Source organism: Tachyglossus aculeatus, unplaced genomic scaffold, assembly GCF_015852505.1.
Source record: "Tachyglossus aculeatus isolate mTacAcu1 unplaced genomic scaffold, mTacAcu1.pri scaffold_184_arrow_ctg1, whole genome shotgun sequence".
In the NCBI taxonomy this organism is placed as follows: Eukaryota; Metazoa; Chordata; class Mammalia; order Monotremata; family Tachyglossidae; genus Tachyglossus; species Tachyglossus aculeatus.
In genome coordinates, this window is record NW_024044903.1 from 244,458 (window position 1) to 313,689 (window position 69,232).

General features: G+C 44.1%; 1 pseudogene; it reads left to right on the forward strand.

Moving 5' to 3' along the window:
- The first annotated feature begins 22,196 nt into the window (after nucleotides 1-22,196).
- On the forward strand, nucleotides 22,197-36,824 carry LOC119923394 (annotated as a pseudogene).
- The last annotated feature ends 32,408 nt before the right edge of the window (nucleotides 36,825-69,232 follow it).

Genomic DNA, 69,232 nt, shown 5'->3' on the forward strand with positions numbered 1-69,232 from the left:
ATGTATGTATACATATATACTGTGGTGATGGGAGGAAGACTGAATGAAGGAGCAAGTAAGAACAGCACAGAAGGGAGTGTGAGAAGGAGAGAGGAGGGTTCATTCAGGGAAGGCTTCTTGGAGGAGATATGCCTTTAATAAGCCTTTGAAGTGGGGGAAAAGAATTATCTGTCTGATATGAGGAGGGAGGGCATTCCAGGCGAGAGGTAGGATGTGGGTGAGAGGTCGGTGGCGAGATAGACGAGATCGAGGTACAGTGAGAAAGTTAACATTGGAGGAGAAAGGTGTGTGGGCTAGGTTGCAGTAGGAGAGTGGTAAGGTGAGGTAGGAGTGGGAAAGGTGATTACGTGAAAGTCAATGGTGAGGAGTTTTTGTTTGATGCGGAAGTGGATGTACAACCAAGGGAATTTCTTGAGGAGAGGGGAAATATGGTCTGAATGTTTTTGAAGAAAAATGATTCGGGCCAAAGAATAGAGTGTAGACTGGAGTGGGGAGAGACAGGAGGCAGGGAGGTCAGCCAGGAGGCTGATACAATAATCAAGGTGGGATAGGATAAGTGCTTGCATTAATGTGGTAGGAGTCTGAATGGAGAGGAATGACCGGATCTTGGCGATGTTTTGAAGTTAGAACTGACGGAATTTAGCGATGGCCTGAAAATGTGGGTGGAATGATAGAGGAGTCAAGAAAAATGCCAGGGTTATGGACTTACGAGACAGGAAGGATGGTGGTGCCATCAAACCCAGCATTTGCCTGGGCCTGTCCAGGAACCTGGATCAATACTTTGGCACCTGCGGCTAGGATCCTGGGACCTATTACAGCACACTGGCACTTGGGAGGAAAAGCATAAGACCTGGCATAGCACATTGGCAATTATGTGGCAGGCCTTGAGATCTGCGTCTGGTATGTCTAGGGACCTGAGTTAGCAAATAAGCACCTCTGGCGAAGATCCGGAGACGTGGTTCAGTATACTGGCTTCTTGGACGAGAGGAGACATGGATAAGCACCTCAACACCAGTGAGGAGGCCCCTAGGAACTCTGTCAGCACCCAGAGATATTTGGGGTCTGCCCAGGTACTTGGTTCTGTATCAGTGGGTCAGCACATCAGTAATTGTAGGGTGGCACTAGGACTTTGGTCCTTGAAGAGAATCCCGGGACCTGGGTGAGAACCTGGCACATATAAAGAAGGACCTAGGTCTTAGGCCCAGCTCCTCTGGAGTTTTCCTTTGGTGAACTCCACTGGGTTCTGGGCCTGCACCACAGCATTTATGGTGTTGGTTTTGGAACCTGGTTCAACACCTCAGAGAGGTGTTTGAAGGGCTAAGGAACTTGAGGAAGCTTGGTGGCATGCAAGAGGTGAGCCCCAGGACCTGAGTCAATATCTGTGACAACAATGGAGACATCTCTGGGATCTGGGTCTGCTCCCCATCACATATGAAGAGAGTCCTAGGACATGTACCATGATGCAGAACTTGGAGGGAAGGCCCAGGAACCCAAGACAGCATATAAAATACAAAATGAGAAAGCCCTGAGACCTCAGCATGCTGGCTTGGAAGAGAGGGGAGAATGAGACAATGGGGCAGTGACATGAGACAAAGGGGCAGTGATGTAACACAATCTGTGCTGGTACTGGGACATGGGTCAGCAGTTCAGTAAGTGAGGGAGATCCTGGGAAATGGTTCAGGACCCTGACACCAGGGAGGAGAACGCTGGGAGCTGGGCCATTACATCCTAGTTCTTGAAGGCCTCGGGAAATGATTTAGCATTTTAGCATATGACTGTGAACTCCGGGACCTTGGTAATTACCCTAGTAGCCATAGGGAGGGTCAAAGATATTGTGTCAATTTCATAGAATGAAGAATCCCCAGGCCCTAATTCAGTAACCCATCACCTGTAGAGGGGATCCTGGAACCTAGATCATCTCTGTGAAATGGATGGGGAGAGCTCCAGGACCAGGGTCAACATCCCAGCACCTGCAGAGAGGTCTGCAGGATTTGCGTCAGCATCACATCATCTCTGGGGAAATCTCTGGGACCTGACAGCATCACAGTTTCCAGGTGGATGGTCTGGAGACCGGTTCAAGACCCTGAACTGATAGGGAGATCCCTGTGACACAGCACCTGTAGTGAGGACTCTAGGGTTTTGGTCAGTTCTTCTGCATTAATGAGAAGAGTGCAACGACTTGGATTTGTTGTTAACAACCATCTCCCTTCAACAACGTATTGGGGCTCCTGAAAGAGACCTACCTCTTCCACACACACACCCCACCAACCCCCCTCCCCCCAGCAAAACGGTGAAGAATCTGCCCACATCCTGGCATAATTACCAAGCCAACGACAAGATAACACAACAAGCGTTCTAAAGCAATGAAGTTAACTGGATCCCCCAACGTGGGGGCACAGATCACTGTGCTTTGGTAGGTTGGTAGGGCAGATACCAGAATCAGTGCTATAGTAAAAAGAACATGATAGAATGGTGGGATCATTCCTTCCTTCCTTCCTTTCTTTCTTTCTTCCTTCCTTCCTTCCTTCCTTCCTTCCTTCCTTCCTTCCTTCCTTCTTTCCTTCCCTCCTTCCCTCCTTCCCTCCTTCCCTCCTTCCCTCCTTCCTTCCTTCCTTCCTTCCTTCCTTCTTTCCTTCCTTCCTTCCTTCCTTCCTTCCTTCCTTCCTTCCTTCCTTCCTTCCTTCCTTCCTTCCTTCCTTCCTTCCTTCCTTCCCTCCTTCCTTCCTTCCCTCCTTCCTTCCCTCCTTCCCTCCTTCCTTACTCTTTCTTATCGTACTTGGAAGAGTATGATACAACAATGAAGAGACACATTCCCTGTCCACAACGAGCTCACAGTCTAGTGATAAATAAATAAATAAATAAATATATAAATAAATAAATAAATGAACTACAGATGTGTGCATACGTGCTGTGGGGCTGGGAGAGGGCAATGAACAAAGGGAGCAAGTCGGGTGATGAAAAAGCGAGTGGGAGAAGAGGAAAGGGGAGCTTAGTCAGGAACGGCCTCTGCGAGGAGATGTGCCCTCAATAAGAATTTGAACGCAGGGAGGGTAATTGCCTGTTGAATTTGACAAGAGCGGATATTCCAGGCCAGAGACAGGACATGGAAGAGAGGTTGGTGCAGAGATAGGTGAGACCAAGGCACAGCCAGAAGCTTTGCATTAGAGGAGCTAAGTGCGCAGATTGGGTTGTAGCAGAAAGGTAGCCAGGTGAGGTAGGAGGAAGTAAAGATATTAAGTGTTTTAAATAATAATAATTAATAATAATTGTGGGATTTGTTAAGTGCTTACTATATGCCAGGCACTGTTCTAAGCGCTTGGGGTAGATAAAAATATAATCGGGTTGGACACAGTACTTGTCCCACATAGCGCTCACAGTCTTATTCCCCATTTTACAGGTGAGGTAACTGAGGTACAGAAAAGTTAAGTGACTTGTCCAAGGTCACACAGCAGACAGGTGGCAGTGCTGGGATTAGAACCCATGACCTCCTGACTCCCATGTCACTCTGAAATATGGTGATGCACCTCCAAACTCTAGTCTGCCAAGACTGACCTCAGAGGTGAGAAAACCCACCTTCTCTGCAGAAACGGGGTGGAACAAAGGATATTGGAGCTGGTTAAAATGGGACTGGGGACAAAAATCTTTGCTCGGTCGTAGGGAGCGCGGGAAGGTGCTGAGCAAGGAGCAAACAGGGAACAGGCAGTACGTGCACACAAACCGCACCCAACGGCTCAAGGCCAAACAGACTCAACAACAGGAGATAAAGAGACCAGGGCAAGAAAAACAAGCTTGCACCTGCAAGGCTCGGAGGCAACCTTAAGGCCATATCCGCAGCCAGCGATGGTTGGCAACGGGTGGCTGGGGGCGAGCCAGAGCAAACGCTTCGTGACTGGACAGAGCTGTTGCTAGGCTAGTGGCTGGAGGGCGGCGTGTGCTACATGGCAAAGCCTCGATACGCCATTCCCCGAGAAAACCCCGTCCCCGGGCAACGGAAGGTATAAGAGACGAACAAGACAAGGGGCTCTCTCTCTCTCTCTCTCTCTCTCTCTCTCTCTCTCTCTCTCTCTCTCTCTCTCTCTCTCTCTCTCTCTCTCTCTCTCTCTCTCTCTCTCCCTCTCCCATGTAACCGCTGATAGCAAATAAACGGTAACCAGGCTTTGAACCTCTGGCTGACTCTTCCTGGTGTGAACGCGCAGGCCGCGTCCGGAGACGTCCGAAGACCCGGAGAGGGTAAGAACCCGAGAGTTGCCCCCGAAACCGCGGGGAGCAACGAGTGGCGCCCGAACAGGGACTCGGGTACCCCCATTGGGGAAGACCAGGGAGAGTGCCCCGTAGGCCAGGTAGCTAAAGGTCAGGCGGGAAGACGGGGACGGCAAGATCGCTGCCCATATATAAGCCAGAAGATAAGGAATTGTACACCCGGCACTGTTACAAGATATTGAGAAGTAAGGGGGTAAAGATTGAGCTGAAAACATTAAGGGAATTTATAGGGAAGATAACTATGACCTCCCCGTGGATATTTGATTCCGGGATCACGGAGGAGCGGTGGGACGTTATTGGGGAACAGATGACGGCCTATGAAGACTCCCACTCGGGGGAGCTAAAGGACGTGGACTTCCTTATACACGGTATCCTCCGTGCAGCCTTTCAAGGGCCAGAGAGACTCGCTCGTAAGTTTGACGCGACCTGCCAGACTGACAAGGAGGAAGCGGGGCAGGAAGGGGAGAACAGCCGACAACCCGAGGAGACTAGTCAGGCCGAGGCAGAGACACCCCTCCCACGGGCCCCGAGTTACCACCACCTCTACCCTGATCTCGGACCTTACACCCAGAGTGAAACGCCCAACGCCGAGTGGGAAAGAGGAGGTCAGGCTAAACAGACGGGGGTTGAGAGTGAGATAGGGGATATGCGGGAACAGTTCAGGCAGATTGGTGTGGGAAGCAAGAAATCGATCGTTAAAAGCGGGGAGGGGATGAGAGCGGTTTCAGCCCTACAGCTGGCTCTGGAAGAGGCGGCGGCGAGGGGAGAGGACGTCACGGGATGGAAGGCATTCCCTGTAATAGAAAGACCAGACGGGGAACGAGGTTTCGCCCCGATACCTTGGGTGAAACTCAAAGAGTTGAAGGCGGCGTGTGCCACCTACGGTCCCAGCTCCCCTTATGTGAGCCAGCTCCTGGACAATATGTCCCTGGAAAGCGTTTTGATCCCGAATGATTGGAAATCCCTTGCCCACGGGTGCTTGGATCCCGGACAGAGCCTTATATGGATGTCTGAGTTTACCACCGCTGCGAAAGAAATAATACGCAGACGGGGTTTCCCGAACCCCGCCGAGGCTTTTGCAGCCGTAACCGGGACGGGACAATTCGAGACTGCTGAGACACAGGTCAACTACGATCCCGAGACGTATATAGTGATTGCCAGGCTTGCCCTCACTGCCTGGCAAAAGGTTCCCGAGAAAGGGGACCGTCGCTCCCCCTTAACGCAGATCATACAGCTCCCAGACGAGGCAATTCAAGATTTCGTCTCACGCATGCAGTCCGCGGTCTCCCGCATTATAGGGGATCGGGACGCCGCCGAAATTGTACTGAAGCAGATGATCCAAGAGAACGCGAATAGTGCCTGCAGGAAAGCACTGGCAGGGCTGCCCAGAGAGGCCACATTGGGGGACATCTTGCAACGATGCGAAGGGGTTGGAGGAGAAGAGTACAAGGCCCAGGTGCTTGCGGGGGCAATAGTGAAAGGATTATCGGGAGTCGGGGAAAGGGGGCGACGGTGCTTTCGGTGCGGGCGGACGGGACACCTGATGGCCCAATGCCGAGCTCAGGACAACAGCGGCCCCCCAGCACAGCCGGGAGGGGGTGTGACCTGCTTTGAATGCGGGAAGCACGGGCATTATGCGAAACAATGCCGCTCGAAGCGGAGACCCCGAACGGCGTCGGGAAACGGGAGGAGGGGCCCCGCGCGGGCCCCGAATCGCGCTTTCCCCGTGTCAGCCGCGGGAGAGAGCCCGAAAAGGGGTTCTCTCGTAGAGGAGTAACAGAGGCTTCGGTCCCGGGAGCCACTTGGACTGAGGTCCGATACCTGGCCCCAGTGGAAATCCGACCCGGGGACACTGTAAACGTCCCAATACAGCCCCTCCCCTGGAGTGCCCTAGTGGTGGGGCTCCAGACAAGAGCGGCGGGGGTCGTTCATTCGTCCGAACGGGGGGAAGGGCCCGGGAAGATCCCCCTCACCAATCATCACCCGTATGGTTTATACCTGGGATCGGGAACGGTCATTGCTCGCGCGACGCCCCTTGACCCCCCGCCCCTTGATTCCCCGCCCCCAGCCATTGGAATAATACAAGAAATAACCCTTGAAAAACCCTGGCGGACCCTCTTAGTTGAGGGAAAACCCCTTAAAGGGCTCCTGGACACCGGGGCCGACCGCTCCGTTATTCAGGATTGCTGCTGGGCAGCGGAGTAGTCACTAGCAAACCACTCGATGGGGGTGCAAGGCGTGGGGGGACTGCAAGCCGCAAGAGAGGCGGGCCGTCCATTGATTTGGTCATGCCGAGGAAGGCAAGGTGCGTTCGTCCCGCTGTGCATTCAAGGGATCCGTATGAATCTGTGGGGGAGAGATGTGCTGCAGGGGCTGGGAGCCCACCTTATAGATGAAGCTGATCCTTTTTAGGAGGGGCCACTGGGTTCCGGGACTTGTCGACACCCCCACTGGTATGGCTTCTACACCCACCGGTATGGGTGGACCAGTGGCCCCTGACCAAGGACAAGCTGCAGGCGCTGAGGGAGCTAGTTGCGCACCAATTTGCACAGGGGCACCTAGAGGAATCGTTCAGTCCCTGGAACGCCCCTGTATTCGTTATAAAAAAGAAAGTCGCGGGGAAGTGGCGCTTCCTCGTGGATTTAAGAAAAATCAATGCGCTCATTGTGCCAATGGGACCCCTGCAACCCGGATTGCCCTCCCCTAACATGATTCCAAAAAATCACCAGATCCGGGTCATAGACATAAAGGACTGCTTTTACAACATCCCATTACACCCTGACGACAGGGAGAAGTTCGCTTTTACTGTCCCGAGCCCGAATTTCGCGGAGCCAGCACTCTGGTACCAGTGGAAGGTGCTGCCACAGGGCATGTCTTGTAGTCCCACCATATGCCAGTGGTTCGTGGGGCAGATACTCGCCCCTTTCCGCAAGGAATACCCGGGGGCGACGATTGTCCATTACATGGACGACATCCTTGTGGGTATGCCAGACCAAGGGCAGGTACAGACGCTCACCCGGCGAGTGGTGGCAGCCCTCACAGCCCAGGGTTTATTCGTAGCACCAGAGAAGGTACAAGAATCAGCCCCGTACACGTACCTCGGGTTTGACGTCACCGAGACCCGGGTGACTCAAAGACCACCCCAAATTGACCCCCGAAAATACGTCACGTTAAACGATATGCAGGGTTTGGTAGGGAAGATTCAATGGATGCGCGCGAGAACGCCCATCACCTCCGCCCTCATGCAACCCCTGTACGATCTCCTAAAAGGAGACCCCAATCTTAAATCGCGCCGCGAATGGACGGAGTCCGCGAAAAGCGCGCTCCGAGAAATCACACAGCGGTTAGCGGGTAGCCATACTTGTCGAGCTGAACCCCGCCTCCCCATGGAGGTCACGATATTTCGGGAGGGCAGCCTTTTCGCGGCTAAACACCAAGAGGCCGAGATTCTCGAATGGTGTTATCCTCGAAACCCCTCCCATGTTCTCCCAAAGGAGACTGAGCTTCTCGGCCGCTTTTGCCAGAACGCCATACAGAGGGTAGTGGCGCTCTCAGCCACTTATCCTATAGTCCATGTCGGGATAGCCATGGGAGACCTTGAGGCGATAGCTAGGGACAGCTTCCTGTGGGCCATGCTCCTACAGCGGGCCACCTTTACAGAATGCTCCCCGTTGACTCTTAGCCACTTATACGAGGGATCGGACATTCTGACCCCTCGGGTGATCTCCGATACTCCGGTTGAAGGAGACAATGTCTTTACAGACGCCACCAAAGAACACCGGGCAGCAGTTTTCAATCAGACCATCGGTGCCTTGTCGGTGCTCGACACACCATACGGCTCGACTCAGCGAAATGAACTTTTCGCTATCATATGGGCAATGACTAACTACCCCCAGACGATCAACATTATCTCGGATAGCCTGTATGCCGTTAATCTTGCCCGACGAATCGAAACCTCCATACTTTTCGACCGGCACTCGGAGATTGGGAACATGATCTCTCGGCTTCAGGCTGCCGTAGCGGCTAGGGAATGTAGGGTATACCTCATGCACGTCCGTTCCCACACGGACGGACAAGGGCCGATCTTTGAAGGCAACCGCACTGTGGATGCCAGCCTACACCCCACAAGGCCGTCACTAATGGGGCTGGATGCCGCAGCTGTGGCGCATAGGGAGTTCCATCTCCCGGCTACCTCGCTCCGCCGGCTGTATGGGATCACTAGAGAGGAAGCCCGGTCTATTGTCCGGCGCTGTACTCGGTGTCTTCCATTTGCCCCACGGCCAGCAGGGTCGGCGGGAGTGAACCCCCGGGGGCTCACGCCGAACGAGCTGTGGCAAATGGACGTCACCCATTGGGGGAACTCCACGGTTCATATGACCATCGACACCTTCTCCGGATTCATGCTGGCGACACGCCAAGCCGGAGAGGCCGCAAAACATGTGCAAAACCATTTGTACCATTGCTTCGCCACTATAGGCACACCCCAGGAGATAAAGACCGATAATGGCCCCAGTTATGTCTCCAAAGCCATGTCCCTCTTATTCTCCTCCTTTGGCATCTCCCATGTTACCGGGATACCTTACAACCCCAACGGTTAAGGCATAGTGGAAAGGGCAAACAGGAAGCTGAAAACTCTCCTGCAAAAGCAGTGGGTGGGGAAGCGGATCACGCAGTGCGCCCTAGACAAGGCAACGTACACCCACAACTTTCTATCCGTCGATCGGGAGACGGGAATCTCCCCCGCCATGCGGCAACTCTGCCACACGTCCACGACCATGAAACCCCGGCGCCACCACCCACATGCACGCACTACAGGGCGAGCGATGTGGCGTACTGTGGAGGGCGAATGGCGCGGTCCTGATCCAGTACTAATTCGGGGTCAAGGATACGCTTGTATCTCCACAGGTGATGGCCCCATTTGGATCTCTTCGCGACACCTCTGCCTCGTCGAGGAAGACGATGCCCAGACGCTGGGGAGGTCCCAGCGCCCTGATCCTCCTCCTCCTTCCCCTTCCCCTTCTTCTCCCCGGGGGCGCGGTGGGGAGGGAGGCCGGGACACGGACTAACTGGACTGCTCTGGTAAATAGCCGCCTAAAGGATGTCGAGGAGCAGAGCGGGGTTTGGAGGTAGGCCCTCCTCACCAATGCGCCTTTGTTACGCATGGTCTCCTGGAAGGAGGACTCCCCCCAACTCTCATTCCAAGGGAACGTGACCAAGCTCACGGGCCAGCAACGGGGACAGCCCCCGGAAACAGAGCAGCATGAGACCCGTATCCGGGGCGCCATCTTGCGCAGCGCTGGCCCCCCCATATGCTGGTACACCGGCAATGGACTTTTTCGAACCAGCCCGAGGTAACCCGATCTTGCTTGCGGTTGATAAATTTCACTTACACACTGGAAGTCAACATACCCCAAGGTCAGGGGCACCCCACATACCGAAACCTTACCCTGCTGGGGATCCACGGCACACTTCAGTGCACCCCCAACGGCAAAGAATCCAGCGAGGAAAGAGGGGGGTACTTCGGCCATATCCGAAATGCGAGCTCGCTCCCCGGTCCCGAGAGAAAGTGCGCCGAGGGTCGGGGTGGGGTCTGGACGCCTCTAACTGACTGTTCCACGGGCATATTCTGCTGTATTCCCCATAACGGAAACGGTACCCTCCTACTCACCTGGGATAACCACATTAGGAACCACACATATACGGAGGCGGCCGCGCCCGGGCTTTATGCGCTACCGTGGGGGACGCGCCACCCCGGTCTCTGGAAAGCCTTTACTTCCCTACGCTCTTCCACCGCGACCGTCAGGGTCCGCTCGTGCGCCTGCCCTGACGGGGCGACGTGCCAGGACTTCCCTTTCTCGGTGTATCGTATTATTTTCCGTGAGGGTCTGAACGTTTCCCTGCACTCGCAGGGCAGTTGTACCGACCATGATTATGCCTTTCAAGGGAACGCCCGCATCCCTGCCCCTTACGCGCTTATAGCCTGCCCGAGTAATGACTCCAGCTGGAACCTTACCGCCTCCCAGTCGGCTGGTGGCGACTTCTCCTTGTCCACCACGGGTTCCTCACAATGCGTCCTTATGTCTCGGGCGCGACCCATGACCACAGAGGGCACGGCAGATTACGCTGTTTGGCTCGTCCGGCGACCCCGCTACACCCTTGTACCCGTTAAGTCCGCTGACCCTTGGTTTTCCCAGGCCTCCGACCATCGGTGGCACACCCTAGCGACCCGCTTGCGTGGCATACGCACCCGCAGGGAATTGTTTGAGGCCATACTGGGTATCGCGAACCTCGCGTTTTCGGCCTTCCAGGAATGGCAAATCCAGAATCTGTACGATCGGACTGGTTTCCTCGCGTCTCAGCTCTCGGCCTTCATGCACTCCACCCAACTGGCGTGGGGGGTTCAGCGTCACCTGGACGCTTCCCTGCAGCGAGAGCTGGTCGGCCTTGAGCATGTGATCGAGACGCTCGGCGACGAGGTTCGCCTCCTGTCCCTACGGCAGGCGGTGAAATGCGACTACCGGTATCAGCATGTCTGCGTGCTTCCGCTCCGATACAACGCCACCAACTCTTCGTTCCCTGCCTCCTGGGACGGAGTGAAGAAACACCTGGAGGGACTCTTCCTGGCCGCCAACGTAACCGGCGAGTTACAGGAGGTGTCCCGCCTTATCGACGAGCTCAACGCCCAGTCACTGCACCTCCCCAAGGCTTGGGACGACCTCAACTGCGGGGAGGACGCGGTGGAGGAACTCTGGGACTGGATCGAACGCGTGACGCCAGGGGGATTGGCCCCTTGGCTGGTCTCGATCCTTGCCGCCACTGCGGGGGGGGGGGGGTTTGCTTTTGCTCATGTGCCTCCCGTGCCTCCTTCGTCTCTTTTGCTCCATTGTTGCCCGGGTGGTCCGCGAGATTAAGGTTGAGATGCTCCCATTGCGCGGCCGCCCTTAGCGGTCCCCGCCATAACGAGAGGGGGACACGTAGGGAGCGGGGGAAGGCGCTGAGCAAGGAACAAACAGGGAACAGGCAGTATGTGCACACAAACCGCACCCAACGGCTCAAGGCCAAACAGACTCAACAACAGGAGATAAAGAGACCAGGGCAAGAAAAACAAGCTTGCACCTGCAAGGCTCGGAGGCAACCTCAAGGCCATATCCGCAGCCAGCGATGGTTGGCAACGGGTGGCTGGGGGCGAGCCAGAGCAAACGCTTCGTGACTGGACAGAGCTGTTGCTAGGCTAGTGGCTGGAGGGCGGCGTGTGCTACATGGCAAAGCCTCGATACGCCATTCCCCGAGAAAACCCCGCCCTCAGGCAACGGAAGGTATAAGAGACGAACAAGACAAGGGGGGGCTCTCTCTCTCTCGCTCTCTCTCTCTTTTTTAACCATGTAACCGCTGATAGCAAATAAACGGCAACCAAGCTTTGGACCTCTGGCTGACTCTTCCTGGTGTGAACGCGCGGGCCGCGTCCGGAGACGTCCGAAGACCCGGAGAGTGTAAGAACCCGAGAGTTGCCCCCGAAACCGCGGGGAGCAACGGTGTACAACCTGATTACCTTATCTCTACCCTAGCACTTAGAACAGTGTTTGGCACATAGTAAGAACTTAACAATACCACTATTATTATTATTATTATTTCCCTCCAATCCCCAGATTTACATAGCCACTGCCAATCAATTAATTGGTCAATGGTATTTATTGAGCTCTAACTGTGCAGAGCACTGTACTAAATGCTTGGAAAAATACAATACAATAGACAATGCAATACAATAGGGTAGTCACAATCCCTGCCCACAAGGAATTTACAATTTAGAAGGAGAGACAGACATTAAAATGGATAGATAGAGGAAATGGCAGTGTATAAAGATATGTATTTAAGTGCTGTGGGCCTGGAGGTGGAGTGAATATATAAGTGTTTAAGGGATGCAGACCCAAGTGCATGAGTGATGCAGCGGGGATGGTAAATAGGTTGGGGAAATGATGGGTTAGTTAGGGAGAGTCTCTTGAAGGAGATATTATTTTAATAGGGATTTGAAGATAGGGAGAATGGTGCTATATGAATGGGAAATGGGAGGGAGTTCCAGGTCAGAGGGAGGATATAAGTAAGAGTCTGGCCCCAAGGCAGTTAAGATTGAAATACAGAGAGTAGGTTGGTGTCAGAGGAGGAAAACTGGCAGCCCTGGTTGTAGGAAAAATAATAATAATAATAATAATAATAATAATAATGATAGTATTTGTTAAGCACTTACTATGTCCCAGGCACTATACTAAGCACTGGGGTGGTTACAAGCAAATAGGATTGGACACAGTCCCTGTCCCTGGGGCTCACAGTCTCACTTCCCATTTTACAGATGAAATAATGTAAGCCCAGAGAAATGAAGTGACTTGCCCAAGGGATTAGAACCCCTGATTTTCTGACTCCCAGGTCTGTGCTCTAGCCACTGGGTAAGGTAGGTGGGGGAGAACTGATTGAATGGCTTCAAGCTAATTTCTTTTGAGGTGCCTTTACAACATTTCTTATAGAATTCCTTAAGGAATTTCCTTTTAGGCTGTATAAACACTGTTGATAGGAATCACCTAATAATATTTCAGTTAAGGTGAAAAGACTTTGGAAAGACTTCTTCCAAACTTCATAAAGTCCATAAACTTAGCTATAAGTTTAACTCCTCATATGTGAAAATCTTAGGAGAGCTAAATTAAGAAAGTCAATAATGAGACAAAATTATTGTCAAGAAGAAGAGATTTGGGAGGCACTAGGAATGTCACATCGAGTACAAATATTGTCCCTATGCAAGGATCTATTTATTAGAGTTCACATGTTGTCCAGTAAGAGGAGGTCAATTAACATTATGTCAAGTGCTAGATCTGGGCCTTGTCACCTCTAACTGGAGAGCAGTTTCTAACAGGGAGAAAAAGACAGAGCCTAATAAATGCAATGTCTCACTACTCTCCATATACAACCCAGTCCAGACACTTCGCTCCTCTAATGCTAACCTACTCACTGTACCTCGATCTCACCTACCTTGCCTCCAATCCTGCCTCCAACCTTGCCTCCAATCCTGCCTTTGACCTGGAACGCCCTCCCTCCTCAAATCTGGCAATCAATTGCTCTCCCCACTCTTTAAAGCCTTATTCATTCAGTCGTATTTATTCAATCGTATTTATTGAGCACTTACTGTGTGTGAAGAGCACTGAATGAAGCGATTATTGAAGGCACATCTCCTCGAAGAGGCCTTTCTAGGCTAAGTCTCCCTTTCCTCTTCTCCCACTCCCTTCTGCATCACCCTGACTTGCTCCCTTTGTTCTTCACCACTCCCAGCCTCACAGCAGTTTTGTACATATCTGTAATTTATTTATTTGTATTGCCATCTCTCTCCCTGCCTCTAGACTGTAAACCCGTTGTGGACTTGAGTATTTATAAATAAATCTGTGGCCAGCATTTTTTTCCCTGCAGCTGATGCCCTGTGCTCTGCTCTCTGTCTTCTTCAGAAATTGTTATATCCTGATTATGTATTGTCCTGTTGGAACAGCAGAGTTTTAGTAATGTTTGTCATGCACATTCTAGTGCCAAGAATGGGTCATTGCTAGCCTACATGTAGAGTAAGATCCATAAGAATCTAGAAGGAGAGAAGAATTTAAGAGGGAAACCTTATTCTGATGCCTTTGTCTAATTAATTAATAGTATTTATTGAGTACTTACTGTGGGCAGAACACTGAACTAAAAGACAGTAAGTTGGTAGGCATGATTCCTGCCCCAAACCAGCACCAACTGTGGGGCTTGCTCACCCTTTCCATGTGCTTATATTCTGGTGAGACACTAGCTAGACAATATATAAAACATACTGTTTTATTATAATTAAAACATCCATTTATACCATATTTTCACTGATGTGATTTCCACCCAGATATACAACATTTAACTGTAACAATGGTCAAAGATCTATTTTTTTACTAATTGGTATTTTTCATCTATTGTTATCTCTGTTTTGGAAAAGGGTATTGGTATTAAATGGTATTTGTTAATAAAGGATACTTAAATAATGATTTACCTATACTTCATGTCTTTTGAATGAATAAAAATATTTTCCTTTCCCCAACAATATGCAAAAACCTCAGTGAAGTCTAGATTAGCAAGATCTCGTTTTCACCATGTGTTTCGCTTTTTCATTTTTTATGGTATTTGCTATGTGCCAGGGACTGTGCTATATGCTCTGGTGTAAATACAAGTTAATCAGTATGGACACAATCCATAGCCCACATGGGGCTCACATTCTTAACCCCCATTTTATGGATGTGGTAACTGAGGCACAGAGAAGTTAAGTGTCTTACCCAAGATCACAAAGCAGACAATGGAGGAGCCAGGATTAATATTCAGGTCGTTCTGACACCCAGGTCCGTGTTCTAGCCACTAGGCCAGGCTGCTCCACACCCATGCAATCCAATCAATCAATCCTTCACAACATCAATAAAATCCACACTTTCCTCTCCATCCAAACTGTTACTACTTTAATCTTAGCACTTATCCTATTCTATCTTGATTAATACATCAGATTCCTCACTGTCCTCCCGGGTTCCTGTCTCTCCCCATTTCAGTCCTTACTTCACTCCGCTTGCCCAGATCATTTTCTACAAATCCATGTTTCCCCACTCCTCAATAACCTCCAGTGACAGCCCATTCACCCTGCATCAGAGCTCTTCACCATTGTCTTTCAAGCATAAATTCACCGTGCCCTCTTCTACCTCACCTTGCTACTCTCCTACTAAAATCCGACCTGCAAACGTTTCTTCTCTAGTACCAACCTACTCACTGCACCTGTATCTTGCCCATTTTGCCAAAGACCTCTTGCTCACATCCTGCCTCTAGCCTGGAATGCCCTCCCTCTTCATAACCAACAGGCAATTAATCTTCCTGCCTTCAAGCCTTACTTATTGCACATCTCTTCAAAAATAGCTTTCCTGGCTAAACCCTCATTTGATTTTCTCCTACTCCCTTCTGTATTGCCCTGACTTGCTCCTTTTATTCAGCCCCACATACCCCCACAGCACTTATATACATATCTGCAATTTATTCACTTATATGAATGTCTTTTTCCCCCTCTAGATTGTAACGTCGTTGTGGGCAGGGACTTTGTCGGTTATATTATATTGTTGAGTCGTAATCTACTAAGTGCTTAGCACAATGCTCTACACACAGTAAGTGCTCAATAAATACAATTGATTGATGGATTGACAATGTATAAATAAATCAATTGTACTTAAATAATAATAATGATGATGGTATCCATCAAGCACTTATTATATGTAAGGCATTGTTTTAAGCGCGGGGATAGATACAAGGTAATCAGGTTGGGCAAAGTCCCTGTCCCACATGGGGCTCACAGTCTTAATCCCCACTTTACAGATGAGGCAACCGAGGCCCAGAGAAGTGCAGTGACTTGCCCAAGGTAATACAGCAGATAACTGGTGGTGCTGGCATTAGAATCCATGACTTTCTGACTCCCTGGCCCGTGCTCTATCCACTATGCTCTTCTGTTTCCCTATTTATTAAGCAGTTACTGTGTGCAGAGCACTGTAATAATGATGGCATTTACTCAGTGCTCTTACTATGCACAATGCACTGTTCTAAGCACTGGGGAGGTTACAAGGTGATCAGGTTGTCCCACGGGGGGCTCACAGTCTTTATCCCCATTTTGCAGATGAGGTAACTGAGGCACAGAGAATTTAAGTGACTTATCCAAAGTCGCATAGCTGACAATTGGCAGAGCAGTGATTTGAACCCATGACCTCTGACTCCAAAGCCTGTACTCTTTCCACTGAGCCACGCTGCACTTCAGAAAAAAACAATACAACAGGAATTGGTAGACATGTTCCCTGCCCAAAAGGAGCTTACAGACTAGAGGAGAAGCTTTTACAGTCCAGGAAGGGAACCTCCCAACATCATCTAGTGTTCATGCTGAGCTGCAGAGGGGCTTAATGGCCTAGTGCTAGTCCCCTGATTCTCGGAGACTTCAACATCCACATGGATATCCCTGATGATTCCTCTGCCGCCTGCCTTCTATCTCTCCTCGACGCTGCCAACCTCTTCCTCCACCCCACCTCACCCACTCACCAACTTGGTCATACCCTCGACCTCATCATCTCCTATCACTGCACTGTGTCCACCCTCACCAACTCTGAAATCCCTCTCTCTGATCATAATTTTCTCACCTGCCTCCTCACTCACACTCTTTTCCCCTGTAAATCCATATTACTCCCTCACAGAGATCTCCGCTCTCTTGACCCCATCCATCTTTTGGAGCACCTCACACCCCACCTGGCCACCCTCTCCTCTCTACGCAGTCTTGATGATCAGATTACTGCTCTCAACTCTACCCTTTCTACTCAGCTAGACTCACTAGCTCCCCTTTCCCTTCACTGCTCTCGAACCACTAACCCACAGCCCTGGATCACTGCCACTGTCTGCCTCCTTCGCTCTTATGCTCGAGCTGCCCAACGCTGCTTGCGAAAGTCTAAACACCATGCCAACCTCGTTTACTTCAAGTTTATCCTTTCCTGATTTAACTCAGCCCTCTTCTCTGCAAGACAAAACTATTTCTCCTCCCTTATTGACACCCATGCCCATCACCCCCGCCAGCTCTTCTGTATATTCAACTCCCTTCTCAGGCCCCCGGTTCCTCCCCCTCCTCCTTCCCTCACCCCCAACGATCTGGCCTCCTACTTCATTAACAAAATTAAATCCATCAGGTCAGACCTCCCCAAAGTCACTTCCCCCCTTTCTCCAACCCCCCGGCTCTCAACACTCTCTGCTACTCGCCCATCCTTCCCAGCAGTATCCTCAGAGGAGCTGTCCTCCCTCCTCTCAAGTGCTACTCTGGCCACCTGTGCTTCTGACCCCATTTCTTCATCTCATGAAATCTCTCGCTCCATCCCTTCTCCCCTCCTTAACTTCCATCTTGAACCACTCACTCTCCACTGGTTCCTTCTCCGCTGCCTTCAAACATGTCCATGTCTCTCCCATTCTAAAAAAACCCTCTCTTGACCCCACCTCACCTTCTAGTTATCGCCCCATATCCCTCCTACCATTCCTTTCCAAACTCCTTGAACGAGTCGTCTACACACGCTGCCTCGAATTCCTCAGCAACAACTCTCTCCTCGACCCCACCCATCCCCTTACTGTGGGGGTTCCCCAAGGTTCAGTGCTTGGTCCCCTTCTGTTCTCGATCTACACGCACTCCCTTGGTGACCTCATTCACTCCCACGGCTTCAACTATCATCTCTACGCTGATGACACCCAGATTTACATCTCTGCCCCTGCTCTCTCCCCCTCTCTCCAGGCTCGCATCTCCTCCTGCCTTCAGGACATCTCCATCTGGATGTCTGCCCGCCGTCTCAAACTCAACATGTCCAAGACTGAACTCCTTGTCTTCCCTCCCAAACGCTGCCCTCTCCCTGACTTTCCCATCTCTGTTGACGGCACTACCGTCCTTCCCGTCTCACAAGCCCGCAACCTTGGTGTCATCCTCGACTCTGCTCTCTTATTCACCCCTCAAATCCAAGCCGTCACCAAAACCTGCCGGTCTCAGCTCCGCAACATTGCCAAGATCCGCCCTTTCCTCTCCATCCATACCACTACCCTGCTCGTTCAAGCTCTCATCCTATCCCGTCTGAACTACTGCGTCATTCTTCTCTCTGATCTCCCATCCTCTTGTCTCTCCCGACTTCAATCCATACTTCATGCTCCTGCCCGGATTGTCTTTGTCCAGAAACGCTCTGGGCATGTTACTCCCCTCCTCAAAAATCTCCAATGGCTACTAATCAATCTGCGCATCAGGCAGAAACTCCTCACCCTGGGCTTCAAGGCTCTCCATTACCTCGCCCCCTCCTACCTCACCTCCCTTCTCTCCTTCTACAGCGCACCCCGCACCATCCTCTCCTCTGCCGCTAATCTCCTCACCGTACCTCGTTCTCTCCTGTCCCGCCATCGCCCCCCGGCCCACGTCATCCCCCGGGCCTGGAATACCCTTCCTCTGCCCATCCGCCAAGCTAGCTCTCTTCCTCCCTTCAAGACCCTACTGAGAGCTCACCTCCTCCAGGAGGCCTTCCCAGACTGAGCCCCTTCCTTTCTCTCCCCCTCGTCCCCCTCTCCATCCCCCCATCTTACCTCCTTCTCTTCCCTACAGCACCTGTATATATGTATATATGTACATATTTATTACGCTATTTATTTATTTATTCATTTTACTTGTACATATCTATTCTATTTATTTTATTTTGTTAGTATGTTTGCTTTTGTTCTCTGTCTCCCCCTTTTGGACTGTGAGCCCACTGTTGGGTAGGGACTGTCTCTATATGTTGCCAAATTGTACTTCCCAAGCGCTTAGGACAGTGCTCTGCACACAGTAAGCGCTCAATAAATACAATTGATTGATTGATTGGTACAGCACTTTGAACTTCATAGGTGCTCTATAAGTACTATTATTTGTTATAGCAATCTCCTGACCCTTCTCTCACCCCACTTTTGAAGGATGTGATGTCTGTCCTGTAGGATTGCTTATAATATAGAGAAAATTGGGTTCAAATGGTAGGTAGTTGGACTTTTATTCAGTTAGGCAACTATTCTGATATTAATCTTTCTGGAGGCTCTGATGAATTAACCAGAGGAAAAGAAATTGAACATGATAAAATATGGGAATGGAGAAGAGATAGCTGGGATCTTATCCATCTACTCTATTGTCTTGTATTTTCCCCAAAACTTACTATAGTGCTCAGTACACACTAAATGCTCAAGACATAGAATTGATTGATTGATTGACTGATAAATGACCACTGTGAGAGGGATCAGGATTAGAGGAAAACCCAAGGGAAAGATAAGATGGAAGAATTGAGGTGTAAATGAATATCCACAGAGGGGAAGGATAGAAAGACCTGCACTGAGCACGTCCCCAGGCCCCTCAGGACCATACAGAAAAAGAGGTCTAAGAGACAGATGATAATGCACAAAGTGAAACTCTGATAGGTAAACTCAAGAGAATTTAAGATCTGCCTCACTGACTAATGCACCTGAGGTTTATTGCAAAATCAAGAATAAACTCAAGGTACGTTGTGAGAAAATGATGTATGCCTAAATAATGGGTGCTAAATACGTACTCTGCTTCATTTTTCTACTCCACGACATATGAATAGCAATATCTATCCTATACCTACCTCTTGTTTTTCTTATTACACTTAATCCCAAAATAATAAGAACATGTTAATGATTCTCTATGGTTTCCAGGACCAAAAAAAAAAAAAACTATCAAAATATCTAGGGATTCAGTCCCCTAATGCCACCTGGTTGAGTATGAATACATCTATTCATTTCTCAAGGACTTTCTCAGAATCCATAAAAACAATACTTCCATGATTGGGTAACATTTTTCTTTCCATTTGGTCATCTCAGACTTCTTCTTTCATGGTATTCATGGAAATAGGTAGGGTGTCTGTGTGATTAGTGGTGTGAAAGATTCAACAGCTTGTGGTTTATGAAATCCCTGGTATGATGAGTGTTTGATCTAAATGGAGTTTGGGTCCTTTCTTTCTTCTGAAGAGTATGAAATTTATTCAATTCCTTTCCATCTAATTCTGACCAATATCTCTGAAACCGTGAGCCCACGGTTGGGTAGGGAACTGTCTCTATATGTTGCCAACTTGTACTTCCCAAGCGCTTAGTACAGTGCTCTGCACACAGTTAGTGCTCAATAAATACAATTGATTGATTGATTGATTGGAAGCTCACCACTTCTGCAGAGAGGGGAGACTTTAGCAAACATCCAGAGGAGATTACAGGTTCAAGGTCTCTATCAGGATTTCTGTTATGGATTTTAACTTTGGTTGTAGAAAATAAAGAATGTAATTTCCTTTGTGAATCAATTTGATGTGTACCTGCAGGTTCTTAGGAGCTCTGTTCTCACACAAACATGTGAGAGTTACATTACCAATATTGTTCATGCTCTACCTATGAGTTATACGCTTTAGTAATGGTGTACCAATGCTTCTCTTACTGCTTCTTGCTCATTCATTGCTATAACCAGTAGATTCATCAACAATTATTTGGAAGTCTTAAGACTGAGATTCATCTGTTTTTCTTGATGGGAGGCATCAGAGACCCATCATCGGTTTATCAAAGATGGAGGAAATAGGGTAAACAGAGGTAAGAGTAGGTGAGAATAGGAAGGGAAATGCAAGGAAAAAAGGAATTTATATTTCAAAGCTAAGCTTAGAAAAATGAATTTCATTTCAAATATTTTCCTTAATTCCATATAGGACATTATTTTCAGCATTTCATAGATCTTGACTAAGGACATTTTATTTTCACTCGGCTCAGTTGAGCTACTTTGAAAAACATTCCTCTAAACTTTCCTAGGCTAAAAGAAAATCACTGTAATTCTGACACAGTTGGTTAAGAATAAAGTGAAGTCTGAAGCCAGAGTATAAGAATGGTAAGGGTTTTGGATTGCAAGGATTTGATTCTTCAAAATGTTTCAGTCAATCGAATCGAGTCAAACGGGCCTCTCTGTTGTGTTTTGGTTTTTTAATCATTCTGGTGACTCCATATGGATAAGACTTGTTCCATCTTCAATTCTATTTTAGGAGATAAAAATTATAATAACGGTGGTATTTGTTCAGTGCTTACTATGGGCCAACCTTTGTTCTAAGTCCTGGGGTAGATACAAGATAATCAGGTAGTTCCATGTGGGGCTCACATTCTTCATCCACATTTTACAGATGAGGAAACTGAGGAACAGAGAAGTAAAGTGACTGACAAGTAGCGGAGGTGGGATTAGAACCCACGACCTCTCACTCCCAAGCCCGTGCTCTTTCCAGTAAGCCACTCTGTTTCTCGTGATCTCAGATGAACCTTTTGGATTAAATAGCAGACAACAATAGTTCCCACATTCTTTCTGTTAGGATTAACCAAAGACAGGGAGCTGCAGGTCATTTCTGTACCGTTTATGAATATCTATATTGTTACCATCATGGAGAACCTGGTCGTTATACTATTAATCATTTTGATGCCAGGTCTCTCCCATCTTTTAAATAGTCTTTGCAACACTACCACCATGGAAGGCCAGCAACTCCACTCTCCTCTCACAACAGATGAAAGGGAAGACTCTAATGGCAGCTGGAAATGGCACTTTGGTAACACAATTCATTCTCTTTGGATTCACTGATGACCAAAACTTACAAGCTATCCTTTTTGGACTCCTTCTAATGATCTACATGATCACCTTGATGTGCAACCTTGACATAATTATGTTAATCAGGCCAGTCACCAGTTGCACACTCCTATGTACTATTTCCTCATCCACTTGTTTCTGACATGTGTTATTCATTGTCAGTCACTCCAAAGATGCTGGAGAACCTCCTGCAGGGGAAGAGAACGATTTCTTTTAGGGGTTTTGCTGTTCAGTCTGCAGTGACTGCAAATTTTGGGACCAGCGAATGCTTCTAACTAGCAGTGATGTTTTTTGACTGTTACTCTGCCATCTGCCAGCCCCTGCTCTATCCATTCATCATGTCCTACAAGCTGCATTTCCAGCTGGTCGTGGCTTCCTATGTAGGGAGCTGTGTCAATGCCATGATTTTTGAAAGTTCTGTGTTTAGTTTGTCCTTCTATGGGCCAAATGAAATCAATCATTTCTATTGTGATTAGCCTCTTTTGCTAAAGCTTACCTGTTCTGACCACCGAGTGGCTCAAATCTTGAATTCTATCACTTCAATTCTCATCATTTTGGTCACGATTCCCATCATAGCCAACTCCTATCTGTGTATCCTCTCTGAAATTCTCAGAATCCCCTTCACTGAGGGGAGACTTTCTCCACCTGCACCTCTCATCTGACTGCCGTCATGCTGTTCTATGGGACTAGGAAGTTTATTTATATGCAGCCAAACTCCAGGTACTCAATGGATAAGAAGAAAGTGGTATCTGTGTTCTACATGATGGTGATCCCCATGTTGAACACTCTGATTTACAGCCTGAGGAACAAGGATGTGAAGGAAGCTCTGAAACGAATATTGACTCTCAAAAGATTTTCTGATTGATTTATGCAATGAACAAGAAGGATTTTTTATCCTCACACAATTAAGGGAACTGAGGCTAGCTGTGGTACCCTAATTCAATAAGGTGGTAAATTCTTCCCTTTGTGTGTGAGAAATTCTTTCCAGATGAAGAGAAGAGAAGAACTTCTATCTCACCATCTCAGAGTCTCTTAATGTTGGGTCTGGTCTGGGATTATTGATGTTGTTGCTTTCACTGACCAGCAAGCCAGCCAGGTGTGTGGGCAGAGGATGTGTCTACCAAGTCGTTGTACTTAACTCTCGTAAGTGCTTAGTACAGTGATCTGCACACAGTAAGTGCTCAGTAAATTCCATTGATTGATTATGAGCATATAATCAGGGCTTAATTTGTTCTATACACAATAAGCACTCAAAAACTAAAATTGATTAATTGATTGAATAATTCTGTGGCTCAGCTCTGGGCACTCCAGGGAGCAAGCTCACACACAAAGTGATCCAAGCAATCCCATAACCCTTAAATGAGTTAGGCTTGGCTTTATCCAATGTCATTATTTGGAAGCAGCGTTGTCTAGTGGACAGTGCAAGGGCCTGTAGGCCAGAGAATCTGATTTCTAATCTCAGCCATATAACCTGCTGGGTGATCTTGGACAATTTGCTTAACTTCTCTGTGCACTCATCTGCAAAATGGGGATACAGTACTTGGTGTCCCTCCTACTTAGTCTGTGAGCTCCAGGTGAGACCTAATTATCTTAGTACAGTGCTTGGCACTGTAAGTGCTGAACAAATGCCACGGTTTTTATAAACAGGTCTGTAAGTGCTTGGTACTATGCTTGGCACACAGTTAGCACTGAACAAATACCACAATTATTATAAACAGGTCTTAACCAGAATCACTGGAATAGTAAATACAGTACTTCCCCTTATTCAGTCTCCACCAAACCCAAATGAACTGCCCTCATGACTGCAGCTGGGGTGATGGGAAAGAACAAAAACAACCTCACATCCCAGACTGAGCCACAGATTTAGCCCAGTATATAACCGATTAATTTAGATGACTTTAATATCTATAAGTGAACCTGTGGCCAGCACTTTCTTCCCTGAAGTTTGTGCCCTGGGCTCTACTCTCTGTCTTCTTCAGAAATTGTTATATCCTCCTAATGTATTGTGCTGTTGGAATAACATACCTTTAATGATACTTGTCATGTACTTTCTAGTGCCAAGATTGGGTCATTGCTAGCCTAAGTAGAGTAAGGTTCATAAAAACTTAGAAGGAGAGAGGCATTTAGGAGGGAATGATAATTCCGATTACTTTTTAAAATCAATTAATCAGTGTTATTCATTGAGTGTTTCCTGTGTGCACTTAGGTGAATAAAAGAGAATAGAGTTGGTAGACAAGACCCCTGCCCAAAACCAGCTCCTACCGTGGGGCTTGCCCACCCTTTTAATGTGTTTATTTGGTGGTGAGATGCTAACTATATAATCTGTATGATATACCATTTTATTATAATTAAAACATCTAATTATACTATATTTTCATTGTTGTGATTTCCACTCAGATATATACCATTTTACTGTAACAACTATGAAATGTCTCATTTTTTATTAATAGGAATTTTTCATCTATTGTTGTCTGTTTTTTTCCAATGGTATAAAATGATATTTGTTATTAAGTGATACTTAAATAGTGATTACTTGCACATCACGACTTTTGAATGAGTAATTTTTATCAGTACCCAACAAAATGCAAAAACCTCACTGAAGTGTAGACTAGCAAGACGTTGTCTCCGCCATGGCTATCAGTTTTTCATTGTTTTATGGTACTTGCTATGTGCCAGGCACTGAACTACGCACTTGGGTAGGTACAATTTAGTCAGGATGGACACATTTCATGTCCCACGTGGGGCTCACAGTCTTAACCCCCCATTTTACAAATGAGGCAACAAGGCATAGAGAAGTTAAGTGTCTTGCCCAAGATAACAAAGCAGACAAAGTGCGGAGGCAGGATTAGAACTCAGGTTGTCCTGACTCCCAGGTCGGTGATCTAGCCACTAGGCAAGGCTGCTCCCGAGCCATGCAATCCAATCAATCAATCCTTCACAACATCACTAAAATTCGCCCTTCTCTCTCCATCTAAATTGTTACTACGTTAATCCAAGCACTTCTCCTAATCCATCTTGATTACTACATCAGTCTCCTCACTGAACTTCTTGGCTCCTGTCTCTCCCCATTTCAGTCCATACTTCACTCTACTGCCCAGATCATTTATATACAAAAATGCTCAATCCATGATTCCCCTCTCCTCCAGAACACCCAATGGTTGCCCATGCATCTCTACATCAAACAGAAGATCTTTACCATAGGCTTGAAAGGACTCAATCACTATGCCCCCCTCCTACCTCACCTCGTTACTCTCCTACTACAACCCAACCTGCACACTTTGCTCCTCTAATGCCAACCTATTCATTGTACCTCAATCCTCCCCCTTTCACTGCTCGCCTGCATCCTGTCTCTGGCCTGCCGTGCCCTCCCTCTTCATCTCCAACAGACGATTAATCTCCCCAATTTCAATCCTGATTGAAGTCACATCATTTCGAAAGGATCTTCTCTGACTAAACCCTCATTTCCTTTTCTCCCACTCCCTTCTGAATTGTCCTGACTCACTCCCTTTATTCATCCTCACCCATGCCCACAGTACTTATGTAGATATCTGTAATTAATTCATTCTATTTGAATATCTGTCTCCCCCTCTAGACTGTAACCTCATTGTGTACAGAGAATGTGTTTATTATATTGTATCCTCCAAAGCATGGAGTACAGTGTTTTGCACATAGTAAATGCTCAAAAAATACGATTGATTGATAGATTGAAAATACATAAAGCAATCAATCGTATATAAATAATAATAATGATGATGGTATTTGTTAAGTGTTTACTATGTGTCAGGCATTGTTCTCAGCATTGGGGTAGATACAAGGTAATCAGGTTGGACACAGTCCCTGTTCCACATGGGGCTCACAGTCTTAATCCCATTTTACAGATGAGGTAACTGAGTCCCAGAGAAGAGAAGTGACTTGCCCAGGGTCACACAGCGGACACGTGGCAGAGCCGGGTTTAGAATCCATGACGTTCTGACTCTCTGGCTCATAATAATAATAATGATGGCATTTATTAAGCGCTTACTATGTGCAAAGCACTGCTCTGCTCATGCGTATCCACTATGCCATTCTGTTTCTCTATTCATTGAACACTTACCCTGTGCAGATCTCTGTTCCAAGTGCTTGAGAGAAAAAATACAACAGGAGTTGGTAGAAATGTTCCTGCCCATAAGGAGCTTACAGACTAGAGGAGGGGCCATTACAGTCCAGGAAGGAAAGCTCCCAACATCATCTAGCCTTCATGCTGAGCTGCAGAGGAGCTAAATGGCCTAGTGCTTTTCTCGACAGCCACTCCCTCAGTGGAAAAAAAGAGCCTCTTCTGCCCCTGGAGGCTTTCATAGGTGCTCTACCATCTGCTGCCTCTTGGTTACTTAGATCTGCTCTGGACAGGTGTACTCCATTCAGACCACTTTAACTATCAAAATTAAATCAGATTATGTGATTGCTTCATCGCACCTGATCCCTGGGGCTCAAGGTTTTAACGTATCTTCCCACAATTACTTACAGCTAATATTGTACTCTTCTCGTATACACCCCTGGGTTCTTGGTGTACTACTTTGAACTTTCTTGGTGCTCAATAAATACCATTGATTTATTATAAAAATCTCAAGAACCTTCTCCTCCCACCCCACCTTTGAAGGTTGTGATGTCTGCTCTGTGGGATGGCTTAAAATATAAAGAAACTTGGGTTCAAATGGTAATTGAAATTTTATTCAGTTATTTTGACATTGATCTTTCTGGAGGTTCTAATGAATTAACCAGAGGAAACGAGATTGAGAAAATAGAACTGGTGAAGAGAGAAGAGAGAGCAGGGGTCATGTCTATCTACTCTGTTGTCTTGTACATTTCCAAGTATTTATTACAGTGCTCAGTGCACAATAAATGCTGAAGACATACAATTGATTGATCGATTGATTGATTGATTTATAGAAGACCACTGTGATCAGGATTAGAGGAAGACCCAAAAGAAAAAGTAAGATGGAAGAATGGAAGAGGGTAAATGAATATCCACAGAATGGAAGGATAGAAAAATCTGCACTGAACACCTCCCCAGGCCCCTTAGGACTATACAGGACAAGAGAGTTAAGAGAAAGATGATAATGCACAAAGTGAAACTCTGATAGATAAACTCAAGAGAATTCAATATCTGCCTCATTGACCAATGCATCTGAGGTTTATTGCAAAAGTCAAGAATGAACTCAGGGGATTTTGTGAGAAAACGAAGTACTCCTAACTAAAGGATGATAAACACCTGCTATGATTCATTTTTCTACTTTACAACATAGATATAGAAATGATTACCCCCTACCTACCTCTTGTTTTTCTTATTAAACTTAATCCTAAAATAATAAGAACACTTTAATGATTCTCTACAAGTTCCAAGATAAAAAAAATTAAATTATCTAGGAATTCAGTCTCCAAATGTCACCTAGAATAGTATAAATATAGCACGTTAATTTTCAAGGACTCTCTCAGAACCCATAAAAACAATACTTTCATGATTGGGTAAGGTTTTCCTTACCATTTGGTCATCTCAGACTTCTTTCAAGGTGGTCATGAGAATTGGTAGGGTGCCTGTGAATAGGATTAGTGGGGTGCAAGATTCTTTGGCTTATGGTTTATGTACTCCCAGGTGTGATGTGTATTTGATCTAGATGAAACTTGGGACTTTTCTTTCTTCTGAAAAATATGAAATTAGTTCAACCTCTTTCAATCCAATTCTGACAAATGTCACTGAAAATAATTTGATGCTTACCACCTATGCAGAGAGAGGAAACTCAGGTCTCTTAGGTTACTTTAGCAAGCATCCCCAGAGGATTATATGAGGAGATAATTATCAAGATTTCTGTTATAAATTTGACTTTAGGTCATAGAAAATGAAGAATGTTATTTCCTTTATGAATCAACTGTTGGTGTATCTGTATCTTCTCATTAGCTCTTGTCTCATACAAACATTTGAGACTTAATTTACAAGTATTCTTCAAGCTGTACCTATGATTTCTATGTTTTGGTAATGATGCACCAATACTTCTCTTACTGCTTCTGGCTCATTCACTGCTGTAACCAGAGGATTAACCAACACTTATTTGAAAGTCTCAAGACTGAGATTCATCTGTTTTTCCTGATGGGAGGCTCCATCAGAGACTCAGTCATCAGTTTATCAAAGATGGAGGCAATCAGGCAAACAGAGGTAAGGGTAGGTGATAATAGGATGGAAAATGCAAGGAAAAAAGGAATTTGTATTTCAAAGCTAAGTTTTTTAAAATGTATTTCATTTCAAATATGTTCCTGAATTTCAAACAGGACATTCTTTTCAGCATTTCATGGATCTTGATTTAAGATATTTTATTTTCACTCAGTTGTCTCAGTTGAACTACTTTGAAAAACATACCTCCAAACTTTCCTAAGCCAAAATAAATCACTGTAATTCTGGCACAGTTAATCAACTAAGCATCAAGTGGAATCTGAGGCCAGAGTCTAAGAATGGTAAGGGTTTTAAATCTTAAAATTTTGATTCTTTAGCATGTTTCAATCAACTGAGTGGGATTGTTTGGGTTTCTATGTTTTGTTTTGGTTTTTTAATCATTCTAGTGACTCCACGTTGCTAAGACTTGTTCCATCTTTAGTTCTATTTTAGCAGATGACCCTTATAAATTAAATGGCAAACAAGAATAGCTTCTATGTTCATTCTGTTAGGATTTACCGAAGACTGGGAGCTACAGGTCATTTTCGTGCTTTTTCTGGTCATCTATATTGTTACTGTGGTGGGGAACCTGGTTAGTATACACTTAATCATTTTAACTCCAGTACTCTCCCCTCTTCTTAATAGTTGTTGCCACTGCTGCCAGTCTGGAAGAACAGCAACTCCACTCTCCACTCACAGCAGATGAAAGGCAAGACTCTAATGGCAGTTGGAAATGATACTTTGGTAACAGAATTCATTCACTTTGGATTCACTGATGACCAAAACATACAAGCCATCCTTTTTGGATTCTTTCTAGTGATCTACATGACCACCTTGATGGGCAATCTTGGCATAATTATGTTAATTCAGGCCAGTCACCAGTTGCACATCCCTGTGTACTATTTCCTCAGCCACTTGTCTCTCTCTGACATGTGCTATTAATCGTGGGTCACTCCAAAGATGCGGAGAACCTCCTGAAGGGGAAGAGAATCATTTCCTTTGGGGGTTGTGCTGTTCAGTTTGCTGTGACTGCAACCTTTGGGACCAACGAGTGCTTCTTACTAGCAGTGATGGCGTTTGATCGCTACTCTGCCATCTGCAGGCCTCTGCTCTACCCACTCATCATGTCCATCAAGGTGCTGGTCATGGCTTCCTATGTAGGCCATGGTTTTTGAAACTTCAGTGTTGAGTTTATCCTTCTGTGAGCCTAATGAACTCAATCGCTTCTGTGATTTCCCTCCTTTACGAATGCTTTCCTGTTCCAACACCTGAGTGGCTCAAATCTTGAATCTTTGTCATTACAACTTTTATTATTTTGTCCATGATTCTCATCATAGCCATCTCCTATCTGTGTATCCTCTCTGCAATTCTGAGAATCTCCTCCACTGAGGAGAAACACAAGGCTTTCTCCATCTGTGCCTCTCATCTGACTGCTGTCACGCTGTTCTATGGGACTGCATTATTTATTTGTATGCAGCCAAACTCCAGGTACTCAGTGGATCAAAAGAAAGTGGTGTCTGTGTTCTACATGGTTGTAATCCCCATGTTGAACCCTCTGATTTACAGCCTGAATAACAAGGATGTGTAGGAAGCTCTCACAAGAAAATTGGTTCTTAAAAGATGTCCTGATTGATTGATGCAATGAACAAGAACTTTTTTGATCCTCACACAATTAAGGGAACTGAGGTTAGCTGTGGTACTCTAAGGCTTTAAAATCAATATTGCAGAGATTCTTCCCTTTGTATGTGAGGAAGCTGGTTATAAATAATTCTTTCCATGTGAGAAGGGGATAAGACCTTCCCTCTGACCCTTTCAGAATCTCTCTTAATCCTGGGTCTGGTCTGGGATTATTACTGCTGCTGATTTCACTGACCAGTAAGAAAGCCAAGTGTGTTGGTAGGGGATGTGTCTACTAACTCTTTGTATTATCTTCTCCCAAGCACCTAGTATAGGGCTCTGCACACAGTAAGTGCTATGTAAATTCCATTGATTGAATAACAGCATATAATCAGGGCTTTATTTGTTCTGCACACAGTAAGCACTCAAAAATACAATTGATTAATTGATTGATTTATTATGATGCTCAGCTCTGGGAGATCCAGAGAGTTGACACACAAAGTGATCAAAGCAATCCCATTAACCCTTAAAGGAACTTAGCTTGCTGTTTCTAATGCCATTATGCGGAAGCAGCATGGCCTAATGGGTAGCACATGGGCCTGGGGGCCAGAGAATCTGGTTTTTAATCTCGGCCACATAGTCTGCTGTGTGACCTTACACAAGTAACTTAACTTCTCTACGCTTTCTTCTGCAAAATGGGGATTCATTCATTCATTCATTCAATCGTATTCATTGAGTGCTTAGTGTGTGTAGAGCACTGTACTAAGCACTTGGAAAGTACAATTCGGCAACAGGTAGAGAAAATCCCTACCCAAAAACAGGCTCACAGTCTAGAAGGGGGAGACAGACAACAAAACAAAAGAAGTAGATAGTCATCAATAGCATCAAAATAAATAGAATTATAGATATAGGCACATCATTAATAAAATACATAGAATAATAAATATGTACAAATACACACAAGTGCTGTGAGGAGGGGAAGGGGTAGAGCAGAAGGATGGTTTAAGGGTGATGGGGAGGAGAGGAGGAGAAGAGGAAAAGTGAGGCTCAGTCTGGGAAGGCATTCTGGAGGAAGTGAGCTCTAAGTAGGGCTTTGAAGGGGGGAAGAGAGCAAGTTGGGTGGATGTGAGGAGGGAGAGCATTCCAGGCCAGAGGTAGGATGTGGACCAGGGGTCGACGGCGGGATAGGTGAGAATGAGGCAGAGTTAGCGTCAGAGGAGTGGAGTGTGAGGGCTGGGCTGTAGATGGAGAAAAGGGAGGTAAGGTAGGAGTGGGAAAGGTGATGGAGGGCTTTGAAACTAATAGTGATAAGTTTTTTGCTTCATGCGAAGGTTGATAGGCAACTGCTGGTAATTTTTGAGGAAGGGAGTGACATGACCAGAGTGCTTCTGTAGAATGATAATCCAGGCAATACCTGATCTCCCTCCTACTTCGTCAGTGAGCTCCACGTGAGATCTGTTTATCTTGTATGTACCACAGCACTTAGTACAGTGCTTGGCCCTATAAGTGCTGAACAAACACCACAGTGCTTATATGCAGCTCTGTAAGTGCTTGGTTCTATTCTGCAAGCATTGAACAAATACCAGTTATTATTATGAAGGTCTTACCAGATACTGGAATAATAAACACAGTACTTCCCCTTATTCAGTCTCCACCAAACCCAAATGAACTGCTCTCATGACTGCAGCTGGGGTGATGGGGAAGATTTGGTCTAGAAGAACCATAAAAACCTTACATCCCAGAAAAAGAGTCACAAATTTAGCCCAGTCATTAAATTGATTCATTTAGGTGACTTGAGTATTTCTAAGTGAACCTGTGGCTAGCCTTTTTTCCCCTGCAGCTCGTGCCCTGTGCTCTACTCTCTGTCTTCTTCTGAAATTACAGCATTCTGTTGGTGCATTGTCTCATTGGAATGGCATACTTTCAATAATATTTGTCATGCACTTTCTAGTTCCAAGATTGGGTCATTGCTAGTCTACATGTAGAGTAAGATCCATAAGAATCGAGAAGGAGAGAGGCATTTAAGAGGGAAAGATTATTCTGATTCCTTTATCTAATCAATCATTCATTGGTATTTATTGAGTAGTTACTGTATTCAGAGCACTGAACTAAACGCTTGGGTGAGTAAAAGACAATAGAGTTGGTAGACATAATTCCTGCCCAAAAATAGCTCCAACCATGGGGCTTCCTTACCCTGCCAATGTGTTTATACAGCCGTGAAATGCTATCTACACAATCTTTATGGTATACTGTTTTACTGTTTTAATATAATTAAAACATCTAATTGTACTATAGTTTCATTGTTGTGATTTCAACTCAGATATACAACATTTAAATGTAACAACTGTTAAAGATCTCAGTTTTTATTAATGGGAATTTTTCGTCTATTATTTCTTTTTTCAAATGGTATTTAATGGTATTAAATGTCATTTTGTATTAAAGGTTACTTAAATTGTGATTACCTGTACATCACATCGTTTGAATGATTAAAAATATTTTTTCTTCTGCCCAACAAAATGCAAAAATCCTCACTGAAGTCTAGATTATCAAGACCTTGTCTCCACCATGGGTATCACTTTTATTTAATGGTAAGTGCTATGTACCAGGGACTCTACTATGTGCTGGGGTGGATACAAGTTAATCAGGATGTACACAAACCATGTTCCACATGGGGCTCATAGTCTTAACCGCCATTGTACAAATGAGGTAACTGGGCATAGAGAAGTTAGGTGTCTTGACTAAGGTCACAAAGCAGACAAAGGGCAGAATTAGGATTAAAACTCAGATCATTCTGATTCCCAGGTCCGTGCTCTAGCCACCAGGACAGGATGCTCCACATCCATGCAGTCCAATTAATCAATACTTCACAACATCACTAAAGTCTACCCTTTCCTCTCCAACCAAACTGCTACCATGTTAATCCAAGCACTTCTCCTATCCCATCTTGATTACTACTTCAGACTCCTCATTGAACTCCTCGGCTCCAGCCTCACCCCATTCCAGTCCATACTTCACTCTGCTGTACAGATCATTTTTCTACAAAAATGCTCAGTCCATGTTTCACACCTGACAAGAACCTCTAGTGGTTGCCCATCCATCTCCACATCAAACAGAAGCTCTTTACCATAGGCTTGAAACCACTCAATCACCATAGCCCTTCGTACCTCACCTCGCTACTCTCCTCACACTTTACTCCTCTAATGCCAACCTATTTACTGAACCTCGATCTCCCCCACTTTGCTGCTGACCTCTCGCCCGCCTCCTGGCTCTGGCCTGGAATGGCCACCCTCTTCATGTCCAACAGACAATTAATCTCCATGACTTCAAGCACTACTATAGTCAAATCTCTTCAAAAAGGGCTTCTCAGGCTAAACCCTCATTTCCTATTCTCCCATTCCCTTCTGCATTGCCCTGATTTCCTCCCTTTATTCATCCCCACCAAGCCCCAAAGCATGTATGTGCACATCTGTAATTTATTCATTTAAATGAATGTCTGTCTCCCCTCTAGACTGTAAGCTCACTTTGGGCAGGGAATGTGCCTGTTATATTGTTTAGCTGTACTCATCCAAACGCTTAGTACAGTGTTCTGCACACAGTAAGTGCTCAATAATTATGATTGACTGATGGACTGAAGCAGAGTGCTCTACTAAGCCCTTGAGAGAAATCAATAAAACAGGGGTTGGTAGACATGTTCCCTGCCTACAAGGAGATTACAGATTACAGGAGGAGCTTTTACAGTCCTGGAATCATCTAGCCTTCATGCTGAGCTGCAGAGGAGCTTAATGGCCTAGTGCTTTTTTCAACAGCCAGATGCCCAGTGGAAAAAAGAGCCTCTTCGGGCCCTGGAGGCTTTAATAAGTGTTCTACCATCTACTGCCTCTTGGTTACTTGGATCTGCTCTCGACAGTTCCACCCAACTTGGACCACTTTAACTATCAAAATTCAATCAGATTATGTGATTGCTTCATCACACCTGATACCTGATTAATAACAATTACTGTATTTATTATCTGACCTTTGACTGTGTGGATCACTAGAAATTCTGGCGAGCATTAAGGAAAATGGAGATGCTGGATCATTTAATTGCATTAATATGGAACTTGTAAGCCATACAGCAGGCTACAATAAGAACAAAATAAGGAGTAAAAGATTTGTTTCCCATTAGTAAGGGTGTAAGACAAGGATGTATCTCATCACCTTATCTGTTCATCCTCTATACCAAATACATAATGAGAGTAGCTGGATTAGATGAAGATAAACGGGGAGTAAAGATTGGAGGAAGGGATATAAACAACCTTCGTTATCCTGATGATACTACCCTACTAGCAGAAAGTGAAAAGTTTTCAAGGTCTTATTATTAAAAGTTAAGGAACAGAGCAAAAAGATGGGCCTATATTTGAATTTCAAGAAAACAAAGATCATGACAACTGGAAGTTTTAATATATTCGTAGTGGACGGAGAGAAGATTGAAATAGTTGACAATTTTTCTCTCCTGGGATCAATAATCAATAATAAAGACTTGCTATGAAGAGCCTATAAAAAGTCATGAAATATGTTGGTGGAACAATTGCCACAAAAATACAAATTGTTAATTCTATGGTGTTTCCAATGACAATGTAAGGATCCAAAAGCTGGACAGTGAAAAAACAGGATAGAGAGAGCATCAATTATTTCGAAAAGGGTGCTGGAGAAGGCTTTTGTAAATACCATGGACTGTCCAAAAACCAAATAGATTTTGGAGAAAATTAAGCCAAAGTCGTCTTTGGAAGGCCAAATGGCTCAATTTAGATTAGCATATTTTGGACACATAATCAGGAGGACTAATTCTCTGGAGAAGACACTAATGCTAGGAAAATTCCAGGGAAAACGTTGAAGAGGCAGACTAGCAGCTAGATGGATAGAGACCATAACAGCAATAATAGAAGAACCGTTGGAAAGGTTACAGATTATGACAGAAGTCAAGACATTCTGGAGAAAATATATCCATAGATTCGCTATGAATCGGAAATGACTAGATGTCACTTGATATTACTATGTACCAGGCACTGTACCAAGTCCTGGGTTGGATTCGAGAAAATCAGGTTGGCCACAGTGCGTTCCCCACGTGGGGTTCACAGTCTCAACTCCCATTTTACAGATGAGGTAACTGAAGCACATAGAAATCAAGTGACTTGCCCAAGGTCACAAAGCAGACAATGGCAGAGCTGGGATTAGACCGTATGATAGTCTGACTCTCAGGCCCAGGCTCTATACACTACACCATGCTTCTTCTCATTTTCTTACACACACTTGTTCATAGCGAATATTGTACTATTCTTTTATACTCTCCTAAGTGCTTAGTAGAGCACTTTGACCTTTGTAGGTGCTCAAAAAATACTACTGATTAACTATAACAATCTCAAGACCCTTCTCTCATCCCATTTTTGAAGGATGTGATGCCTGTTCTGTAGGATGGCTTAAAATATAGAGAAAACTGAGTTCAAATGGTAATTAGTTGGTATTTTATTCAGTTAAGCGAGTATTCTGACATTGATCTTTCTGGAGGTTATAATGAATTAACCAGAGGAATTGAGATTGAGCATAATAGAATGGGCGAAGAGAGAAGAGACAGCAGGGGTTATGTATATGTACTCTATTGTTCTGTACTTTCCCAAGTACTTACTCCAGTGCTCAGTACACAGTAAATGTTCAAGACATACAACTGATTGATTGACTGACGTATAGACGAGCACTGTGAGTGGGATCAGGATTAGAGGAAGACCCAAGGGAAAAAGTAAGATGGAAGAATGGAGGAGGGTAAATGACTACCCAGAGTGGAAGGATAGAAAAATCTGCACTGAGCACCTACCCAGGTCCCTAAGGACCATACAGGACAAGAGAGAGAAAGATGATTATGCACAGAGTGAAACTCTGATAGGTAAACTCAAGATAATTCAAGGTCTGCCTCTCGACCAACGTAGTTGAGGTTTATTGCAAAAGTCATGAATGAATTTAGGGGACTTTGTGAGAAAACGAAATACTCCTAACTAAGGCATGATAAACAACTGCTTTGATTCATTTTTCAACTCCACAGCATAGAAATAGCAATATCTACCCCTACCTACCTCTTGCTTTTTTATTGGACTTAATCCCAAGATAATAAGAACACTCTCTGCAGTTTCGAGGTTAAAAAAAAGTATTAAATTACCTAGTGATGCAGTTCCCAAATGCCACCTAGTATTTAATTCTCAAGGACTTTCTCAGAATCCATAAAAACAATACTTTCATGATTGGGTAAGGTTTTCCTTTCCTTTTGGTCATCTCTGACTTCTTCTTTCATGGCCGTCATGGCCTGAGACTAGGATTAGTGGAATGCAAAATTCAATGGCTTGTGGTTTAGGTACTCCCAGGTGTGATGTGTATTTGATGTAAATGAAGCTTGGAACCTTTCTTTCTTCTGAAAAATACGGAATTATTTCAACACCTTTCTGTCTAATTCTGACCAGTGTCACTGAAAATCTGATCATCTATATTGTTACTGTGGTGGAGAACCTGGTTATTACACTTTTAATTGTTTTGACTCCAGGTTATCTCCCCTCTTTTCAATAGTCATCACTGTGCTGCCAGTCTGGTAGGACAGCAACTCCACTCTCCACTTGCAGCAGATGAAAGACAAGACACTAATGGTAGCTGGAAATGGTACTTTGGTAACAGAATTCATTCACTTTGGATTCACTGATTACCAAAATTTACAAGCCATCCTTTTTGGATTCTTTCTAGTGATCTACATGATCACCTTGACGGGCAACCTTGGCATAACTGTGTTAATTCTGGCCAGCCCCCAATTACACCCCCCCATGCTTTATTTCCTCAGTCACCTGTCTCTCTCTGACATGTGCTATTCGTCGTGGGTCACTCCAAAGATGCTGGAGAACCTCCTGCAGGGGAAGAGAACCATTTCTTTTGGGTGTTGTGCTGTTCAATTTGCTGTGACTGCAATCTCTGGGACCAACGAGTGCTTTTTACTAGCAGTGATGGCATTTGATTACTACTCTGCCATCTGCAGGCCTCTGCTCTAGCCACTCATCATGCCCAACAAGGTGTGTCCAGCTGGTCGTGGTTTCCTATGTAGGCAGCTGTGTCAATGCTGTGATTTTCGAAAGTTCATTGTTTAGTTTGTTCTTCTGTGAGCCAAATGAAATCAATCACTTCTCTTGCGATTTGCCTCCTTTGCCGGAGCTTGCCTGTTCTAACCCCCAAGCGGCTCAAATCTTGAATTGTCTCACTTCGATTCTCATCATTTCAGTCATGATTCTCATAATAGCCATCTCCTATCTGTGTATCCTCTCTGCAATTCTGAGAATCCCCTTCACTTAGGGGAGACAAAAGGCTTTCTCTACCTATGTCTTATATCTGATCGCCATCTTGCTGTTCTATGAGACTCTGCAGCCAAACTCCAGGTACTCAATGGATCAGAAGAAAGCGATGTCTGTGTTCTACATCGTGGTGATCTCCATGCTGAAACTCCCGATTTACTGCCTGAGGACTAAGAATGTGAAGGAAGCAAGGAAGCTCTGAGAATACTATTTGGTTCTTAAAAAATATCCTGGCTGACTGATGCAATGAACAAGAAGCTTTTTTGATCCTCACATAATTAAGGGAACTGAGGTTAGCTGTGGTACTCTAAGGTTTTAAAATCGGTTTGGGGTAGAATCTTCCCTTTGTGTGTGAGGAAATTGGGTGTAAATGATTCTTTCCAGCTGAGGAGGGGATAAGACGTTCCCTCTAACCCTTTCAGTATCTCTCTTAATACTGGGCCTGGTCTGGTCTGGGATTATTGCTGCTGCTGTTTTCACCATACAGCATGCCAGGCAGGGATATGGACAAGGGAACAAATATTGCATGGAGGATAGTGCCTGGCCCTGGGAGTCGGAAGGTCATGGGTTAGTACCAAGTTAGTAAAATCATTCATCCAATCCCGATTGAATTACTGCATCAGCCTCCTTTCCAACCTTCCATCCTCCTGTCTGTCACCAATTCAATTCATATGTCACTCTGCTGCCCAGATTATCTTTCTACAGAAACGTTCTGCACATGTCACCCGACTCCTCAAAAATCTCCAGTGGTTGCTCATCAACCTCCATAGCAAACAACAACTCATCACTATTGGCTTTAAAGCTCTCCATCACCTTGTCTCTTCTTACCACACCTCTCTTCTATCCTTCTACAGCCCAGCCCACACACTCTGCTCTGCTGATGTCTTGATCTCTCTTGGCCCACTGTCGACCCCTGGCCCACGTCCTACCTCTGGCCTGGAACACCCTCCCTCTTCAAATCCGCCAATCACTCCTCCCCCCTTCAAAGCCCTACTGAAGGCTCACCTCCTGCAATATGCCTTCCCAGACTAAGCCCCAATTTTCTTTAGCTCCCCCTTCATTCCATGGTACCTCGACGTGCTCCCTTTGCCCTTCCCCACCTCCCTGCCCCTCAGCACTTACATATATATGTATATATCTATAATTATATTTATTTCTTCATATTGTTGCCTGTTTACCTGTGTTGATGTAAACCCTGTCTCCCTCTACTCTCCCGCGTGGTTCAGTGGAGAGAGCCCGGGCTTGGGAGTCAGAGGTCGTGGGTTCTAATCCCACTCCTCCACTTGCCAGCTGTGTGATTTTGGGCAGTCACTTCACTTCTCTGTGCCTCCATTCCCTCATTGGTAAAATGGGGATTAAGACTGTAAGCCCCACGTGGGGCAACCTGATTATCTTGTATCTAACCCAGTGCTTAGAACAGTGTTTGGCACCAATACTATTAGAGAAGCGGCATGTTGTAGTGGATAGAGCATGGGCCTGGGAGTCGGAAGGTCATGGATTTGAATCCCAGTTCAGCCACATGTCTGCTGGGTGACCTTGGGCAAGTAACTTCACTTCTCTGGGCCTCAGTGACCTTATCTGGCAAATGGGGATTGAGAATGTGAGCCCCATGTGGGACAGGGACTATGTCTAACCTGAATTGCTTGTATCTACCCCAGCATTTGGTATAGTGTCTGGCACATAACAAGCGCTTAACAAATATTATTATTATTATTGTTATTATTATTATTATTATTAGCATATATATCTATAATTACATTTATTTATAGTGATGCCTGTTTACTTGTTTTGATGTCTGCCTCCCTCCTACTAGATTGTAGGCCCACTGTGGGCAGGGATTGTCTCTATTGCTGAATTATATTTTCCCAAAGCTTTGTATACTGCTCTGCATACAGTAAGCACTCAATACATATGATTGAATTAAATAAATGCATTTTATATCTGGCTCTTCCAGTTGTCTGCTGTGAGCCTCATGTGGGACCTGATTATCTTGTATCTACCCCAGCTCTTAGTACAGTGCTTGGAAAATAGTAAGGACTTAATAAATATCACAATTATTATATCGAGGTCTTAACTGCCACTGGAAGATTAAATAGAGTACCTCCCCTTCTCCAATCTCCACCAAACCCAAATGAACGGACTTCATGACTCCAGCTGGGGTGATGGGAAAGATTAGTTCTAGAAGCCCACATCCCAGACCAAGAGCCACAAATTTAGCCCAGTCTTTAAACTGAATCATTTAGAAGACTTTAGTAGGTATAAGTGAGCCTGTGGCCAGAATTTTTTTACCTGCAGCATGTTCCTTGTGCTCTACTTTGTGCCTTCTTCACAAACTGCTAAATCCTGCTGGCGTATTGTACTGTTGGAACAACATACTTTTAATAATATTTGTTATGCACTTTCTAGTGCCAAGACTGGGTCATTTACTAGCTTACATGTAAAATAAGATCCATAAAAATCTAGAAGGAAAGAGGCTTTTAGGAGAAAAAGATGATCCTGATGCCTTTGTCCAATCAATCGATGGTATTTAATAATAATAATAATAATAATAATAATAATAATAATAAAATTGTGGCATTTGTTAAGTACTTACTGTGTGTCAGGCATTATATTAAGTCCTGGGGTGGATACAAGCAAATCGGGTTCATTCATTCAATCGTATTTATTGAGTGCTTACTGTGTGCAGAGCACTGTACTAAGCACTTGGGAAGTACAAGTTGGCAACATATAGAGACGGTCCCTACAAAATAACGGGCTCACAGTCTATAAGCTGGAGACAGACAACAAAACAAAACATGTGGACAGGTGTCAAGTCATCAGAATAAATAGAATTAAAGCTAGATGCACATCATTAACAAAATAAATAGAATAGTAAATATGTACAGGTAAAATAAACGGAGTAATAAATCTGTACAAACATATATGCAGATGCTGTGGGGAGGGGAAGGAGGAAGGGCAGGGGGGGATGGGGAGGGGGAGAGGAAAAAGGGTCCTCAGTCTGGGAAGTCCTCCTGAAGGAGGTGAGCTCTCAGTAGGGCTTTGATGGGAGGAAGAGAGCTAGCTTGGTGGATGTGTGGAGGGAGGGTATTCCAGGCCAGGGAGAGGACATGGGCCGGGGGTCGACAGCGGGACAGGTGAGAATGAGGCAGTGAGGAGGTTAGCGGCAGAGGAGCAGAGGGTGCAGGCTGGGCTGTAGAAGAAGAGAAGGGAGGTGAGGTAGGAGTGGGCGAGATGATGGAGAGCCTTGAATCCGAGAGTGAGGAGTTTTTGCTTGATTCATAGGTTGATAGGCAGCCACTGGAGATTTTTGAGGAAGGGAATAATATGCCCAGAGTGTTTCTGCACAAAGATTATCCGGGCAGCAGCGTGAAGTATAGACTGAAGTCCCTGTCCTAACTGGGGCTCGTAGTCTTAATCCCCATTTTACATATGAGGTAACTGAGGCCTAGAGAAGTGAAATGACTTGCCCAAGGTCACAAAGCAGACAAGTGATGGAGACAGGATTAGCACCCATGACCCTTTGATTCCCAGGCCAGTGGTCTATCCACTACACCAGCATTGTACTAGATGCTTCGGTGAGCAAAATACAAAAGAGTTGGTAGACACAATCCCTGTGCCAAACCAGATCCAACTGTGCGGCTTGCCCACCTTTCCAATGTGTTCATATTGTGGTGAGACACTAGCTATGCAATCTGAATTCTAGTATAGTTAAAACATCTAATTATACTATGTTTTCATTGTTGTGATTTTCCCCAAATGTACACCATTTTACTTGTACTGTAATAAGTGTGAAACATCTCATTTCCATTAATAGGAATTTTTCACCTATTGTTACTTTTTTAAAACGGTATTTAATGGTATTAAATCATATTTGTTATTATAGGATATTTTAATAGTGATTACTTGTATAGCATGTGCTTTGATTGATTGAAAATATTTTTCCCTCTATTCAACAAAATTCAAAAAACTTCAGTGAAGTCTAGATTGGCAAGATCTTGCCTCCACCATAGTTATCACTTTTTCTATTTCTTTTTTTTTTAGTATTTACTAATCAGGATGGACATAGTCAATGTCCTTCATAAGTTTCACAGTCTTAATCCCCATTTTACAGGTGAGGTAATTGAGGCTCAGAGAGGTTAAGTGACTTTCCTAAGATCACAAAGCAGACAAGTGGCATAACCAGAATTAGAACCCAGGTCCTCCTGACTCCCAAGTCCTGATTACCATATCCGTGTTCCAGCCAGTAGTCCATGCTGCTCCAAGATAATTTTTCATTACAGAAATGCTACATTATTTTACTAAAACACAGACGCAAGTATGCACACAAACACATGAACACATCTTTACACATGTGGGAGAGGATGTCTTTTAGGTTGCCAGTGGAGTGACTGGATCATGTTTGGGTTTGAAAAAGATTAATATTCCTATCTATTAATGTTTGCATGCAGACAAAACCTACTGAGAACAGTGATTTTTCATTTTTTTAATCAATAAAGCAACATCACAGTCTAGAAGCAAAATGATAAACAGATAGAGAATTTGGAGAGGGCCTGGAAATACCAAGGCTATAACATTAACTTCGTTTCTTGGAATTTTGAGCTTTTGATATAGCTGGCAAGAATGTTTCCATGAACAAAATATGGAGATGATGTATTTTCATATCCCCATTCTTAATTACTTAATCATTAATCAATTCAGCAATGATATTTATTGAACACTTGCTGTGTGCAGAGTACTGTATCAAGTGCTTGTGAGCATACAGTACAGCAGAATTGGCAAACCCCATCCCTATCCTGAAGAAGATTCGATGACCTTGATTCTCCCTCTTACAAACAGCTGGCAGCAGAAATCCTGTATAATTAACACCTGTGTATTCTTTCCCAGCACTAAGTACATTAAGTGAGAAGCACAATTGCCTAGTAGATAAAGCCTTGGGAGTTAGAAGGACATGGTTCTTATCCCAGCTCTGCCACTTGTCTGCTGTGTGACCTTGGACAAGTCACTTCACTTTTCTGGGGCTCAGTTACCTCATCTGTAAAATGGGGATTAAAAGTATGAGCCCGATGTGGGACAGGGACTGTGTCCAACTTGATTTACTTGTATACTCCCAGCACTTAGTACAGTGCCTGGGATAGACTGTAAACTCGTTGTGGGCAGAGGGAACATAATAATAATAATGGTATTTGTTAAGCACTTACTATGTGCCAGGCACTGTAGTAAGCCCTGGGGTGGATATAAGAAAATCAGGTTGGATACAGTCCCTGTCCCACGTGGGGCTCACATGCTCAATCCCTAGTTTACAGATGATGTAACTGAGGCCCAAAGAAGTAAAGCGACTTGCCCAAGGTCACACAACAGACAGGTGGCAGAGACGGGATTAGAATTCACATCCTTCTGACTCCCAGGCCTGTGCTCTATCCACTATACCATGCTGCTTCTCTATGTCTATCATGCCTATCGATTCTGCAGTATTGTACTCTCTCAAGCACTTAGTACAGTGTTCTATGCACAGGCCTGTTATTGAATGTTATTAAATGTTATTAAATGTTATTAATTGATATAGTAGTTTGCACACACGTAAACACTTAGTAAGCATCATTACTACTACTATTCGTTCTGAAAAGAGGATGACTGAGGCAGGTCTGGGGCAGAGGTAAAGTCCATTAATCCATCAGTGATATTTATTGATCTCTTACTATGTGCAGAGCACTGTTCTATGTGCTTGGGAGAGTACAATACAGTAGAATTAGCAGACATATTCCTTGCCCATAATAAGCTTATGGTCTGGAGAGGGAGCTTAAGTGTTTGACATAAAAAGGAGAATAGAGCCCAAAACGTATGGTTCACATATGGGATAACTGACTCTGTCCTTAGGGCTATAGGGTTGTCTCAGATACAGAATGACCATTTAAGTCAGTACTAAAGTTTTTCCATCTGAAAAGGACTGAGATTCACTTCCTGTTACATTTCCAACTGGTAGTGAACATACTTCCAGCACATAACTGGTAAATAATTTAAAATGTCCCTTCGACTCTCCCAGTGGCAAATCTGCCCTGAGAATCCTCAGGTGTAAGAGGGTGGGAAGACCAACTTCTAAGGGAAGAAGAGGGAGGAGCAGACACACTGGTAACCACCGTGACTTGTAGAAGTTGGAGTCCTAGAGGCCAGACTAGGAGCTCCTGGTTCCAAAAGAGCCTCTGTCTAATTGGCACAGCCAGAGACCAAGTAGTGCTTTTGTATAGAGCAGAGGCCAAATTGCTCTCTTCTACTGGAAAATAATCTCCCCAGCACGTTTGCCTTGGGTGGAAGGGACAGAAAGCTGATTTTCCACAGGCTACCATTCCTTTAGAACTAGATTTAAAAACTGCTTTCCAACAAATGTCATAGTTGGATTCAGCCCCCAGGAGCACTATTGATAAACACCGTCTACTCTTCTGTTTACTTGAGTAACAAGACTTTTATTTTAAGAATAATTGCAAGAAGTTGAAATGGCACCCAGATATTTCTACAGTATGAGAAAACAACCTCTGTGCAATTATTTAGTCTTCAAGGGTTCACTTTAATGACCCATGTGGGCCTGGATTAGATGGGGATGCAATAAGGATTTTGTCTCCATGTGCTACTCAATGAATTTAAGCACAGACACAGTGTATATGCCACTTAAACATCAACCGCACCAGTGAGACAGAAGAAATTGGGTATGCTCAGTTGGACAACTTCATGCTTTTCCCCTTTTGTTCCATTTTACCTCAAAAATGTTATTTTCCCCATTTATTAGATTTGAAATGTTTTCACTTTGCAGAATAAGTAATAATGGAAAAGTGAAGGATGGGTATAAGCCACTGAGTGGTGGATAAGAACACAGTACCTGTGGTATCTTAGAACTTTAAGAGAGCTGGTGAGGTAATCTAGTCCATTCCTCCATCTCCAAAGACAACTTACAATCAAAAAAATATTTGAAAGATATGAAACAAAACTGGCAGAACAGAAAGTTAAACCTCTCACCTAAGTTAATAAGGGCAAATTAGCCCTTTGGACTTTAAAATGATAGAACCAGAAGTGTTGAGCAACCCTACTTTATTCTTGGCAAGAGAAGCAGGGAGATTGTGGAGAAAAAGGAGGGCAGTGAAGGGCATAGTTTTCTACAGTGTACTTCCCTGTAGTCAGCTATCACAGTCTTTGCCTTCTAGGAAAGGGCAAAGCCAGAGGAAATTTAGGAAATGGGCGAAGATCTTTTTGTGTAGGTACAAGGATAAAGACTAATCAAACTATAATAGGCTCCTGATAAAATTTCTCTTTTGACAGGTGAGGCTCAGTCACTAAACCCTGGGTCTTATCTGGTAAAATTAATTAATTAATTCAATTGTATTTATTGAGCACTTACTGTGTGCAGAGCACTGAACTAAGCACTTGGGAGAGTACAGTATAATTGTAGACACATTCCCTGTCCACAATGAGCTTAGAGTCTATCAGAGTTCTTGGGACTGTAAAATATCTACCCCATCGCAAATTGGGAAGCAGCATGTCCTAGTGGATATATCGCAGATCAGGGAGCCAGGGGACCAGAGTTCTAATCCTGGATCTGCCACCTGCCTGCCCTAATAACTTGGGCAAGTCACTTATATCATCTATGCTTCAGTGCCCTCAACTGTAAAATTGGGATTCAATACCTGGTCTCCCTCCCACTTGACTGTGAGCCCCTTGTGAGTCAAGGACTGAATCTGACCTAATTAATTTATATCAATCCCAGGGCTTAGAACAGTGTTTGCCACATAGTAAGCACTTAACAAATACCATAAAAAATTTTAAATCACGAAAAAAACATTTACTGTCATGGATCTGAGTGGAATATGAATGTGAATGAAAATGCCTAGTGTATGCAAGATTATGAACACCATGAGTAAGTAGCATGGCCTAGTGGAAAGAGCAATGGTCTTGGAGTCAGAGAACTGGGGTTCTAATCCTGGCTTTGTCAGTTGCCTGCTTTCTGACATTGGGCAAATCACTTAACTTCTCTGTGCTTCAGTTTCCTTATCTGTCAACTAAGCATTCAATACTTGTTCTCCTTCTTAATTGGGCTGTGAGCTCCATGTGGAACAGGGACTATGTTTGACCAGACTATCTTGTGTTTGTCTACTTCAGCACTTAGTATTCTTCTTGGCACATTGTAAGCATTCAACGAATACCACAGTTATCATTGTTAGGGCAGAAACTGGGTCCACTGACTCTATTGTACTTTCTCAAGTGTTTAGTACAGTACTCTGCACAGAACAAGTGCTCAATAAATACTGTTGCTCAATTAATTAATTGGATGAAGTGTAGGATATTAAGTGGGATCAAGCACTAAACTAAGGGGCTTGAAGCTACCAGGTCCCCTCTCCCTGAATGACAGATTATTTAGCCTTTTAGATTTTTCCACTGAAATGCTCCGTGATTATTATTGTTATCATTTTTGGAGAACAATATTCTGTTTTCATGCAGTCATTGGATTTCCTTTTTTGCTTTTCTCTTTCATATATAACTGACTTCCTCTATTATCCTACACTACCAGATAATCAGAATGGAATAACTTGGTATCCTCAATCCCATTCATATTTAGACTGTGTTTCATTTCCAACAACATAACAGAAAGAGTCAGAATGCATTCCATTTTACTGCAGGCCTATTTTCGATTTAGAAAATGAAGATTCATTTCCTTGGATCTACCCTAATGTACAGCAAGGACTTTACAAACCTGTTAACTACTTAAAGGCTAGAACCGTATCACCTAATTCTACTGTATTGTACTCTTCCAGGAACTTAGTACAGTGCTCTGCACAGAGTAGGTGCTCAATAAATGCAAATGATTGCTGGATTGATTACAAGCTACATTCTTGGGTGCTCATTTGTTCTCATTTCTAGATGCTCATTGTAGCAGATCCTAGCTAGAGATATCGCTCTCAATGCTGAAATAAAAGACTAACAGGGAGCATACTGCTAATTCTGTTGTATTTTACTCTCCCAAGTGCTTAATACGGTGCTCTGCACATAGTTTCTACCCCAGAACACATAGTAAGCACTCAATAAATATGATTGATTGATTGATTGAATGGTGACTGCATCAATGGACAGTTTCAAGTCAGGGGACCTGGGATCTAATCCCAGCTCTGTCACTTGCCTGCTGTGTGACCTTGGGCAAATCACTTATCTTCTCAGGGCCTCAGTTCCCTCAGCTGTCAAACAGAGATGAAATACCTGTTTTCCCTCCTTCTTAGATCTTAGATTGTGAGCTTTATGGGAGATAGGGACTGTGCTTGACCTGATTAAATTGTATCTACCCCAGTGCTTAAAGTAGTGCTTGGCACATAGGAAGTCCTTAAGAAGAACCACCGTTCATTATTATTATTGCTCCTATTTTGACTACTATCTGCAAATTATAGTTCTTGAATTTCCAGGAAATAAAAGTCCCAGGAATGGAGGAGAGAAATTGCACCATGGCATCCCATTTCATTCTCTTGGGATTAACAGACCAGCCAGAATTGAAGCTCGTTGTGTTTCTGATGTTTCTCCAATTCTATGTGACCACCCTCATGGGTAATCTCACTATGGTAATTTTGATTGAGATCAGTCCCCAGTTTCACAGCCCAATGTACTTTTTCCCCAGGAACCTGTCTCTCTTAGATGGTCTATTCCAGAGGCATTGTCTCCAAAGTTATGATCAACTACGTATTCAAAACCTAGGTCATTTCATTTGGTAAGTATGTGGTTCACTTTTTCTTTCATTCTCTCCGTGCAAATACGGAATTGTTCCTTTTAGCTGCAATGGCATATGATCAGTTCATTGTCATCTGTCACCCATTGCTTTACATGGTGATGATGTCTAAGGAAGTCTGTATTATTTTGGCTGCCAGCTCATACCTGCTTTCTTATGTGAGTGCAGCTGTGCACACTAGCTCTTTAACCAGCTTGTTCTTTGGAAGCTCTAATGTCATCAAGCATTTTTTCTGTGACATTCCTCCCCTCCACACGATCTCCTGCTCCAACACCTTCATCATTGACTTGGTCTATTTTGTCTTTGCTACATTGGTGTAAATAATCACCATTGTGTCCGTTCTCCTTTCCTAAATCCACATCGCAATTGCCATCCTGAGGATCCATTCTATTGAAGGGAGATGCAAAGTCTTCTCCACTTGTACATCCCATATCACTATGGTATCCCTATTGTATGGGGCCCTGTTCTTCATGTACATCAGGCCCACCTCCACCAACTCTGTGGATCAGGGTAAGATTGTGGCTGTGTTTTACACCCATGTGCAACCCTCTGATCTACAGTCTGAGGAACAAAGAAGATAAAGAGGCCTTGAAGAACACAAAAGTTTGGAAAATCTTCAGTCAGTGAATGTTATCAGTAATTTTCTTTTTCAAATAGATAACTGTGGGTTATATTCTCCACTTTACCCTCCTGTATTGTACTGTGCCTAGTGTTTAGTACAGTGCTCTGCACACAGCACATACTCAATAAATATCACTGATTGATATCCACGTTAGTTGAACACTAATACACTATTTAGCCCTTTAATATGGAAAGCTTGCATTTTCTGTGATGGTACTCTCCAAGAATTGCTCAGCTCTTGAGGAAGCAGCACAGGCTAGGGAAGCAGTATGGCCTCTTGGCAAGAGCATGGGCCTGGGAGTCAGAAGACATGGGTTCTAAATCTGGCTCCACCACTTGTCTGTTTTGTGACCTTAGGCAAGTCACTTAACTTCTCAGTTTCCTCATATTTAACATGGAGATTAAGACTGTGAACCCCATGTGCGACAGGGACTGTGTCCAACCTGATTACCTTGTATCTACCCCAGCACTCAGAACAGTGCTTTGTTCATAGTAAGTGCTTAATACCATAACTATTAGTATCATTATTTTGTAGAATAATTATCAGTTAATTTCCCTAGCACTGTGCTAAGTTCTGGAGTCGATGCAATATGATCAGTTTATCCTTTTGATTTTAAAATCATATGGTCAGTTCTTAGAGCACACAGGAATTCTTGGCTGAATGGGAGTCATTCCATTCTGAGCATTCAGGGAGATTTCTGAGACTCTAAACCAACAAGAAGCTGAAGTGAAAAGAGGAGAAATCAGGGAGACTTGCTCAGTGGTTTCTTTGACAGGCCCAGCAATAAAACTAAATATAAAGGCTCGTTTTGTTCCCCATTTCAGCCTCTGACTTTCCTAAATTTCCCATGATGTTTTGTTCATTCTTGTTTTCCCATCCCTAATTCTGGCTTTTCTCCCATTCACCCTTCAGTAAAATTGCCTCTCTGATCTTCTCATCCTGGTTCTTGTTCTGAGACAATAATAATATCTGAAAGCAATAGAGAAGGATGAAGCCCAAGAGAAGTCACATAATTTTCGGTTTTTAAGGTAGTAAGAGAGGAAACAGAATATATTGTGGGAAACCACATGCCTGCTGGGTGACCTTGAGCAAATCCTTCAACTTCTCTGTACCTGTTTCCTTATCTATAAACAAGGATTAAATACCTGCTTTCCCTCTCCCGTACACCATGAAACATTTGAGATAGGAACTATGTTGAATTTGCTTAACTTGCCTCTATCCCAGCGCTTACTAAAGTGCTTGGCACATAGTAATAATTATAATTATGGTACTTGTTAAATGCTTACTATGTGCCAAGCACTGTTCTAAGAGCTGTGGTAGATTCAGGTTAATCAGGTTGGGCATATTCCCTGTCCCACATGGGGTTTACACTCTTAATCCCCATTTTACAGATGGGGTAACTGAGGCACAGAGAAGTGAAGTGACTTCCCCAAGGTCACAAAGCAGACATCCTGCAGAGCCAGGATTAGAACCCAGATCCTTCTGACTCCCAGGCCCATGCTGTCTCCACCAAGCCATGCTACTTCTCAAGTAAGCACGTAACAAATTCTGCTATTATTTTTATGGCCAACCAATTATGCAGAAGAATTGGGAAAGGGCAAAGTAGGAGCCATGTTTTTGGGGAAAGAGCTCGTCAACTATTTTGGGAAGGAATTTTGGGCCGGGACCCTTGTAGGATGACACAGGGTGCTGAAATGTTTACTGAAATGTGATCTGAGAGGTAAGAATACATAGGAGGTTTGAATTGAGACCTTGGAAATACACATGGAATGGAAGAGGGATCTGAGATGAGGCCCTAAAAGGTTAAGATACTCAAAAGGTTTGAGGTCCTTAGGAGAGAAGTCCAGAAAAAATGGTCCATTATTCCTCCATGAGAGGGAGAATGACCAGAGGACTAAGAGCTGAACTAAAAGGGCATTCAGAGATTGGAGAGGGTGAAACTGCCCTGAAAAAAGAAAATTCCAGATGCTCAGCAGACACGTTTACCTGGGAAGCTGAGGGAGGGGGTTTGAGCCCATTCATCTCCAAGCTGCCTCTAGCCTCTCCCGGAAGGGAATATGACCGGCCAGAGTTCAAATGATCCCTTTGATGTTCTAAGGAATTTTAGGTTGAAAGACAAAAGTAGCCTCAGAGAAACCTTCTCCTTACCAGAAAGGGGAGATCGGGAAGGCTTTGTAACCAAGTGGACATTAACAGGGATCCAGGCTCACCTGAGTGACTCCTGGGCCTATTTCAAGGATTATTGTTTATGGTGTTTGTTAAGCACTTACTATATGTCAGGTACTATACTAACACTGGAGTAGACACAAGATAATTAGGGTTGGACACAGTCCCTGTCGCATATGGGGCTCACAGTTTTAATGTCCATTTTACAGATGAAGCAACTAAGGTCCAGGTATGTTAAGCGACTTGCCCAAGGTCACACAGCATACAATGATGGTACTGGGATTAGAAGCCAGGTCCTTCTGACTGTCAGGCCTGTGCTTTATCCAGTAGGCCACAATGCTTCTTGAGGGTGGATTTAGGGTGGAAGATCCCCAGAACAATTACACGTGGTCCTAAGAATGATGTAGGGACAGAGTCAGAGGGAGAACTATCACTCTTAGGAACTGGAGTATTTTGCTGTGTGCTTGTGTGGACAAGAATTGGAGAGTCCAGAAGTCCAGAACCTCACACGAATCTAGGATTAAACAAAACTCTGTCAAGGAGCTACAATCTGCAAAATCACTTGCGGGGATCTTAAAACCTGTGGAGTAATCCTTGGCCATTAATTTCTTCTCCCCTTCAATTCCCTAGGCCTATCCTAGTTTAGTATATTTTCCAGCCACAATTCCTAGGATAAATGCTGGGTGTTCTCATTCACTCAGCTTAAATCTAATGGCCAGTACCAGTGGATCTTCCTAATTGCTTAATACAGTGCTCTGCACACAGTAAGCGCTCAATAAATATGATTGAATAAATATGGGTTAGAAACAGTCTCACTGTTGAGCTGTGAGGCGGGGGTGTGATAGGGACTGTATATGACCTGATTATTTTGTATCTATCCCAGTATTTAATGCAGTATTTGGGACATAGTAAATGCTTAACAAATACTACTATGATGATTAGTAGTAGTTACAATAATAATTATGATAATTATAATAATTAAACAATAATAATGGTTAATCATGTATTTTTGATTTCTTCATGGCGTGTTTCCCCACACCCTCTAATCCAAATGGATGTCCCTGGAGCCTTTGTTGGATGACAGACACTGTGAATACCTAGTGAATCTCCCAAACACAGGGAGCTTTCCAGATTATTCCAGAGTATTCGAGCCCAGTGCTAATAATAACAATGATAATAATTATAATTTGTAAAACACTATGTGCCAAACATCATACTAAACACTAGGTTTGATATAAGCTAATCAGATCAGCCATAGTTCCTGGGCCACGTGGGGCTCATAGTCTCATCCCAGCTATTACTATGCTGTTCCAAGCCCTTATCCTATTCCATCTTGACTACTGCATCAGACTCCTTGCTAACCTCCCTGCCCCCGTCTCTCCCCACTTCAGTCCATAGTGCACTCTACTTCTGCCTGTATCATTTCTTTAAAAGTAGTTCAGACCATGTTACCCGACTCCTGAAGAAGCTCTAGTGGTTTGCCCATCCACCTCTGCATCAAACAGAAAATCCTTGCCATCAGCTTTAAAACACTCAACCCCCTTGCCTCCTCCTATCTTCACTGATTTCTTACTATAACCCAGCCCTCACACTTTTCTGCTTTAAGATCAATCTACTCACGGTTCCCCGGTACTATCTTCCTTAGTGCAGGCTCCTCACCTACATCCTGCCTCTGGCCTGAAACTCCCTCCCTTTTAATTACCCAGAGACCAACACTCTCCCCACCTGCAAAATCTTATTAAAATCACATCTCCTCCAAGAGGCTTTCCCTAAGTCAATCAATCAATCAATCATATTTATTGAACACTTACTTTGTAAAAGTAAGAACACAATAAATATAATTGACTGATCTAAGAGGAAAGGAAAACAAGTACTTCATCCCTATTTTACAGTTATGGAAAGTGAGGCACAGAGAAGTTAAATGCCTTGCTCTAGTTCATACAGCAGGCAAATGAACTTCTAAAGTGAATCTTGGGACCCATTTATCTTACACCAATATGAAGGTTTCATAGGGAAAGAAGTTGCAAGGAACTGAAAAAAATCAAGAAAAATAGTCAAATTTTGCTTTCATGCTATAAGGTTGCTGACAGAAGTGGTCTTTGGGGAGTTCAGATTATCCAAATTACTGAACACAGAGATTTCTTGCCACAACCCTGCTTCTCGGGTCACAAACGTTTGCTTAAGATTTCAGAGTGGAATTTGCATATAAATCCAGCACCTTGGACATGAACCCCTGACATGCCAGGGGTAAAGTCTAGTGGTGTTTGAGGACCTAAGTGTCCCCAAGCCTACCCTGACTCTGACAAATGATGATGATTGATTTAGGGGAAAGTGGTATGTATATTTTGCTTTTAAACCACCGAAGCAATTGCCTTCTCTTCTTTCTTTTCCTTCATAATCTCTAGGATGGTGATTCCGAATTAATCAAAATTATATCACATATAATTATGATATATTTTATTGATATTATATAATTATTACTATATATTACAGTAATTGTATCTTCTTGCATGTGCCATGTTTCCTGTAAGGCCTTCAGATACGTTTGGCTTTCTGGCTGAGCTGATTTATTTGAAAGAAGGAAAGGGGGAATCTTCAGAAAACCCATTTCCACGCACAAACATACTCTCATGAGATGGCAAATCAGATGTAAATCATTTTCCCATCCTCCCAAAGGACAACTGGTACTCCAAAGAGTTCCTGGAATGAGATCTGGAGTACAGAGCTGCCTTAGGGACTTACTCCCTCCTGCTCCCCCCAGTGACAAAATTCCACCAATCAGAGCATAAAGCTGGAAGCATCTTTCCATTGAGTTTGAGGAAACCATCGTATGTCCAACAGAAGTGCAATGAACATCCTTCCATTTCCATTTGTGAATGTGACCTCCTTGTGTTTGTTATCCCTTTGGTTACAATTTTTTCTCCATTGCAGTTGAAGCCTGATTGGATCTCCAATCTACTCGGAACAAGATACCTCCTGGATTCAGATCACGTGAGGATAAAGATACAACAATTTTTTTTAATGTTGATAAATAGAAGGTGTCCAGTGTATAATATTTGTATATAGAATTTTTGTTGGATTTGGTAAGTTAGAGTAGGAATCCCTGTTTGTTCAAAGAGAAGTACGACCTCTTAGGGTGAAGAAACTTCCTTGCGAATTAATGCCTTATCCATATTTGTTAACTAGGAGGTCAAAGTACTCAGGAGTTTGGAATATTTACATATATTCCATGATATGAGCTCTCCCCGGGCACTTCTTCCATGCCTTCCAGTATTTAATTTATGTTCAATTATGAGAGGGAGAAAACAGTTTGAAGAAGGAAGGTGTTGGAACTGGGGATTTCCTTTGGCTTCCTGATAATCTACCCTTCATTTCCCTGCAGTAACTAAGGTTATGCATTTTTATGTGTTTTTAGTCTGTGCGTTGCCATCCCTATTTGTGTTTTTGTGTGTCCTTATGTGTTTTCCTTGGAATGGTGGAGTGGGATGGAGATATATGCATTTTCCCACATTTATGAATGCATGTATCTCTGTTCATGCATTTCCTTGGACATTTCTCAGCGTCTCTCCATAGACTGTTCAATGTGTGAGCCTCTCCCTGTGAATTTTAAACATGTCTCTCCCTTGGTTTTTGTGTCAATGTATCTTTTTCTGTGCTTTTCTGTCTGTATCTCTGTGCATCTGTGATTGGGTATTTGTACATTCTTGTGTGTTACATGTTTTTCTCTCTCTGGGTGTTTGTTCATGGTTTTTTCATTACTTTTTCTTTGTGCATTTTGGTATTTTTCTGTGCACTCATTTCTGCTACAGCACATGTTTTCACTGTGTGTTTTGGCTAGAACACTGCTAAGAAACTAGAAAATGTTCTTCCAACAATGGGAGTCTGTTAAATAGAGCATACCATGGTGGTGGAAAAAAATGTACCCCACGCAGCACCTGCCACAGTAAATAGTACAATATGAGTTTTCCTTAACCCAGAGTTTACAAGAAAGCAACCTCCCTCCATTATGAGAGGACTGGGTTTATTTTTTTTATCTCTGTGTGTGGGGTGTGTGTGCGTGTGTGTGTGTGTGTGTGTGTAAGTGTGTCTTCAAGCTTTGTATTCAGAGTCTGTCTCTCACCCAGCAGATCTCTCCAATCCTACTTTTGGGATTGCTTGTATTTGGAGATCAGGGTTTTAAGCTGCACAGGGGGAGCTTCCTTACATAAATTCATTCAATTGTATTCATTGAGCACTTACTGTGTGCAGAACATTGTACTTCCCTGCCTCCTTCCCTCCTGCCTCATGCTCCAGACACTGCAGCATGGGGTAGTGGATAGAGCTTAGGCCCAGGAGTCAGAAGGTCATGGGTTCTAATGCCAGCTCCGCCAATTGTCTACTGTGTGACCTTGAGCAAATCACTTAACTTTTCTGTGCTTCAGTTACCTCATCTGTAAAATGGGGATGAGACTGTGAGCCCCACGTGGGACAGGGACCGTGTCCAACCCAATTTGCTTGTACCCACCTCAGCGCTTAGTACAGTGCCTGGCACATAGTAAGCACTTACAAAATACTAGAATTATCATTATTATTATTAGTGCAGTTGCTGCTCACAATATCCAAGTCTTCCCTGGCCACTCCTGAATGTGCTTTCCCAATTCTGATGGCTGGGTTTGTAGTGACAGTAGCAGACACTTGCAGCTTGTATTTCCCTCCTCCTGCTCTCTATCACTTGCTGAGGGTCAGGTCCCAGTGTCCAGCTAGTTTTCATAAGATGCCTTACAAGAGTATCTGTGACTACACTAAAGTCTCAATTATTCCCTAGATGTTTTGCAATGCAAGCTGGTTATTGATTCTAGATATAGCTTTTCTTTAAGGTAAAGAAAGGTCCAAAAACAGTAATTGTTGAGGAGAGCCAATATCAAAGAGAGCAGACAGGAAGATACCAGCCTGTATATTGTTGAATCATATGAATCAAACGCATTTCTTGTTTCTTAAAGCATACAGTTGCTGATATGATTTTCAGGGAAGATGCACAACCTCAGCAAGGACATTCTGTTAACACCAATGAGAGCTCACAGGTGGTTTCATTAAGGTAAACTCTCTGGCTGATTTGGCTCCATTCTAGTGATAAATGGCTTCTTCCTAGTTCCAAGGAGCATGACAGAATAAATGGAAGAGAATAACTGTACCAGAGTGACTGAGTTTATTCTTTTGGGATTTACAGACGACCTAGACTTATAGTTTGTAATCTTTCTGCTGTTTTGGGCCATCTATCTCTTCACTGTGGTGGGAATCTGACCATTGTCTCGTTGATCAAGATAAGTTCCCAGATTCACACCCCCATGTATTTTTTTCCTCAGTAATCTCTCTCTTAGATGTCAGTTATTCTTCTATCATTGCTCCTAAAATGATGGTCAGCTGCCTTATGGCCAAAAAGGTGATATCGTTTGCAGAATGTGTAACCCAATTTTTCTTGTTCTTCCTAGCTGCTAGTGCTAAACTTTACCTGTTGGCTGTAATGGCCTATGATGCGTTCATTGCCATTTGTAAAACATTGCTTTATACCATTTTGATGTCCAAGAAAAGCTGCATCCTTTTGATAACCAACTCGTATCTCTGTCCTTCTGTCAATGCAATAGCACACATGAGTGCCTTGTTCAGGTTGTCCTCCTATGGCTCCAATATTATCAATCACTCTTTCTGTGACATTCCTCCTCTATACACCATCTCCACCTCGGATACCCACACGGCAGCATCACTCCATTTCATCTTTCCACCATCATTATTGTAAACATCATCCTGGCCATTTTCCTGTCTTATGGCTACATCACGGTTGCCATCCTGAGGATCCGTTCCACTGAAGGGAGACGCAAAGCCTTTTCCACTTGTGCTTCCCACCTAATGGCTGTGTCCATTCTGTATGGTACTTTGATTTTCATGTACATATGTCCCATCTCCAGCCTATTGGCATACCAGATCAAAGTAATATCCATGTTTTATTCCTTGGTGATCCCCATGTTGAATCCAGAGGCCCTGAAAAAGATTCTAGGCTGGAAATTGTCCCTATTTTAATGTAGCTATAGCATTTTAGTGATAATGAATTGTTGAGTCATGTGGTTTCCCTTATGACATATTACCAGGTAAAGGACTTTGCAACCTACTAAATAAAGAACTATTCTTTTTTACTCTGGGATCCAATAATATTACAGTCTTTGAGAATATATATTCAATGTTATGTCTTCAAGTATATTATAAATTTCCTATTATTTCCTGTTTGTTCATGTATATCACACGTATATGACTGTTCTCAATCCACTTACTATTTCTCATATGAACTGTAAATTCCCTGAAATGTTTATGGACACACAAATATATTTTTAAAATGATTATGCCAATAGATTTACTGAGTGCTTACTCTGTGCAGAGCACTGTATTAAGTTCTGATCTCTAACCTCAAGGTATTTACAATTTACTTGGGAAGACAGACCCTAATACAAATTACAGGTAGAAGGAAGCAATAGAGTTTAAAGTACAATAGAGTCTAAAATTCACTGGTGCAATGGAGGATGTGAAGACCCACGTGCTTAATTGCTGTGGAAGATCTGAAGTAATATTTGAAGGGGATATAGGGCTTGTCTTTTCTTATGCTATCAAGTCATTTCTGACCCATAGCAACACCATGGACACATCTCTCCCAGAACACACCACTCTCCACCTGCAATCATTCTGATAGTGTATCCATAGAGTTTACTTGGTAAAAATATGGAAGTGGTTTACTATTGCCACCTTCCATGCAGTAAAATTGAGTCTCCACCCTCGACTCTCTCTCATGCCACTACTGCCCAGCATGGGTGAGTTTTGAATTGTAGCAGATTGCCTTCCATTCATTAGCCTCTCCCCAAGCTAAGAATGGAATGGATAGGTCTCTACTTGACTCTCCCTCCCATAACCAAGACTGGTAGAGTACGACCTGGAAACTCTCCAAGTGTGACCCTGAGAAGGGGGTTATAGGTCAGGGAGATGAAAGATTGATTAGGGAAGATCTTCTGGAGAAGATATGATTTTAAGGGACTTTTGAAAATATCAAAAACAGTTATCTACCATAAGCTGAAGGTGGGAGGGAATTCCAGGCTGAGCAGAGGGCATAAGTAAAGATTCAGTAGAGACAAGTAGGAAGTACAGTGTATAGGTTGATTTGAAAAAAGCAAAATATGCAAACTGGGCTGTTTTGGGAGAACAAGGATAACCAGCAGTGGGAGAGCTAGTTGAGTGACTTTTAGCAAAGAGGAATGGGTAGTCACTGGAGGCTTAAAAGGAGTGGGAAGATATGCCCAGAATAATATTGAAAAGGGACCTGGGCAACAGAATGAAATATGGACTTTCTAAGGGGAGAGACTCGAGGCTGTGTGGTCTGGGAGAAGGCTGATACAGTAATCAAATCAGGTTATGGCAAATGTCTGTACTAAGGTGGTGGCAGTTTGGATGGGAAAGAAGGGGTAGATACTGGAAATATTGCTTCCTGCAGGGATGGGAAGAACACCACAGGATTTAATCAAGAGGAAGTGTTATATTATCTAAATATGAAAGCTCTTCTTGTGGACTCTCTGTGGAACTACTAAGATACAATAAAAATACTTTAATTTTAGAAGAAAAAATGTACAAAAGATTATTTCATTAAAAAACAAACATGGAAAACTCTGTTCAGTGAGCACCTATCTCCTTCTCTTTTCTAAGTCCACTGCCCCAGAGTTCATTGTCAGTAGGAATAAAAAAATATGGGAGGAGATAGCTACCAGGGGCCCAGAAGGGAAGAAGAGATGGATTGTGAGGAAATATCAGTGTCAGTAAAGACATGGACTCTCAGATGGCTTCAGTAGTCTTGTATATGTATTGAATGGGCTGAGTTGAATTGTTGGATTGGCAGCAACAAACCTTCTTTATTCCTTTTCATCCCAGCCATCTGCTCCTCTCTAGAGCAGGTTCCAGTCAGTGGTCCCAACTACCCTGGGCTAAAGATCTCAGTATTGTGGGGATGGGAGAGTTGGGAAAGGAAAGGACAAGGGAAAAGCAGCAGGCTTAGTGGAAAGAGCACAGGCCAGGGAGCCAGAGGATCTGGGTTGTGATCTCGACTCGGGCACGTTTCTGTTGTATGACTTTGGCCAATTTCTGTACTCAATTACCTCATCTGAAAAATGTGGATTAAGACTGTGACTCCAATGTGGAACATAGGCTATGTCCAACTTGATTTGCTTATATCTACCCCAGCACTTAATACAGTGTCTGGCACATAGTAAACGCTTAACAAATTCCATTAAAAAATAAGGATAATGTAGATGGACAATCCAGGTTGGAAAATTGAGTATTGCCCGGTAAATTAATCATCTCCATTGTCACTACCTCAAATATCTCAAAGAGGCAAAATTATTTCCTTCCAATCTGGAGGACTGTCGAGTTCATTCCCTTCCTGTCTGCCTCTCCTCCCGATCTCCATTTTTTTTTTAGCTATTAGGAGCTTTCTCCTGCCCAGACATGTGAACTAAGGTGAGAGATAAAAGGCCACTCTGCTCTGAGTTAGTGCTTAGGGATAGAAAGAAAATGAAAATAAAGTGAGTCGATGTGTTTTTGAACATCTATTAACATTAATTTACTTAAAGCCTGATTTAATTGAATTACTAACTCTTACGTATTTTATATTTGGAGATTCTCAGCCTCACAACTCAAGCAGCATGGCATAATGGCAAAATAGCATGGCCCAGTGGATAGTGCATGGACCTGGGAGTCAGAAGGACCTGGGGCCTCATACCGGCTACACCAGTTGTTTACTGTGGTATCTCAGGTAAGGCACTTGACATCTTTTTGCCACAGTTATCTCATCTGTAAAATAGGGATTAAGACTGTGGGTCCTACGCAGGACAGAGTCTGTGTCCAACCTGATTATTTTGTACCTACCCCAGTGTTTAGTACAGTGTCTGACACATTGTGTGTAATAAATGCCATTTTAAAAAATGATTGTATTCATTGTTCTTAGTATCTGAAAATCAGTCATTAGTGTTTTTGCAGAGAGGAAGGAAGCAAAGTTGTATGTTCATATTTTCTTTCTTGGTTTTGACTAGTCACAAACAGCTGAGTTTTCTATCATTTTAACCATATAGGTCCATCCTTACCCAAATTTCCACCAGCGTTGCTCCATTCAGTTCATTGCACTTCTGAAATAATATTAAAGCCCAATAAAGTGAGAAATAGAAGCAAGAGTTCATATTCCACAAGCTTAAGAAGCAAGGGAACAAAAGAAGATATTTCAGTAGCAAACAGCCAATGGAAATTTGATAGACATTGTTATCATACAGGCCACATTAAGAACAAGAGAGCACCTTATGAATCAATCAATCAATAGCATTTATTGAGCATCTATTATATGTAGAGCACTGTATGAAGTGGTTAGGAGGGCACAATATAGAAATCATCATCATCATCATAATATTAATAATAATAATAATAGCATTTGATAAGCAATTACTATGTGTGAAGCACTGTTCTAAGTGCTGAGGTAGATACAAGGTGATCGGGCTGTCCCACGTGGGGCTCACAGTCTTAATCCTCATTATATAGATGAGGGAAACAAGGCACAGAGAAGTTAAGTGACTTGCCCAAAGCCACATAGCTGACAAGTGGTCGAGCAGGGATTAGAATCCACGACCTCTGACTCCCAAACATAATCCCTGCCTTCAGCAATCTCACAGTCTAACAATGGGGGACAGACTCTAAAATAAATTACCCGAAAGAAGTGGAGTTCAAAGACATGTACACAAATGCAACTGGGACTATGATTTCCTCAAATGCTTAGATGACACTGAAGTGCTGAAATAGCCTTTGGGAGGAAATGACATGGTGAGAAGGGAAATTAATTGAAATCATCTCCTACCTCCTCCTGGAGGAGGTGGTAGAGTCGAGGTCTGATATCTTTGTAAGAAGAGGGCATTCCAGGCAGAATAAAGGATATGAACAAGAAGTCAGAGGCCTAAGAGTTGATAAGGAGAAATAGTGAGAAAATAAACTTGAAATAATGATAATAATAATCACAATAACAGTATAATAAAAGGCACAGTTCCCAGCTAGATTATCTTGTACCTACCCCAGTTCTTAGTAAAGTGTGTGGCCCATAGTAAGCAATTAACAAATAAGATTTTTAAAAAAATAGAGTGAAAGCTGAGGTATAGTTGAGAAAGAGAGTGCATAATTAAGGAGCAAGCTAGTGAAGTGTCTTAAATCAAATGGTCAGGTGTTCCACTTTTTGAGGGGTGAACTGAGTAAGGATTGAAGGTTTTTAGAAGAATAGAGAGATATGCAGAAGGATGTTTAGATAAGTGATCCAGGCAGCAGATCGAAGTATGACTGGAAGCCGGTTGTGGGCAGGGATTGTCTCTCTCCTTATTGCTGAATTGTACTTTCTAAGTTCTTATTACAGTGCTCTGCACATACAATAAGTTCTCAATAAATATGATTGAATGAAATACGATTGAATGAACGTATGGACTGGAGAGGGTTGAGATTGAAGGTGAGGGAGATCAGTGAGGAGGCTGACATGGTAGACAAGCCACAATGTGGCTGTTGGATGGAGAGGAGGGGTGAACTCGGGTAATGTTTTGCATGAAAAACTCAGAAGACCTGGAGAGTTGAGAGGTGAGAAGTTAAGGAATTTACTAAAGCTGTGACTGTCAGAAACAGGGAGGATAACTGTTTTATAAATTATCATGGAAGATGTAGGTGGCAGAGAAGATTTGAGAGGAGAGATGAGTTCAGTTTTAGGTAAATTGAACTTAAGGTACCAGTGAGACTCCATGTGGTTAGAGGTGCTTTGGAGGTGGGAGGAAATGTGAGATTGTAGACACGGAGGTAGGGAATAACAAGAATTTGGGAGCCAGCTGCATGAGGGTGGTATCTGAAACAATGGGAGTGGATGAGATCCCCAAGTAAGAGAGTGTAAAGCGAGAAGAGAAGGGAACCCAAATCAGAACCTTAGGGGATACCTATAGAGGTTTGGGAGGAAGAAGACCCAGCTAAAAATACTGAGAAGGAATGACCAGAGAGGTCAAATGAGAATCAGAAGAGATTGGAATCAATAAATTCGAGGTTGTATAATATATATGGAAGAAAGGTGTAGTCTACAGTGTCAGAAACAGGTAGGTGATTAGTCTACAATAACTTAGGCAAGAAACAGGTCATTGGTCATCTTGTAGAGTACAGTCTCAGTGGAGTGAAGAAGATGGAAACAAGATTATGGAACGTCAAGAATAGAGTTGGAAAAGAGGGAGTGAAGGAATGGGAGCAAGTCTTCACCTGAAGACCTGTCACTAAAAGAAGGTGCCACTATGGAGTCTACATATTTCTGGCCGACCGAGCCAAGCCCTAGCTCTCTGCGTTGCACTAAACTCCAGGTGAGGCAAAAATGGCACAGCTTAAGGGATCCCTCTCTGTCCCTCCCTTCAGGTTCGTGTCTCCTCCTGCCTTCAAGACATCTCCATTAGGATGTCTACTCACCATCTAAAACTCAGTATGTCCAAGACCGAATTCCTTATCTTCCCTCCCAAACCCTGCCCTCTCCCTGACTGTTGATGGCACTACCATCCTTCCCGTCTCACAAGCCAGCAACCTTGGTGTCATCCTCTACTCTACTCTCTCGTTCACCCCTCACATCCAATCCATCACCAAAGCCTGCCGGTCTCACCTCCACAACATCGCCAAGATCCGCCCTTTCCTCGCCATCCAAACTGCTACCCTGCTGGTTAAATCTCTCATCCTATCCCAACTGGATTACTGCGTCAGCCTCCTCTCCAATCTCCCATCCTCCTGTCTCTCCCCACTTCAATCCATACTTCATGCCGCTGCCCAGATCGTCTTTGTGCAGAAACGCTCTGGGCATGTTACTCCCCTCCTCAAAAATCTCCAGTGGTTACCAATCAACCTACACATCAGGCAAAAACTCCTCACCCTCGGCTTCAAGGCTCTCCATCACCTCGCCCCCTCCTACCTCATCTCCCTTCACTCCTTCTACAGCCCCTCCCACACCCTCCGCTCCTCTGCCGCTAATCTCCTCACTGTGCCTGTCCCACCATTGAACCCCGGCCCACGTCATCCCCCTGGCCTGGAATGCCCTCCCTCTGTACATCCGCCAAGCTAGCTCTCTTCCTCCCTTCAAAGCCGTACTGAGAGCTCACGTCCTCCAGGAGGCCTTCTCAGATTGAGCCCCCTCCTTCCTCTCCCCCTTCTCCCCTTCCCCATCCCCCTGCCTTACCTCCTTCCCCTCTCCACAACACCTGTATATATGTATATATGTATGTACGTATTCATTATTCTATTTATTTTACTTGTACATATCTATTCTATTTATTTTATTTTGTTAATATGTTTGGTTTTGTTCTCTGTCTCCCCCTTCTAGACTGTGAGCCCACAGTTGGGTAGGGACTGTCTCTATATGTTGCCAACTTGTACTTCCCAAGCGCTTAGTACAGTGGTCTGCACACAGTAAGCGCTCAATAAATACGATTGATTGATTGATAGAGACAGACAATCAGTCTGAGAGCTAGCTTGGTGGTTGGGCAGAGGGAGGGCATTCCAGGTCCGGGGGATGACGTGGGCCGGGGGTCGATGGCGGGACAGGCGAGAACGAGGTACGGTGAGGAGATCAGCGGCAGAGGAGCGGAGGGCGCGGGGTGGGCTGTAGAAGGAGAGAAGGGAGGTGAGGTAGGAGGGGGCGAGGGGATGGACAGCCTTGAAGCCGAGGGTGAGGAGTTTCTGCCTGATGCGCAGATTGATTGGTAGCCATTGGAGATTTTTGAGGAGGGGAGTAACATGCCCAGAGCATTTCTGGACAAAGACAATCCGGGCAGCAGCATGAAGTATGGATTGAAGTGGGGAGAGACTCGAAGATGGGGGATCAGAGAGAAGGCTGATGCAGTAGTCCAGACGGGATAGGATGACAGCTTGAACGAGCAGGGTAGCGGTATGGATGGAGAGGAAAGGGCGGATCTTGGCAATGTTGCGGAGCTGAGACCGGCAGGTTTTGGTGACGGCTTGGATGTGAGGGGTGAATGAGAAAGCAGAGTCGAGGATGACTCCAAGGTGGCGGGCTTGTGAGATGGGAAGGATGGTAGTGCCGTCAACAGAGAGGGAAAGTCAGGGAGAGGGCAGGATTTGGGAGGGAAGACAAGGAGTTCCGTCTTGGACGGAGTTCCGTCTGTCAGACAACAAAAGGAAATAATAGACAGGCATCAATAGCATCAAAATAGTTAAATAGAATTATGGATATATACACATCATTAATAAAATAAAAAGAATGATAAATGTGTACAAATATACACAAGTGCTGTGGGTTAGGGATGGGGGTAGAGTGGAGAGAGGGAGTCGGGGCGATGGGGAGGGGAGGAGGATCAGAGGAAAGGGGGCTCAGTCTGAGAAGGCCTCCTGGAGGAGGTGAGCTCTCAGTAGGGCTTTGAAGAGGGGAAGAGAGATAGTTTGACAGATGTGAGGAGGGAGGGCATTCCAGGAATTCCATGCCAGGCCAATAATAATAATTATGGTATTTATTAAGCACTTACTATGTGCTTAGGAGAAGCAGAATGGTCTAGTGGATAGAGATTGCACCTGAGAGTCAGAGAAACCTGGGTTCTAATCCCAGTTCTGCCACTTGTCTGCTGTATGACCTTGTGCTTTGTGCCTGCCTTCGGAAGAAGGAATTCTTAGGATGGTGGAGAGAATACACACATAGGAGCTGAATACCATCAGAAAGGTGATCACTGGAATGGCCCTAGAGAAAGTTAAGAGCAAGACCTTATTGCTGTAGGCATTGAAACGGGAGAATTTGAACAATAATGGGATGTCACAGAAGTAATGGTTAAAGACATTAGGTCCACAGAAAGACAAACTCAGTAAACCACTTGTATGCATACGTGAGTTCAAACAGCCCATTACATAGGATCCAGTCACCAGATATATACAGGCCTTTAGGGTTATAATGCCTCTGTAGTGAATTTTTTTTAAGTAGTTCCCCTTTCGTTTGCTAGAAGTTCTCATTTCAGATGTACCTAGGCATTTCTAAGCCAAGATGGGGCTGTCTTTTTTTACTTCACCACTCCCATTTCTATTAAAAGTTTCCTACTAAACTGTAATTACTGGATCTCAACTCTTTTGCATATAAAATGAGACTCCCACTTGGAACAGCTCTATTCTCACTGCACTAAAACAGTTGTATTAATGTCAACAATCCATTCATTTGGTTCATTAACTTTTATAAGTTATTAACTCAGCGGTAACAATATGCATCTCTTTGGAGAATAAGCATTTGCTTTATCTTGCAATTTAGTATCAAGGAAATGCATTTTTTTTCCTACCTCATCCTACCTAATTCTGCTAGAAAGATCATGTCCAAGCGACTGTGAAAGAATTTGATATATTTCTGCAGTTCAGACCTGGATGAACCTCATTTGAGGTTTTATAGGCCTCAAATGAACAGTGCCTACCTATTGTTGACCACGATTTTGTTTTTGCTTCCTTATATAGAGAGAAGCAGTGTGGCTTAGTGAAAAGAGCAAGGGCTTGGGAGTTAGAGGTCGTGGGTTCTAATCCCGGCTCCTCCACAAGTCAGCTATGTGACTTTGGGCAAGTCACTCCAATTCTCTGTGCCTCAATTACCTCATCTGTAAAATGGGGATTAAGACTGTGAGCCCCAAGTGGGACAACCTGAAACTACCCCAGTACCTAGCACAGAGCTTGGGACATAGTAAGCATTTAACAGCACTTAGAACAGAGCTTGGCACATAGTAAGTGTTTAACAAATACCATTATTATTATTTTGGCTCCACATTTATACGTGGTTTAGGGACGATTGGGGTTTGAATCTCTAGTGATTTGTCAAGCTTTGATTTTACACTAAACATGTTCCTGATTATGAACAGTTAGAGCTATTTCTGGGAATGTCACAAATACATCAGTTTCCGTCCCCTATATTCCACGAAACCGCCCTCTCAAAGGTCACCAATGACCTGCTTCTTGCCAAATCCAACGGCTCCTACTCTATCCTAATCCTCCTCGACTTCTCAGATGCCTTCGACACTGTGGACCACCCCCTTCTCCTCAACACACTATCCAACCTTGGCTTCACAGACTCTGTCCTCTCCTGGCTCTCCTCATCTCTCCGGCCATTCATTCTCAGTCTCCTTTGCTCACTACTCCTTCCCCTCCCATCCCCTTTCTGTAGGGATTCCTCAAGGGTCAGTTCTTGGTCCCCTTCTGTTCTCTACCTACACTCACTCCCTTGGTGAACTCATTCACTCCCACCACTTCAACTATCATCTCTACGCTGATGACACCCAAATCTACACCTCTGTCCCTGCTCTCTCTCCCTCCCTTCAGGCTCGGGTGACCTCCTGTCTTCAGGACATCTCCATCTGGATGTCTACCCACCATCTAAAACTCAATATGTCCAAGACTGAACTCCTTATCTTCCTGCCCAAATCCTGTCCTCCCCCTGACTTTCCCGTCATTGTAGATGACACTAACATCCTTCCCGTCTCACAAGCCCGCAACCTTGGTGTCATCCTCGACTCTGCTGTCTCGTTCACCCCTCACATCCAATCCATCACCAAAACCTGCCTGTCTCACCTCTGCACCATCGCCAAGATCCACCCTTTCTCCTCCATCCAAACTGCTACCCTGCTGGTTCAATCTCTTATCCTGTCCCGACTGGATTACTGCAGCAGCCTTCTCTCTGATCTCCCATCCCCCTGTCTCTCCTCATTTCAGTCTATAGTTCACGCTGGTGCCCGGATCATCTTTGTGCAGAAACAATCTGGGCATGTTACTCCCCTCCTCAAAAATCTCCAGTGGCTACCAGTCAACCTACGCATCAGGCAAAACCTCCTCACTCTCGGCTTCAAAAATAAAATAAAATCAAATCAATCATATTTATTGAGCGCTTACTGTGTGCAGAGCACTGTACTGAGTGCATGGGAAGTACAAGTTGGCAACATACAGAGACAGTACCTACCCAACAGTGGGCTCGCAGTCTAAAAGGGGGAGACAGAGAACAAAACCAAACATTCTAACAAAATAAAAAAAAATAGAATAGATACGTACAACTAAAATAAATAAACAAATAAATAAATAGAGTAATAAATATGTACAAACATATATACATATATACTGGTGCTGTGGGGAAGGGAAGGAGGTAAGATGGGGGGATGGAGAGGGGGACGAGGGGGAGAGGAAGGAAGGGGCTCAGTCTGGGAAGGCCTCCTGGAGGAGGTGAGCTCTCAGTAGGGCCTTGAAGGGAGGAAGATAGCTAGCTTGGCGGATGGGCAGAGGAAGGGCATTCCAGGTCCGGGGGATGACGTGGGCCGGGGGTCGATGGCGGGACAGGCGAGAACGAGGCACGGTGAGGAGATTAGCGGCAGAGGAGTGGAGGGTGCGGGGTGGGCTGTAGAAGGAGAGAAGGGAGGTGAGATAGGAGGGGATGAGGTGATGGAGAACCTTGAAGCCGAGGGTGAGGAGTTTCTGCCTGATGCGCAGATTGATTGGTAGCCACTGGAGATTTTTGAGTAGGGGCTCTCCAGCACCTGTGTATATATTTGTACAGATTTACTACTCTATTTATTTTACTTGTACATATTTACTATTCTATTCATTTTGTCAATGCTGTGCATCTGGCTTTTCCTCTATTTATTCTGATGACTTGACATCTGTTCACATGTTTTGTTTTGTTGTCTGTCTCCCTCTTCTAGACTGGGAGCCCGTTGTTCGGTAGGGACTGTCTGTATATGTTGCCAACTTGTACTTCCCGAGTGCTTAGTACAATGCTTTGCACACAGTAAGCAGTCAATAAATACAACTGAATGAATGAATGAATACACTGCCACTTCCAGATATGGTGCTTATTCACGTGTTTCATTTTTTCCTCAGCTTTTAAGAAATTGCCCCATATTTTCTTGGCATAGAAATCAAAGGGAAAAAACCTAAGTCTAAGTTCAGATGAAAGCAAGTTGTCTCTGAAACCTTGCCATTCATTCTACTGGTGGTGATAGCAGATTAATGGGAGTAAGATTGTTGTTGCTATTTATTTATTGGATAGTAGAAATTTCAGGGGAAGGAGAACAATTACAAAGAGATAACTCATCTAGCCTAAATCATGACAAGGTGGTATATGTATATATAATCATACAAGCGCAATCAATCAATCATGATATTTATTGAACCCTTACTATCTGCAAAGTACTATACTAAGTGCAAAAACACACACTCCCATACACACACGCATACACATCTTTTGGAATGATGGATGGTTTTACTGACTGATTTTTTTTGTCAAAGTACGCGTGTGCCTAGTAAGAGAAATATGATGGAAAATCCCTGCTTATTCTATCATGTATCCACACCAGGACTGAGGACAGTATTGACACAGTAAATTCCTAACAATTACATCACGGTTTTATTATTATTTTCAAATAATAACAATAATAATAGTGATAATGATCACTTCCACCTCATAAGTATGTAAATATTGTAAAGTGGGGGGAGTATTTTTCCGGGAAGAGGTCATGCTTGAACATTGCTGTCCCCTTCGGGCAGAGTTAAGCAGAAATGCTTTCCTCATTGTTCGTCCCTGAATCTAATATAGGTAACCTGTCCTTTTGAATTTGAGTCTTCTTCCAAAATCCTACCATTCATTCATTCATTCATTCATTCGCATTTATTGAGCGCTTACTGTGTGCAGAGCACCGTACTAATCACTTAGGAAGTACAAGTTTGCAACATATAGACACGGTCCCTAGCGGGCTCACAGTCTAGAAGGGGGAGACAGACGAAAACCAAAACACATTAACAAAATAAAATAAATAGAATAGCAAATATGTACAAGTAAAATAAATATAGTAATAAATATGTACAAACATATATACAAGTGCTGTGGGGAGGGGAAGGAGGTAGGGCGGGGGGATGGGGAGGGGGATGAGGGGGAGGTACCAATTAGCACATCATTATCACCAGGGGTGGTAGAGAAACGTTCCAGTTTAGTAATCATTTTGCAAATGAAGTAGATTCTGCTAGTTTTTTTCCCATGTTATTAAAAACATCCTCCAGAGATTTATTGAAATTATCCAGATCCTATACCCTTTCTCCTGGTTTATTGCAACCTCACTCACCCAAAGATGCCAGATTATTAGACTTGAAGTTTAGGCTTTATAATATTGGTATTGCTTAATTCGATCAATCAATCCAACATTTGAATTTACTGAGCACTTGCCATGTGACGAAAATTGAACTACAATATAACAGAATTACCAGATATTCTTGCTGCCCCAAACGAGTTACAGTCTAGAGGAACTGAGCTTAACTCTTTAACTCTGAACTAGGGATAAAATAAAAGCAAAAAATAGGGATCATCTTACATTGAGAGAATTCCATTGGGAAAGAGTCGTTAGAAATCAATAAATTGTATTTACTGAGCACTTAATAAAATAGAGTAATAAATATGTACCAATATACACAAGCTTTATAAAATAAATAGAGTAATAAACATGTGCAAATATACACAAGTGTTGTGGGGAGGGGTAAGAGGTAGGGCAGAGGGAGGGAGTAGGTGTGATGTGGAGGGAAGGAGGAGCAGAGGAAAATAGAGGGCTCAATCTGGGAAGGCCTCCTGGTGGATGGAAGTTCTCAGTGAGGCTTCGAAGGGAGGAAGAGAGCTAGTTCGACAGATGTGTGGAGGGAGGGCATTCCAGGCCAGCGGTAGGACATGGGCCAGGGGTTGGTGGCGGGACAGGCGAATAAGAGGCACAGTGAGGAGGTTAGGGGCAGAAGAGCAGAGTGTGCATGCTGGGTTTTAGCAGGAGAGAAGGGAAGTGAGTTAGGAGGGGGCGAGGTGATGGAGAGCTTTGAAGCCGAGAGTGAGGAGTTTTTGCTTCATTCGAAGGTTGATAGGCAACTACTGGAGATTTTTGAGGAGAGAATGACATTCCCAGAGCGTTTCTGTACAAAGATGATCCGCGCAACAGAGTGAAGTATAGACATAAGTGGGGAGAGACAGGAGGATGGGAGATCAGAGAGGAGGCTCATTCAGTAATCCAGTCAAGATAGGATGAGAGATTGAATGAGCAAGGTAGTGGTTTCGATGGAGAAGAAAGGGAGGATCTTAGCGATGTTGTGGAGGTGAGACCGGAAAGTTCTGGTGACAGATTGGATGTGTGTGATGAATGAGAGAGCAGAGTTTAGGATGACACCAAGGTTGCGGACTTGTGAGACGGGAAGGATGGTAGTGCTGTCCACAATGATGGTAAAGGTAGGGAGACGACAGGGTTTGGAAGGGGAGATAAGGAGCTCAGTCTTGGACATGTTGGGTTTTAGGTGGCGGGCGATATCCAGTTGGAGATGTCCTGAAGGCAGAAGAAGATAGAACCCGGGAGGAAGGGAGACAGAACAGAGAAGAAGATGTAGTTTGGGTGTCATCTGAGTAGAGATGATAGTTGAAGCTGTGGGAGTGAATGAGTTCACCAAGGGAGTGGGTATAGATGGAGAACAGAAGGGGACCAAGAACTGACCCTTGAGGAACCCCTACAGTAAGGGGATGGGAGCGGGAGGAGGAGTCCGTGAAGGAGATAGAGAATATATGGCCAGAAAGATAAGAGGAGAACCAGGAGAGTACGGAGTCTGTGAAGCCAAGGTTGGATAATGTGTTGAGGAGAAAGGGATGGTCCACAGTACCAAAGGCAGCTGAGAGGTCGAGGAGGATTAGCGTAGAGTAGGAGCCATTGGAATTGGCAAGAAGGAGGTCATTGGTGACCTTTGATAGGGCGGTTTCAATGGCGTGAAGGGGACGGAAGCCAGATTGGAGGAAGTCTAGGAGAGAGTTGGAGTTGAGAAATTCGAGACAGCGAGTGTAGATGACTTGTTCAAGAATTTTGGAAAAGAAGGGTAGGAGGGAGATAGGAAGATAACTGGAAGGGGTAGTGGGGTCAAGAGAAGGGCTTTTTTTAGGATAGGGGAGACGTAGGCCTGTTTGAAGGCAGAGGGGAAGAAACCACTGGAGAGTGAATGGTTGAAG